The sequence below is a fragment of the Ipomoea nil genome, unplaced genomic scaffold (assembly GCF_001879475.1).
Source record: "Ipomoea nil cultivar Tokyo-kokei standard unplaced genomic scaffold, Asagao_1.1 scaffold2845, whole genome shotgun sequence".
Classification (NCBI taxonomy): domain Eukaryota; kingdom Viridiplantae; phylum Streptophyta; class Magnoliopsida; order Solanales; family Convolvulaceae; genus Ipomoea; species Ipomoea nil.
This window is the reverse complement of record NW_017619273.1, coordinates 5,302,200-5,363,147: the sequence shown is the minus strand read 5'-3', so window position 1 is coordinate 5,363,147 and position 60,948 is coordinate 5,302,200. Positions and strand designations below refer to the sequence as shown.

At 33.1% G+C, this 60,948-nt stretch overlaps 5 protein-coding genes and 1 non-coding gene across 9 annotated transcripts; 2 read left to right on the top strand and 4 right to left on the bottom strand.

Annotated features, from left to right (window-relative positions):
- Nucleotides 1-391: 391 nt before the first annotated feature.
- TRNAK-UUU lies at nt 392-463 on the bottom strand. Its single transcript has one exon. It is a non-coding gene; the product is annotated as a tRNA-Lys (tRNA).
- An 11,339-nt stretch (nt 464-11,802) lies between these two features.
- On the bottom strand, nt 11,803-12,660 carry LOC109160020 (glucuronoxylan 4-O-methyltransferase 3-like). The gene has a single exon (XM_019308130.1). The coding sequence runs from the start codon at nt 12,627-12,629 to the stop codon at nt 11,811-11,813; it is 819 nt and encodes a 272-aa protein (XP_019163675.1). The 5' UTR covers nt 12,630-12,660; the 3' UTR covers nt 11,803-11,810.
- Nucleotides 12,661-15,801: 3,141 nt separating this feature from the next.
- LOC109160085 (dynamin-2B-like) lies at nt 15,802-28,196 on the bottom strand. Of its 2 annotated transcripts, none has more exons than XM_019308223.1 (23): nt 28,103-28,196; nt 27,647-28,072; nt 26,197-26,247; nt 25,951-26,071; nt 25,686-25,775; nt 25,152-25,213; nt 24,881-24,995; nt 24,378-24,720; nt 23,693-23,840; nt 23,216-23,317; nt 22,996-23,115; nt 21,097-21,180; nt 20,860-20,987; nt 20,221-20,305; nt 19,950-20,088; nt 19,184-19,260; nt 18,772-18,828; nt 18,307-18,454; nt 18,053-18,201; nt 17,646-17,759; nt 17,484-17,551; nt 17,092-17,264; nt 15,802-16,356 (listed from the first exon to the last, which is right to left on the bottom strand). In XM_019308223.1, exons 2-23 carry the CDS (start codon nt 27,785-27,787, stop codon nt 16,115-16,117), a joined length of 2,757 nt encoding a protein of 918 aa, XP_019163768.1. In that variant the 5' UTR covers nt 27,788-28,072; nt 28,103-28,196; the 3' UTR covers nt 15,802-16,114. The 2 variants fall into 2 exon arrangements, with proteins under 2 accessions (XP_019163768.1, XP_019163769.1); XM_019308224.1 differs by having other exon boundaries at nt 15,802-16,350; nt 28,103-28,195.
- Nucleotides 28,197-33,805: 5,609 nt separating this feature from the next.
- LOC109160084 (leucine--tRNA ligase, cytoplasmic-like) lies at nt 33,806-42,204 on the top strand. Of its 2 annotated transcripts, XM_019308222.1 has the most exons (4): nt 33,806-34,080; nt 38,300-38,379; nt 38,723-38,880; nt 38,987-42,204. In XM_019308222.1, exon 4 carries the CDS (start codon nt 39,036-39,038, stop codon nt 42,006-42,008), a length of 2,973 nt encoding a protein of 990 aa, XP_019163767.1. In that variant the 5' UTR covers nt 33,806-34,080; nt 38,300-38,379; nt 38,723-38,880; nt 38,987-39,035; the 3' UTR covers nt 42,009-42,204. The 2 variants fall into 2 exon arrangements, with proteins under 2 accessions (XP_019163767.1, XP_019163765.1); XM_019308220.1 differs by lacking the exon at nt 33,806-34,080 and having other exon boundaries at nt 38,242-38,379.
- A 12,614-nt stretch (nt 42,205-54,818) lies between these two features.
- LOC109159880 (ethylene-responsive transcription factor ERF020-like) lies at nt 54,819-55,205 on the top strand. The gene has a single exon (XM_019307989.1). It carries the CDS (start codon nt 54,819-54,821, stop codon nt 55,203-55,205), a length of 387 nt encoding a protein of 128 aa, XP_019163534.1.
- Nucleotides 55,206-57,649: 2,444 nt separating this feature from the next.
- On the bottom strand, nt 57,650-60,399 carry LOC109160367 (40S ribosomal protein S5). 2 transcript variants are annotated; one of them, XM_019308699.1, is made up of 5 exons: nt 60,259-60,385; nt 60,178-60,228; nt 59,327-59,598; nt 58,717-58,920; nt 57,650-57,949 (listed from the first exon to the last, which is right to left on the bottom strand). In XM_019308699.1, exons 1-5 carry the CDS (start codon nt 60,304-60,306, stop codon nt 57,895-57,897), a joined length of 630 nt encoding a protein of 209 aa, XP_019164244.1. In that variant the 5' UTR covers nt 60,307-60,385; the 3' UTR covers nt 57,650-57,894. The 2 variants fall into 2 exon arrangements, with proteins under 2 accessions (XP_019164244.1, XP_019164245.1); XM_019308700.1 differs by having other exon boundaries at nt 60,178-60,399.
- Between the last annotated feature and the right edge of the window lie 549 nt (nt 60,400-60,948).

Genomic DNA, 60,948 nt, shown 5'->3' with positions numbered 1-60,948 from the left:
TTATAGAGTTATGAACGTACAGTTATGGAGTTATGAATGTATAGTTATTAACATATAGTGATAAAATTATGAACATATACTCTTACAATGAAGCTGTCTGAAATTTAAAAAAAAAAAAAAAAAAAAAAGAGATAACAGTGGCACTGTTACCCGTGTCCAGCAAGCATGCTGGACACAGGTCCAACGCATAACGATTGATTGCCGATTTTCACCGCTTGTGGCTGGGCCATTGACTATTTTCTTTTGGGATTCATATATCTTTTATTTACTCTGGGTCCTTTTGCCGAAATAGGCCCGATGTATATATTAGAAAGCACTATATCTTCTTCATAAAATGGGCAATAAAGCCCAAAATTTCGGGGGCCCAATTTCAAGTATACTTACCCAAAAACGCCGTCCGTGGGGATCGAACCCACGACCACGTGGTTAAAAGCCACGCGCTCTACCACTGAGCTAGGACGGCCAGCTGTTTATGTAAAGCAATTCAATTTTTTTGACATACTGATTTCATGCAATTTCTAACCAAATTTATTTAAAAACTCGGACATAAATTTATGCAATTTTTGCAATACTATTTATTGTTTATGATTGAAATTCACATTTAAGATTTAAATTTGACGCCGGATATGGTTGAATAAAAATTATGTTTTTATCCCAAAAAAAAAAAAAGATTTACGTTTATAGTGCATTTCATGAATTTTAGAATACTTTTAGTCTATTGTTATAAATAACATAGCGGTTAGATTTATATGTTTTATCACATATTTACATTGTTGGAAAAAATTGAATTTTTGTTAATACTTAGATAATTTTAACTCCGTTGGACTAATCTTAAGCTTACATGACTTCGTTCTTAGAGACATTGCAAAGGTAAATCACGAGTCGCGTAAGTGATATTGGGAGCTCAGCATACTTGAAAACAAAGTGATTAAGTTGGATTAATCATACTTTTTTAACTCAACAAACTAACAAAGGGCTGTTTGGTAATAGCTATTAACTGATAGTTGTTAGCTTATTGATTTAGTGAGTTTGACTAGTTGATAATATTAGCTGATTGTATAAAGATGTTTGGTAAGTTAGTTGTTAGCTGATAGTTAATTACATGCAAATTGACTTTTTCAGAAAGGTGATTGAAAAAGCTGTTTTGAGTAGCTTTTTAAATTTTAGCATGTTAGAGCAATAAGCTATTACAAAAAGCTAATTAGTCAAACACTCGTATTAGCTGTTTAATCAAGTCAAACAACTAATAGTGGTCAAATAATAAGTCAAAATTAACTGATAAGCTAACTATGTTACCAAATAGGGTCAAAGTGATATTGGGAGCTCAACAAACTAGAAAATGTGTATACTAGAATAGATTTTGTTGAGTTGCACGGGCTTAGCTCACTAGTTCAGTAGGCAGTATTTGAGAGAAGACACCACGGTTTGAATCTTGGCAGCGGCAGTGTAGGGATTATGCCCAAAGTGGACAGATCCCTTGTGCACACCGGTATTTGGCCATGTTTGCTGAGCAATATACATCCTTCTAAATACTCTGTCGGGTCAGGATGTAGGGGTTGAGATTCAACCTTTTTGGAGAAGAATAGATTTTGTTGAGTTTATTGCTTGTGTCTCCTAGTATTCTATGTATTTAATGTGCAATATTTGATTATTTTTAATCATGAAATACTCTAGATTAGTTTTTTTTTTTTTTTTTTTCTGGTGTATACATGATTTTCACCGTCGGACATAATGACTAATGCACTCAAGATTAGTGTATGAGTATATATATGTGTAGTTACTTGTAATCTTTAAAAAGTCTTCAACTTAATCAAACCTTTCTATCCCCTACGACTTTTTTGATAAAACTTTCCAGATTTGCTCGAAACCCTCTCGTGACCTCATTTCGATTTTTTCATAATTTTCTATAAATCATGGTCAGAAGTGACATTCAAAAAAAAAAAAAAAAAATGGTCAGAAGTGATGTTATTGATAATGAGAAGACACCCTCTATACACACACCTATATATGTTGCATGAAAATTTCGTGCAAATATTAATTCACTGTAACGTTTTATCTTTGAAACTCGTGGAAACTTAGCTCATTCGAAAATGTGTCGTTTTTTAATAATGAAAAATAATTTTTTAAAAAGTTTATGGTAATTTCCTAATTAACCAAGTTGGAAATCCATTTCTATATTTCTAGCCCTACATTTAAAAAAAAAAAAAAAATGATCCATATAAAAAAATTTGAAATGCATTTTCAACCCTTTTTAAAAAAAAAATAATTTAGTCCCTAATTTAAAAAATGAAAATGCTCTCACGGATGTAAAATAATTTGGGATATTGGTGGAGATGAATTCACATACGATGGATCTATATATATATATATATATATATATATAAACAACTAAAGTTGAGTTAGCTAGGTTGGATGACAAGTTATGATTTTGCTTTAGGAAAGGTCTAAGGTTTAATTCTCATTGCTATAATTTACTATTTATTAGTGATATGATGCACTATTTTTATTTATTAGTGTAATATTTTTAATTATGAAATAATTAATATTTATGTATATTAAGAAAAAAAATTACAAACATACCCCTATGTTTTTTAAAATATATATATATTTGCACATGTCCCACGTTTCATTTCTTATATATTTTTTAAAATGTCATTGGTTTCCATTTCTTCATTTTCCATTTCCTTGCAACATAATTATACGCCCTGTGTTATTTTCAAAACTTTCCAACAATGGGGTGTCCCAAGCCTCAAGCAATGAAAAGTGCTCAAGTTCCAATTTGAGGTTGTTTGATGTTCAAAGTCCTTCAAAGTTCAAAGTTCAAAGTTCAAGGTTAAAGGTTTAAGTGTGTTCAAATGTTCAAAGTACTCTACTGTGTTCAAAGTCTTTCAAAGTTCAAGGTTCAAGATTTAAGTGTGTTCGAATGTTCAAAAATGTATGTTCAAAGCACTCGATTGTGATCATGTGTGTAATAAGTTTGGAGTATATGACTCCGTTCAAGAAGTCTATATTTGTGTGTCATAATGTGTAATCTTTAAAAAGTCTTCAAATTATGACTTAAATCAAAACCTTTCCAATTTATTAGCAGGTTCAATAAGTTATAAAATGTCCAGTAAAAAATAGAAAATAAAGTGAGGTATATAAGATTGTCTAAGATCTTGTAATTTCTATGCCTTCAATTGTATCTAAACAGAATACTATACATACCTAAAAGATCATACCTTAAAGATCAGAGAGTTTTACAAAGATGCCCTAAAAAAGGAACTAATGAGTTATGTAATGTTATTAGCTATTAAAGATTTCTTATGACTATTGTATGCTCAACATTCAACATTTTTATTAGAACAGGGAAAGTTATGTGTGATATATAGTAAAAAAACACTTTGGTACATAGAAAAGTTTAAAATTATTCTAAGAATTTAAAAGGTGAGAAACTTATTAGTATACTAGTTTTTTACGCGCATTGCGCGATTGGGATAATGCCCAATGTTTTTTTTTTTTTTAAATAAGTACTTTAAGGTATATCAAGACAAGATTATATTGGAATTGTTCATGCATAGATACTTGAATGTTAAATTTGTGTATTTAAATAAGTAATTCTAAGTTTACAAATGCAAGATAATATAGTCAAGATTGATTATAATTGTCAATAAAATAATTGTATAGGTATGGTTGAAATCAAATACGGGACATAAGGGAGAGCAAATAAAAATTAGGGCATAAAATATTAAATATATACTAATATTGAAGAGCTAACTGCTGATTGTCAAACAAGGACACTTCAATTTGTTGTGTGATTTGAATACTCTTTTTGTCAATAAATCGCCCAAGTAGTTAATATGATTGGCTTAATTATATTTTTTTATTTTTTAAAAACAATTATTATTATTATTATTTTGAATGCTACTGGCTCTATTACAATGTAGTATCTGTTCATACTTTCTCAACCTACTGAAACACAAAGAACCAATAACGCCTCCACAGAGGCTCGAACTCACAACATTTCAAATGAAAATCCAACCCGGGTACCAAGACTATTATATTATTATTATTATTATTATTATTATTATTATTATTATTATTATTATTATTATTATTATTATTATTATTATTAAATATACGTATACCCTTAGGTCATTTTATATGTTAATCTAAACAGTTAATTTTTTCAAATATCTTTTTACCAACCGTTGATATAATTCGCTGGTCAAATCCGCTAACGCTAACCGCTAACTGCTGATTGTCAAACAAGGACATTGCGAGGTAATTCTCACTTCAATTTGTTCTGTGATTTGAATACTCTCTTTGTCAACAAATCCTTCAAGTAGTTAATATGATTGACTTTATTAATTATAATTTTTAAATTTTTTCATGGTATTAATAAAATACTTGGTAAATAAATATATAGCATTATTTTGTATTTTAACTTTGATATTTAATTAAAAAATAGTGCACAAAAAAGATAATAGAAAATGTAGTGAATATAATCAATTGATGAACAGATGCTACAATCTAATAGAGTTAGTAGCATTAAATATATATATATATATATATATATATATATATATATATATATATATATATATATAGAGAGAGAGAGAGAGAGAGAGAGAGAGAGAGCGTGTGTGTGGTAATTATAGAGATAAGAAGCATTTTTCTCACTCAAAATGTTATTCTTGGAAAAGTAAGAAAGTTATTCTAAGGTTGGAGTGGCTAAATTCTTTTTTCCCAAATAGGTGGGAAATATGTAAAATTTGTCCATTTATTCATTTGGCATTTATTTATATTTTATTGTTTGCAAGTAGTAAGGGTATATTGAAAATAAAAAATTTTCTTAAAAAGTTTAGACAAGCCACATATTTGAAATACCTTTTTAAAAATTATTACGGAGTATATTTTTAAGATACCACTTAACATGTTAGCTAATTTTCCCAACCAAGTTATTCTTGTCAAATAACTTATTATTTTTTACAAGGTAATATTTGTTGAATATTTTTTCAACCCAAAGAATTTTAAGCTCGGAAAATCTAAGCCCCCACCACCGGAGTTCAAACCTATGACCATCCATTTGAAATGGTATTCGGGATGTTATCAAACTAAATGATAGTTGGCTTGAAACTACTTTTTTTATAAAAAAAAAAAAAATTAAAAAATTAACTGATTAAAAAACACCAAACCACCTTTGGATAAAGTGTGCATTTATGTGGTCATTTGTTTATTCCCCTCGCCCTTTACTGAATTCACCTCTTTTTATTATACCGTTTTTCTTTTACTTTAATCACAAATACGGAGTAAAAAGTTCCTTCTATTTCTTGTTTAATTTCTTGTTATCTATTATCAAATATTAATATTGATATATTTGAAATTTTCTAAAATGACATTTACTATATGTTGATTTTATGACTGATATAGTCGCTGACTCGTTAATGCAACCAGTCAGAAACAAAGTATAATGCTAAAAAATACTCGGAGAAACAGGAATTGATATTGCTATTAGTAAAAAAATTGTGAGTTCATTACTCCGTTAGCCGCCTTTTTGCATTATACTTAAACATCTCAAACTACCAATTAAGGACACGAACTAGATATTGAAAGTAAATCTCTCAAATCAAGGGCATTAATTACAAGTTGATCCCTTAAAACATTAGGAAAATAATCTCCAAAACAATAATAAAAATCATCTCCAAAAACTAGACCAAGACTTTCCAATTGCACTTTTCACAAATGTTATAACGTGTTTTGTAAGTTTTAGACCACACTAGGCCTTAGCCAACTACTTGGGCAAAGTCTGACCACCTGGTCTGAGGGTGAATATTGGTCCACTTGTATCCAACCCATCATCTATTCATCCACTTTCTTGTGGCTTGTGGACTTAATGGCACACAAAAAAAAAAAAAAACATAGAGAAAGGAACACTTGTCGATCACCTCAATGAATGGTAAAAGAGAGCTACATGCTAATCCCTTTTTCAAGGGGACATGAAAGAATGCTTCTATCCAACCACTTTTTCAAGGGGATCCCAAAAAGCTAACAACTTTTTCATGGGTCGACCATTTCAACCATTTTCCAAGCCTCCCCATAATCATTGTGAAGTCCAAATGCTGGCTATTTTTCATGCCTTATTTGCATTATTTATTAAGCTGCTTAGATGTCGGTTGCGTTTTCATGCCATGATCTATTCACTAAAGCATATTTAATGCTCAATGCCAGATAAATCAGAACATTTCATCTGTACTTGGCTTCTTCAACAAGTTTCACTTCTCTTCAAATGTCTAATCACATGTCTATTTGCATGTCACACCATCGAACTATTGACATGTGTCACGATCCCATTAACCCCCTCCCCCTTCCTTATAAATACCTCCAAGTTATTTACCCCTTTTCACTTTTTCACCTCTATGATTTCACCGTTCCAAGCTTTCTTAACCCTCCACTATTTCAACAATGCAAGTCAATTAACTCTCCCCTCCAAGCAGTTCCTACCCTTGTCTACTCTCTTCTTCCACACACTTCCAAAAAGTGTGCTCCGCCTCCTCCATCTCCTCCCCTCTCCCCCCTTTTTCAATATGTCTACAACTTCCTCTCACACTTCATACAGTTCTCCCCTTACTCCCACTGTGTGGTAACCGAGCACTCTCTACCCTCTTCTTCTACCCATCTCGCCCCTACCCATTCGAGTCTTCTAGTATACCAATGTCGTCTTTGCCAGAGAGCTTGACTTTTTTAAAAGATCTTGCTCTCCCTCCACCCCCTCAAATCCATCATAAGCTTGAGTTCATGGCTTACCTACCAATCAAATGCAAGTATAAATCTCACACCATAATTGATTAATAAGAGATTTAGTTGCCTCTTCAGAAACATTTTGGTCAATAGTGGCTCCATCCAGCAAGCATATCTAGTCCACTACGTCACAACATAGTTCGAAGGGATACAATTGATCTACCCAAGCATATTTATACGCCAAGAATATGTGACTACACAACTACCCAAATCTTTGAAAGATCTTAGAGTTATAAGTAATAGTGTTATCATTTGACTTGTGTTCAACACAAAATGCGTGGTTGCCATCCCCTTTAATCTCATAGCAAACGGAATCCCTTCGTTGACAAACCGTAATAACACTGCATGAAAATTACCATGCAAAAATCTCAACCAGAACCTCATAAAAAATGTTAATGGTGTACATTGATGCAACATGAAATTCCAACAACAGTGTCTTAAAATCTAAAAATAACCCTCACAATCAGCATTGAGCTTAGACTGTGTATGTCATTGACTCATTATGCATCAATTGCACTCTCAAAATGCATAAAAAAAAACTCAACTAAACTAGAATGATGATTCATGAAACTCCTAAACAAGTTATTCTCCACTTCAAATCGGGAAATGGTGTGAACTAATCCACCATAAACATTCCGTAAAATTGTCAAGAATCCAAAATGACCGTAGCTCAAACAATTCACAGCACCAATTGTGGTCAACCAAACCATATATACTCCATCAACCACCTCCACTTCAGTTCAAACACATAAACTGACATCGTTTCATTCCAAACAACATCATTCAACTTTCGCCGAAAAGCCTCATCCTTAGCCATAACACGGCCCACATTCTCACCCACTTTTTGCATAATATGCCACATGCAGAAACGATGACATGTAGAATTAAAAACCCTTGCTACTGCAATCTTCATAGTCGGATCTTGATCCTTAACAATGCAATTTGGCACATGTTCTATTGCCTTCTTGAAATTCTCCAACAACTAGACGTAAGATTCTATATCCTCCTTTGTTAAGAACTCAGTAGCAAATGTAACACACCTCTTGTGGTTATAAACACCAGTAAACAACACAAAATTGAGTTATACATGCATAAAACAACACAAATGCACCAATTATACCGCATAAATGCACAACCCGGACACTAGACGTGCACATACCTATTTGTGCAATATGTACCATCAAAAGAAACAACATCCCCAAAGAACGAGAAATTCTGGTGCACCACAAGGTCAGCCCAAAAAATACGATGCAACTTATCATGCTCACCAACATCATATTCAAAACGAACAAATCTCTTGTTTTTTTTTTTTTAAGAATATATCGATAACTAAATGTGCATCACCGTCAACAATATATTCTAGGAGATCACGTTTGAAATTCCAGAAATCAATACTAGTTGCCCCTACATTTGAATTCCCACCAACCATATCTTTGAACAACCTATAAAACCTAACAAGCCCAATATTTTCCTTCACACAATTAACAACGAATATCTGATGCCCAATTTCAAGTTTATGGTTCACCTTCAAAAACAACATAGACAACTCTAAACACAAACAATGGTTATGACGCTCCTAAAAAAGACAACAAAACCACCATGCATACCCTTTTTAAGTACTACTTTGGCCTTGCCCCTACCCTATTAGAAATCCTATGCCCCTTCTGTGTAATAGACCCAACATCATCCCCATCACCTATAGTAGGCATAACCACTGCAGGATTATTCTTAAATCCTTCCCTACTGCAAACCATATACTTCAAAGAAATCTCATCATCCCTACTTCTGTTAACAATACTATGCCTTGTAAGATTTTCCCTTATAATATATATTATATATTATATATTAGGGCCTTAATTAAGTGGTGCAAGTTGACTAGGCTTATTAAGTGGTCTGGTTGGACTTAATAACTAGTAGTTGTTAGTCAACCAAACTCTGTGCCTAATATAATCCTGGATGATGGATGTTAGCACATTCAGTTACGGTACTCAGACTGCTCAGTAGATACCAATACACCATCTAGGGTTCTGGTTCTGAGTCAGGTCTGAGGCAAAACATGGCTGACGGTCTACCGTTAAGAGGCAATACAACAGGAACATCAACTATGGCTGGAGATCAACACGGCTACGTTTCCTCTATCATACGAGGTCAGGTTTCTCGTATACTATGGTTTATTATAGTTAGATTATTCTATATCTAACATGCCTCACATCAAACCCAACCACCCGTGTATTGCCTATAAAACTTAACTTCATCCTCGTGCGGCTTGATTGCATCGTCACGCTCTAGAGCACAGTACTTCGTTGATCCTGGTGAAATCTCCATTTGACAACCATCTGCTACAACCATAGTTGTTCCAACACCTGTATCCAACTCAACAACATCCAAACCTGAATGAAACACATAGGACAACTAACATTCACAAACACAACACACCACCCCAATAACTCATACCCCATGATATATGCACTACAATCAATGCAACAATGCACACCTCACACCCACACTATGCACCACACTCAACGCAACCATGCACACCCCCATCATTGACTCCGCCATCCTCAACAACGACACACCACTACCCCCACCACACTAATGATGCACCACTCCACCCGCATCAATGCACAGTTACTCCTTCCTAACCCTATCCTCATAGACCAACGAACACCAACAAACGCTGCTGGAAATGAAACTATTATATATTGACGACAAAAGCCCAACATAACACAACACAAACAAACTCTAATAACACGCCCTAATTAACAACCTTAACAAAACCACACTCTAATGAAACGAAGAAAAAAAAAACAATAATAATGAAAAGTACTAACCTGAAGCCATGGCGAGACAACCCCCGACCGGCGATGGAAAATGAAGAAGAAATACGACGATAAGGAAGCTTGTTGTAACGCATGTTAAATCCTAGTCATAAGATCTTGCACAATAAACAACTCAGACTATACCACAATTCTTAGACATGTATGCCCAACAACATAGCCTTAAAAGTATACAATCGTTATGTCATGGAACCGTGTTCACCATGGATGGTGAACACAGTCCCAAACGGTAACGGTGCCTACGGGCATCGTTATCTTCCACCAATCTTTTTTTTTTTTAATTAACAGCGCGACTTTTCTTCTTCATATTCACATTTTGCGGTTTCACTTCCTCTTCGCGCAAGTTTTTTCAACACTCATAAATTATGAATGTGCAGGAATGGATTTATGAATGTACAGTTATGAAATTATGAATTTTCTTTTATGAGATTATGAATTTTCTCTTATGAAATTATAAATTTTGTGTTATGAGATTATGAATGTACAGAAAATTCATAATTACATAACTGTAAATTCATAATCTCATAACAGAAAATTCATAATTTAATAAATATTTTTCTTTTATGAGATTATGAATTTTCTGTTATAAGATTATGAATGTACAAAAAATTCATAATTACATAACTGTAAATTCATAATCTCATAACAGAAAATTCATAATTAATAAATGTAAATTCATAATCTGAACATAGAATGCAAAACGCCGTTAACAGCACATTAACTAAAAAAAATGGTAAAAATGATGTCGTTTGGGATCGTGTTCACCAAGCATGGTAAATACATTCCCACGGCATAATTTGCGTAAAAATATCGCAAATTATGCCGTGGAATCGTGTTCACCGAGAATGGTGAACACAAGTCAAAACGACGTCGTTTTTAGGCAAAAAAAAAAAAAAAAAAAAAAATCGCGGATGTGGAGTTAACGGCGCGTTACTGATCAAATTATGAATTTTCTGTTATAAGATTATGAATTTTATGAAAATTCATAATCTCATAACAGAAAATTCATAATCGCATAACAGAAAATTCATAATCTCACAACTGAAAATTCATAATCTCATAACAGAAAATTCATAATCTTATAACAGAAAATTCATAATCTCATGGTTCCAAAGTGAATGTGTAGGCATGGTTCCAAAGTGAATGTGCAGGCATGGATTCATAATTTATGAATGTCCGTGATTTCGGACGGGAATATGTAGGCATGGTTCCAAAGTGAATGTGCATGCATGAATTCATAATTTATGAATGTCCGAAACTCCGAAATTATGAATGTAATGAAAATTCATAATCTCATAACAGAAAATTCATAATCGCATAACAGAAAATTCATAATCTCATAACAGAAAATTCATAATCTCATAACAGAAAATTCATAATATCATGGTTCCAAAGTGAATGTGTAGGCATGGTTCCAAAGTGAATGTGTAGGCAGTCACGTAATTAAAAAAAAAAAAAAAAAAAAAAAAAAAAAAAAAAAAAAAAAAAAAAAAAAAAGATAACGGTGCCATGGTGAACACGGTTCCATGGCATAACGTTTGTAAAAATATTGATTCGGCCTATTTACCTAAATGGGGCTTAATGTTGAGTTAAGTCTGGCCTTTTTTAACCGTTTAGGCATGTATGCCCCTACAACATAGCCTTAAAAATACTGATTTGGCCTATTTACCTAAATGGGCCTTTATGAAGAGTCAAGTTTGGCCTTTTTATTAAAAATGTCGAGTCGAGCTAAGTGAAAATTAGACTAATTATTATTGTGTGGACTATATTATCAAATAATATATATTCAATATACAAATAATGTACTTTTAGTATATTAAAAATGTATATTATATTCAAGGAAAATATATTATTTGAATACCGAAAGTACATTATTTTATATAATATACATTCAATACATGATTAATGTATTTTTAGTATATTAAAAATGTACTTTTTTGTTATGATCCACACAACATTCTGTGAATTATGTTGTACACAATAATTTATCAAATTAGACTGAGTTGTAGGTCCTTATTTGGGACCCGGTCTATTCTCATCTCTAAGTGCAAATACCATACTTTGTTTGTCCCTTCTTGTAATTAAGTAATAGTGTATGCATCAAAACCGAATAATTAAAGAAAATAATTTCTAATCAAATACCTTCGATCATTTAAGATTTATAAAAATCTTGATCAAATACACCCTTAGAATCTATGGACAGAAAGGTCTGCCCAAGCTAGTTCTATGGCTGGGAACATTAAAATGCCTAATCCTTCCTTCTTCTTCAACAAAATACCCTTCACACAAGAAAGCCTTGGAGAACTTATCTTCCACAACCCTATCTACATCATGCACTAACACATCACTATCCCCATTTTCCCTATTCCTAGCCATCAATCCAGCAGTGTAAATGGCATTCATTCTCCCCGGGGCTTCATCACGGTACCCGGTCGGGGCGTCCACCATGATCACATCCCAATCAACCTCATACACCTCGTCCGGCAGGGTCTTTAGGGCTAGCCCGCATTTCGAAACGCGTGGGTCCACCACTTTCCTGCACTCCATTCCCATTCCGATTCCCATCAGCTCGTCGGCCCGGGACACCTTGGAATCGTACTGGACGTGGTATGATTCCAAGGAGGGCACCCGCCTCCTGATCTGATCAATCCAAGACTTGTCCTCTTCCAGGAACACGGTCCGGCCCCCGTGGTTGAGGGCCGACCACATCAGACTGTCGTGGCCGAGGCCGAACACCAAGAAGTTGCATGGGGATTTCTTCTCCAAGATCCTAAGGGAAACTGAGATTTCTTTTAGGGTTTGTTGTGGGGTGATGTTGGTGGTGGCATAGTGGACCAGTGCATCCGCTAGGGATGGTGAGATTTTGGTGCATTCTGCAGTGCTTGTTGTGATGATGGGACTGGAATGGTGTGATGAAGTTCTTAGAAGAACCATTACTGCTATGAATAGGAATGAAAAGACTATGGTTATGAGCTTGGGATTAATAATGGAGTTTTGGGTTTTGGATCTCATTTTGCCTTTGGGAATGGAGAATGGAGGAAGAAGAAGAAGGAAATGACTTGTTGTAACAGCGTTGGGGAGCTTTGATCTGCTTCTCAATTTATAGAAATTAGGTCAAATCAATAATCTAATCCATTTTGGTCCACCTAAACTATTTCCCTACCAATAATAATGTTGCTATAAAAATATAAATTTAGGGTTTTACTTAATTTTGTACCAATTATACCTACGCAATTAATACGCTATGGTTATCGACTTATTTTAGATTAGTGAACCAATTGAGCTGTACCTAGACGCCTAATACAATTTGAATGGTATGTTTGTTTGTACATTACATTTATATAAAATATAAAGCTACAAAGATCAAAATTGTTCGTCTTTTATAAAACTTTTTTTGTTCATTGGTTACCATAAAATTGTCAATCTCACCATAACTGAAAAATGAAATCTAATTATTAATCATATATGAATTATATATTGTCTCTTCATATAGTGAAAGATTTTTGTAAAAATATTTTGTCCATGTAAGTTGATCCCTATATAATTAAACTTCCTATTAAAAAAAAAAAAATAGTATGTTCTAACCCCGTATATGATATCATAATAATTAGATGATGTTAATGAATTATAAAACGATTTATAGCCAAATAAAAGTTTCAAATAAAAAATGATGTCCATATATGGAGAAATAGTAATTGATTATTAAGTCGCTGACTTAATTTTCACTTTATTGGGAATTTGATTTTCTATATTAGGATCGCTCTTTTTAGTATTTTTCCTTTTAAAATTGAAGCAATTCATGAGTCATGAGGCCAGGGTTGACTTTTCAAGACAAATTATTTTGTTTGGTGAAATTCCAAGTGATGGAACTACTATTGGTTTTTACAAATATTTTAGAAATATAATAATGCCATATATACTTCATGATTTATTATTAAACGTCCCGAAAAGGAGTAGCTGAATAGAATTATGCTAGATTAAGCATAATTCTTTTACTAGAAGGTCACAAGTACAATTATATTCTTGCAACACCTTCTCGGTCGAATTCATCGTACAAGGTCTTATTATTAGAGCGATTTACCTCTTGCAAGCTATTACATAGAAACATAATTTACTCGGTGCAAGATATTTGTTCTTTTTTTAGGTTAGACCCCGAGGTGTCCTGAACGTCAAATTATTGTGTGAACCATGAATATTAGGTACATTTTTAATATACTAAAAGTACATTATTTACGTACTAAAAGTACATTATTTGATCGTATATATAAAATTATGTACTTTCAGTATTCAAATAATATACTTAATTAAAAAATATATTTTACGTACAAAAACAATGTACCTTTAGTATATTAAAAATATACTTTTTATTTATGGTCCATACAATTGTATAGACATGGTCCTGATTGGTCCTGAAAAGACTCTAATTGTAGGAGGCACATTTAAGCCCGTACTATATTCAGACTAATCTTCGTTCGCATCAGGCCGGCCTAATTAAAAGATAAAGTACACGTCAGATTGATTTTTTTCATAGAGGGTGTTCGAACTTCTAACATCTCTTAAGAGATAAGAGTTGACCGTGAGAAATTTCCTTCCCCTGCTGTTAGGGTGTTACTGTGTTAGGTGATACCTATAAATTGATTACTTCTTTATTATACCCTTAATTCTATTATCTTATTCAGCCCAAAATATTTATACCCTAAGCTTTAAAAGTTGTACCTTCCACTATTTTCCGAAGGATTTGCTTCTATTGTTACTAACCTACGGCCATTAGCTTCTTTTCTTTCTTTCTTTCCGTGCTTCTCCTTAATTTTCATGGGAGACAACCAAAAAAAATTTTATTTTTTTTTAAACATTTTTTCCTTAAAATTGCTATAATGATAAAATTTAACAAAGAAACAGGTTCAACAGTTCTTGAAAATTTTGCCCAAGGATCACTCCACACATCCATGCCTTAAAAATGTTGAAGAAGAAAGTTCGTGTTTGCGAATCAGAATAAACCAAAGCTATAAAATGGTTAAGGAGCATCTCGAAGATCTACCTCCTTTACATATTCCAAATTTCCAGGTAAAAGAATCATACAAACATATTCTAGTGACCAATCATTGGGAGCAGTTCTCCTCCAAGAAGTAAATGGAAGAATAGAAGAATTTATTAGCCGATAATCTATTAATATAGAAAAGGTCAAGTCTATTATGCCATGTTTGGTTTATGGAATGGAATGTTGTAGGCCAATCAGTTGTAAGTGAATTTTTAAAAGGAAACTTAAAACTGATGGATCTATGAAAAGGTTCAAGACAAGACTAGTAGTCAAAAGCTTTACAAAAACAATTAATAAAAAAATGGAGAAGATTTCTTTTACATATATTCTCATGCGGCTAAGATTGCCAATATGTGCATTGTTCACTTTAGGATATGCTTATTAAACTAATTGTGCATTAAATGGATGTGAAAACTATCTTCTTGAATGGTGATCTAGATGATGAAATATATATGCAGCAACCACCAGGGTGCATAGTTTCCAGCCAAGAGGATAAAGTATGCAAACTCATAAAATCTCTAGAGTTTCAGTTTTATTGTGAATGGATCATAATCGTGTGTATACTCAAAAGTCATTTATGACAATTATTTGATAATATGTATATATGTTGATGATATATTGATTTTTAATACACAAATTGAAGCAACTAATGAAACCAAAAGGTTTCTTTACTCTGAATTTGATATGAAAGATCCGATGAAAAAAATGTGTTGTTAGGTGTCAAAATCACCAAATTAAACTACTAATGGGTTTATTTGTCTCAATTGTACTGTGGAGATGGAGACTATTTTCAATTCCCCATCAAGAATGGGAACGGGGATGGGGTCGGGGACGGGGGAGTATACTCCCCGCCCCCGCCCCTACTAGAGGGTAATAAAACTATAATTAATGAACCAAAATCTAAATAGCACAATGCTAACAGAAAGTTACAAAGTTACAGAAATACTCAACTTACGAAAGCAAAATTTCACAACCAAATCTTGGTCATGTTTGGGATTAAGCAGTATATGAAATTGTGTCAAGAATATTATTTCGGTTATTGCATTGAGATAATAAAAAACCGGGAAAAAATGAACTTAGTTCAGTGACCAACGCCAGGCAATCCATTACAAATAAATAGAGCATAGACACTACTTAGGTCAAGTGTTTCATCAAATTCGTTTTTCTATTACTATGTATAATAATGTCGGTCTCCAGCCAATGAAAATAGAACAATTCCAGTGAAACAACGGAGAGGAACAAAAAAAAAATATAAGTGAAACATTGCCAGTACCCCAAAATCCAGCAACAGAGGACACGGTGGCAAAACAGAACATCAATGGCAATATATATCTACAAAAGGGTGTATACCGCTCCATCAATGTTATACTTGAGCATGCAAACAGCTCGACATAAGTAATAATAAACCAACCACCGAATCAAGAATACATGAATCATAACCCTCAAAATTTAGCACTATCTAAAATCTGTAACCTGATCCAGACTGCGGTGGTGCTGGAGGCAATCGGTTAGGTGTACGGCGGCCACCAGGATTAGCTCCCGAGTTGATATCACCATTTTGTGTAGGCTCACCATGGCGGCGGCTTGGGCCATTCGATCCAGATCTGGAGAAAGAAGTGGAGCCATTGGCAGCAGCATCAAATGCAGATCTCCAGTCATTACCAGGTGAAGCTGGTTCGGCAGATCTCGGACTTTCTGCAGCCAATTAAAAACCAAGAAGGATTTTCTTCAGTTTGCTACACAGTAATGTGATGTCAAAAAATGCATTTCTTTAATGTTTGTGTATGTATTCCTAGTATTGTAATTATAGAAACATCTAGGTGTGTGTTTGGTTCCAACATGGGAATTGGAATCGGAATGGGTATCAAACACTTGGTAATTGGAATTGGTTTTAGTGGAAGTATTTTGCATGTTTGGTAGTAGCCTAGTAGGCTGGAATGGGAACGATTACCAATATTGTTATTTGGTTTGGTTATGCATGACTCTATAATCAGAATAAAGGTTTTAAAAATGCAAAACAAAAAATCAAGGCAATCAATCCTTTTGATGGAGTAGGCAATGCAATGAGGAAATCAATGATGTGAAGAGACGACGCAGTAAGGAGGCATCGAAATGAGGTATCAGGTTGAATTAATGGAATGATACCTGCTTTAAATTAGGTAATGAGTTTTTTAATTATATGGGTAATCAAATCTTATACCTATGTTTAAAAAAGTCGTCAACCAAATAATGTGTATGACTTTCATTCCCATTCCTTGTGTCTAACCCATGAACCATACACACCCTAAATAAGTATTTTCCTATTAAGTCAGTCAGACACCAACTGAAGTTCCCTTTAATGCCAAAGAGGAGAAACCATCACAATAAAAAGACAAATGGAATGTCGAACATGCATACAAAATTCAAAATGGTGTGCTTGTGTATAAAATGTATTACCTTCCTCGCTGCCATTTGAGTAGCTGGCAGCAGCAGCTGCTCTATTATCATGAATACTAAGTTGCCTAGTAAGTTTTGAAAGAATTGAGGACTGCTTCGAAAAGCGCTCCCTCCGACGCTTTACATTCTGGTCCTCCTGGAGGAGCTCTTCAATCCTTGTCGTACTTTGGGCACTACCAACCAACAATAGAAACAAATATAAAATAACAAATTTGCAAGGAAAAAATAAATTCCAGACTGGAAAAAAGAGTTATCAGTTAGGATAAAATTACAAAGCCACACTACATATGATTTGTGATTTCCACAGCTTTCCAGTATAATAACAAGCAGAGATATAAAATGGGAAAATATGGAAATTGTCAATCCACAATGGAAAATAAAATACCGCATACCTGATAGAACTATACAATTTAGTAAGCATGTCTTCTTTGGCCTTCTCTACTTGGCAAAGAACAACTGCCTGTAATACACATATAAATAGTCCAGGGGTGAGATAGCTTTGCAAGACAAAAAAGCACACTGTAAGATAGTGGATCTTAAAGGTAAATACGGACTTTAGGAACATTGGCAGCAAGGCTGTTCATAACAGCTTCAACATAGCCACGCACTTCCTGAGCCATCCATCTAAGTTCCTCCTCAGGATCTGCTGGTCTTCGAGTCATTGTTTCCTAAAATGAAGAACATTTTGCACATAGGTTCATAAGGTGAGTTAATTGAAAATAAGAGAATTAGAAAAATCACAGCAACAATAACCAAACAATAATGTAGATGGAACAAGCACTATTGGGAGAGTATTAAGAGTTTTGAAATAGAATTTTTAAAAATCAAAAATAAGGGGAACAAATAAAGCAATTTAACAAAGGGGGGTTTCAAACCAAAAGAAGGATATTTGATATAATCAATGAAATGAAAAAAGTAAAAAATACATTTTAAAAGGTGAGAACATCATATCTTTACTCACAAGAGAGCTATCAGAAAGGCTTTGCCGCATGGTAGGCGCAGATTCTCCCTTCACTTCACCTCCTTTAGAATTTATGACACTTCTCAATTTATTTAACCATTCAGTCTTATCAGCCATAATCTCAGCCTTTAAGATAACAGCACTGTGAGCTGCAAATCGGTAAGGTTGGTTGAATGAGCAGATGTGTGATTCCAACAAAACAAACTAACAAAACCACAAGAAAACAGCAATGCAATCCAGGGAATATGCAATACCTTTAAGAACAGTTTTATATGGAACTCGGCTTGTTAGCTTGAATACAAGACTGGGTGTTTTGCCTGCTTCAGGTCCGTTTGCCTTCTTATCCTTGGAACTTTTTGCTGGAGCTTCTTCTTCATCAGAAACTTCTTCAAGATTACATTCCTGGAAATGCATGAGTGCAAATTCAATCCATTTTGGGCTAATCATCAATGCTCCAGACAAAAATAATCGAACTGTGCTTCATGTTATTTTTTACACTAAAGCATCCAGATCCAAAGTCAAGAATATAACACGCACATTGATCACAATTCACATCAAAATGTGTATTTAATTAAATTGCAAAAATATATCAGGACACCAGAAGGCAGAGCAATTTCAACAGCAGCCATATTACTCAAAAAAATCTTATGATTTCCACAAGATTACTTAAAAAGCAAATGAAAGTTACAGCCAATTTAGAAATTAGTGGCAAAAGTTACCTCTAGAGTAATGACTCCACGAAAATGCTTCTCTTCTTGTTTCTCAGTATAACCAAGCTGTAGAACAAAATTCAATCTCAAGGCTTTTCATTGCAAAAAAATTTGCTTGATAGAAAATAAATATGAGATATAACAAACTAAAAACAAATGCATGTCCTACTACTAGTGCATAGGAATTTGCACCTAACATCAGCATGAAACACAGGCACACTATCGTTATCCAGACTTCTAAAAAGTTGAAATCATGAGCAAAAATTAGTGCTTTATGAAAAGCTCATGATGAAGATAAAGAAAAACCACATGGATCATCTTATACTGAGCTAAAGAATAAAAAATGGGAAAGTGGGAAATCAAATTCTCTCATGCCAAATAAATCACAGCTATGTCTAGGCACCCATCACCAATTACTTACCTTTCCAGTTTTTGCATTCAAAACAAACCATCGACGACTCCATTTATTATTTTTGGCACTTTTCTTCAATAAGAATCCTGCCAATTAAATAAACAAACTACTATGTAATAATAATAATAATAATAATAATAATAATAATAATAATATAATAATAATAATAATAACAACTAATTTATTAAATAAAAAATAAAAAATGATACTAAAGCGGGGATAATTGATAAATGCAATCAAGTACTACCAACATTTCCATAAACCAACAATATAAAATGGTTCAACTAGCATTTCAAAATGTGCATGTGATGCAGAGTTAATTGGTTTTAATTAATCTAAATATAAGGTAATGACGCATCATTGAGGAGAATTGAACTGAATTCTTCTCACGCAGTGTGTCAAAACCATGTATAAGTATTTGATTACAGAGGAAATGGGAATGCACAACTTTTAACTATCTCAAGGTATGGGACTATTTGTGATACAACAGAGGGCTAATAGAAAAGATTTGTAAATTTCAAACTCTATACAGGAGACAGATACAAAGTAATTTATAAACAATATTATCTGAATGACTGAATAGCTTATCAATAAAATAAAAATAAGAAAATAAAGGTAAGCCTATAGATTGCAAACAAATAAACAGCACTAGAAAGCTCTATGTTTTTGTACTTGATAAAATGCAGTAAAAATTGAATGTGTGAAACTGGGGGAAAACAGAAGGAAAGATCTCTTGGATGAACTGTGGAAGATCTTTCTGTTATTATGTATAAACCTGCTGTAATTTCCCCCTCAGGTCCTGCTGTCTTTAATGTTGAGCCTTCTTCCGCATCTTTATCCGGCTGTCCTGATTTTTCCTTCATTGATTTTAAGTTCCCACCACTCTGTTGGCCTCCAGTTTGAGGGCTAGTTGCCTAGGCAGAAACTCAGAAAGTTTATGAACGAATATAGTAAACACATTATCAAACCAAATAAACACATTAACATCATAATCATTTTACAAGACAAGTAGTTTTGAGGGTAACTAAAATGAAAATGTTATATACCCTATTAAGTATTGATTGCTCTGCGTCAACAGCTTTCTTTGAGGAACGATTTTTCAGTTCTTCTTCACGTCGCTGTCTATCCATCCTGGAAAATCAGAATGCATTGCATCATAAGAGGAATTTCTAACTTGTTGAACATGAATTAACATTTTTCAAAGAAACAACTGCCAGATAAGCCAACAAAATATCATAGAAAGCAATGGTCGAGATAAAATAACTTATAAAAATAATAGAAAACAGTAATGCACAAAGTGTCCACCAAATAGGTAATGTAAAGTGAACGATACAAAATTGACATTTCCATTCAAGTGCCTATTTTGGATGGACCATTCCTGATGTTGAAAATGGCAGAATTTTCTCCCAGAGCACTAAAATTCAAGCAGATGTCATGTCATAATATTAAAAGCAGTCCCCACACTTAGAGGACAAACATGTTTAACATTGACATCTCACTTACAGTTTTAAAAAAAATCAAATCAAATCAAACAATATTTAAAAAACAAAATACATCCTTCTATGTTCTAAAAGCCACATTGTGTCACATACAGAATTAATTATCAACTTCAGTCAAGATTCGTAATTGGTCCAAACAAACCAAAGTGATTACATATTATAGTGCACAAAGAACAGGCATCATACCGTCTTTGCACCAGGCGAATGAAGTGTTGCGGAGGAACAAATGCTCGCTCCATGTCAACAAGTGCAACCACCATCTTCTTCGCTTCATTTTTGAATCCCTCTAGAGCATTAGATGCAATCTCCACAACCTGGGTTTCACACAAAATGTAATATTTCCATGAAAATTTTTTAAATGCGGATAAAATAAATCTATATAATTAAAAAAATATTGAACCTATAGCTGCAAGACAGGATTACCTCTCGCTTGAACGGCGGATATCTTCCAAGACCAGGTGTTGCATTTGCAGCAGCTGAGACAAGATCAATAAGTACACGATGCACCTAATCAAAGTTCAAGAAAAACCATCCTTAACAATATGCCATATTATATAGCTATCATATAATAGCATCTGTTCAGCAAACAGCAGTGTGATGAGAAGGCAAGCTTCTGAGAGGCATGTTAATAGCTAATGCTACCCATTGGATTGCCTAAAGTTAGTAACTACAGAGTATTATAATGTGAGAAAACTAAACCACACTACCATTAACAAAGTACTAGTAACAAAAATATGCCTGAGAAAGTAAGACTGTAAGAGACAAATCCAAAGGATGAAAATGATTTAACTTTCTGTCCAGAAATCATCACCAATCAGGAAGTCCACATGCCCAAATCATAACCTACTACCCCTGATATTGTCCGCAAACTGTTCCATGTGTGCCTTCTCATACATTCATTTGTAATGTACTCCCTGTTAGACACACCCATCTTCATGTTACCCTATTAAAGCCATCTCATGGATAAATTGCTTCCTTACAGCTCAACACTTTCTGCCATAAAGCATAACAATGCCAGGGCCACCAGAATTTTAGGTCACATGGAATCTCAGTTTCACTTCCCACTTCATTGCACCAACCTTAATTCTTTTTCCTTCTGAAGAATAGATCTAATTTAGCAAAAATATGTACACCCTAACACATCCTTTCCATCCAACTTCAGACATCATCAGATCTAGTGCTAGCAGCATTGAAATTCTGGTCCATATATCGAGTTTTTGGTTTTTTGCAACACAGAGGTTGAATCCATTATCCTCTAAAGTAAACCGCAAACACTCTAACTAATAACTATAGATTCACCAAATTTTCTAGTTTCGTTCAATTAGAAATTTGAAAGATTATCCACAGGTATACATATTTGATCATGTCAAAAGTCAGATTTTTAAAAGTCCAAAAAAAAATTAGGAATTAGGAATAATAATAATACAATTAACAACCCGTTTGGTTCGCTGGAAAATATTTGAAGGGAAATGGAATTGAAATTCCATGGAAAATAAATTCCAGGAGAATTGATTCAATTGTTTGGTTGGTGGAAAAGAAATTACTGGGAATAAGGATTCCATTGTTTGGTTGGGTTTAGAAAGATAAGGAATAATGAATATAAAACCAATATGCCCTTAAAAAGATGAATGAATAAATAAGTGCCTATGTAATTAAGAAACTTCCGTAAGGGTAAAACGGTACACTCATGTTATTTTTCTTCCCAATCCTTGTGGAAAACAAAATCCCACCCCTTTGCAAAGAATTCATTTTCCTAAACTTTGAGGAATTCATTTTCCAATGGAAAATGTTTTCCATCCAACCAAACACCATAAACCAACATTTTCCTACACTTTTAAGAAAACATTTTCCATGGAAAATGTTTTCCATCCAACCAAACACCCTAAAGTCTAACAGAAAAGGGAACAACAGATACCACAGGAGAAATCAGTACTGATTTAAAGGAGTGTAGATGGCCTTTGAACAATTCAAAGCTTTTTTTTTTAGAATATCAATTTATTTTTTGGTCACATAGGAAGTTATCCTAATCACACTCTTATTTGTATAGTGTTTAGAATTTAGATAGTTTCAAATCCATATAGACCAGTGGTGCTCATTTTTTTGAGGTTGTATCTTTTGGGAGTACCTTCTTAGTATCTTTTAGTTACACTTTTTACTTGAAAAAAAAAAACAAAAACAAAAAAAAAACAAACAAACAAACAAACAAACAAAACTGTCATCATTCCAATGGATGAGCATATAGCAAATCTAAATATTTTTTTTAAAAGACATAAGCAGAAAACAATAACTAAATTAACAAGTGGCACTAAAAGGAATATTTACCTCATCCACGCAAAGACGAGAAGGCTCTTTTGCAAGCTCTAGAACACCTTTTATTAATGACCTTAACCCTTTCTCTGGAGAAATGAGGTAAGGTTGATAGCCATCTGCTTCCAACACAATCTAAAAACAAAGAGGTAAATAAAAGCAGTATGTGACCACCAAGTAACAAGGGCACAAAAAGATGTACTAATTTACAGCTAGGAAGTGGAAGCTGCCATACCCTCTTGACATTGTTAATGTCAAAATGTCTATCCAAGGGGAGCTGCTTGATCCGATTGGGAAAATTGCCCTCAAAACTTGCAACTACTTTCCATCCATCACCCTAGAAAAGAAATTATACAAAGTAACAACCGATAAACTGATTTTGCTTACCTAAACATATTATAATGACACTCTGTAAGAATAAAAGGGCAAGATCACTTCATCATAAATTCTTAAACAGTTTTGTTTCCAAGTGTCAGAAGATAAACCATATAATTAAATGAAACATAAGTCACACGCACAAAAATGTAAAACTATACATACACATGTACCAATTAAGAACACTCTCAAACCCCCCCCCCCCCCCAAAAAAAAAAGGATTTTATTATAATTCACAAAAAGAGAATGTGCCTCCTTACACACACTACCTTCCATCAACATGACCTCCAGTATGTCAGAATTCATAAAGGACATAAATCTTGTTTCTAGTGCTCACCTCACCACCAGTAATATGCAGCAAAAACTTGTCCTCAAATTCACGGCAAAGCTCCAGTGCCAAGGCCCTGGTGCCTTCTGCACTACTAACCATTTGCTCACCAAGCCTAAACAACTCATCCTGAACAACTTGAGACTTCCCTTGAAGCCTGTACAAATAATTTAATAGAAACTAGAAATCATTAGAAAGAGAAATTTCAACTATAAGCAATAACATTTGAAGCATACACCCCCATTAGAAGGAAACTTCTACCCACGAATTTTATGCATGGTTTAAATGTTCAAACACTTCTTTCCAAATGATATAAATTACTCCATAGTTCGAAGAGGAGATCGAACACTGTAAGATCAAAAAGGCAAATATGTGAAACACTACATGATGACAAGGGAAGTATGATGTGGATTTGTGACTTGGCCAGGAAAAGAAAAAACGAAAACATAGGGAATGGCAGGCTAGAAATAAGTTCTCAATCTGGGATTCTTCAAGACATGCAGCAAGGAGAAAAGAATTTGTGCGCCAACAGCACCAAAATTTGGTTCTAAAGATCTCTTTTTTCTTTTTCCCTTTTTTCTTTTTTTTGGCATAATCCAGGAAAATAGAGGAAAAAAGAGCAATCATCAAAGTCCTCCATTACTCCATTAGAGAGTACTGAAGATAATACATACTGCAGAAGTCAAACCATTACCCTGAAAGAAGGTTTGGAAGTCTGATTTTCATACGATTTCTAATCTGGTGAGCAAGTGTCTCTACCAATGCTAATCTTCCAAGCTTGCTCTGAGGAGCTCCCTTTAATATAGACTTTAGACTCTCACTTTCAGCACGCCATGCAGTCTCCAAAGAATTATCAGATCCAACACTTCCAGACTGAGCAGAAGCTATGGCAACAGATTGCCCAATCAGTGCAACCCAAGGAATGTCAGCGGTACTTCGTGGTCCCTGGTTCAACAAAAGAGCTTGAACAGCTGCTAGGATTTTTGGTTCTGAAGCTGCTTGATCTATCTTACTAATAACACCGACAGTTCGTGTACCTAGGTGGGCAAAGAAAATAATAACTATGAATGAATATTGAAGGGGTAAAGGAACTACAAGATGGAACTTAGATGAGATCCAAAAAAAATAGATAATCATTTTAATCCCTTTTGTTTATTGTAAGACACCAAACAAATGAAAGATTTTGAGTAAACCTACCTTCACTATCAAATTCTTTTGCAATCCTGATGGCTTTAGATGAGGCAACTTCAGGTGCCTGGGTAGCAGGTATTACAACCAGTAATATTGCATCATTGTGCTCTGCATATTTACTCTGTTCAGAAAGAAAACTATAGTAATTACACGTAATCCCAGAAAAGAATTTAAATCAATATGCACACAAACTAAACAATAAAAATTCTAACATTAATATGGTATTTAGAAAGAAAAGAAATGGTTACAATTATGTAGCTCTAATGCAACCACTCACCAATGAATCATCAAGATTTCCTTTATCTACCCCAGGCAAATCAATCAATTTCAGTGATGGAGCTGAACACCAGAGAAGAATTACAATTTAGAGAAGAGCAGAGGATTGGACCAAAGAAAAGGAGATCAAATTTTTGTGCAGCTTTAACAAATAGACTATGAATCAAATTTTCTGCAACATCTGTCTATCATAGTAGAAATGAAACAGCTAAACATTATGTATAAACTTATAATGAATGCGCAAGAAAAGGCAACCCGTTGCACATCTTTTAAAGACATGTTTGATCAGAGAATAAGAATACTATTTAGATAGGTGAAAACCCTAACACACCAACTCTAAATCCCTTATATACGAAGTGCACCTTAACACATACTTTGAAAAGAATTTCGTCTAGGTCTCAATTAGTAATGAAAACCATTTTGTCTCAGAAATTTGAGTTTTTATTTTCAGTTAAAGAGAATGAGCAATTATCATCAATGCACATATCATATAGGCAATTATCATGATATCCATTATACAAACTAAACCCCACACCTGTACTTGTTCGAAGCTTCAAATACATCTCATCATGACTTTTGCTTGAAATTTTGCTGAGCCTATCCTGCAAAGAGTGCCTAAGGGCACCTAGGATAACATAAAAGAGCAGTCAAATTTTTATTGATGCAATAATACTTTTCTTCAAAGACAAATTATTTTGGCTCTACGTTTTTGTGCAAGAGTCGTACCAGTTTTGGGTGATTTTGATAAAATGCTTATCAAAATTATGAATAATAATAAAACTAGTTTAACAAAAGCTTACTTGCAGATACTTGTTGAGGTTTACTGTCAATCTGCAAAACTATTGACTTGCTACTCAAAGAACTATCCCGTTTGAGATCTATGCATATGGGGGCACGAGTAGCACCACCTTCACCAGTTGGCTGTAAATATAAAGGAGAAGTGAGAATGGAAAAGATGAAATTCATTTTGAAAAGTCTTTTCTGAATCAATCCAGGAAACATAAAATTTGAAGATGAAAATGAATGTTCCCATCTGAGAAACTTACCAAAGCAGGATGTCCAATTAAACTATTCAATACAGCTGATTTACCCGAACCCTGAGAAAATATGTCCAAGTTCATTAGCATATTTCTATAAATGGTGAGAGTAAATTACATAAAAGCTAATACGTATGTGTTTATTCTTGGGTGTCAAGAATTTCAGAGAAACATAGACAATTAAAGTTTCAGAATGCATGCAGTAGGCCATTCACCATAGAATCAAATACATATACACAGAGTCAGACATTCATGCTGATCCATATTTTCTTCAGTCTAGTTATAATTGACAGCTTTCAAATGAAGATGTCAAATCCTTGTTGGAATCAGTTGTTTGAAATGAAGTAGGTCATCTAAGGCAACTTGCACATTTCATTTCTGCAAGTGGTCTACTAAGCCGCAACTGTTCCAAGAAGTTCATCTGCCAAAAGAAAGATTTTTTATACCCCACCCAACCTGGCTACATAAAAATATAGCCTATACAAATCCACAGTAAAAATAATAAATAATAATAAATAATAAATACGGAGTAACACTTTACATTCCCCTGTACTTGTAGTTCTGGAGACCAAAAATATCACGTAAAATTATAATTTTCCATTTCCACGCATTTTTGCCAACAAGAATCCCCTTATAGACCATATGCAGCTTCTATAAAGGCCTGTTTTAAATTTCGGCAAAATATGACATTCCACTTCTTCATCCATCCTTTCACATTTTAAATGCCTATATAAAAGCTGGATCATTTCACAAATTTACCATGACTTATGTGTTTTTAGTTTAAATTATACAGAGTACTAGGCAGAAGGAGATAATCAAACATAGGTTAGAGGAAAATCTCTTCACATGTGTTGGGGGAAATTAGTAAAAGCAAATTAAAGCTAATGTTTAAGGAGAGCCAAAAAGTTCATACTAGATAGTAGTTTGCAATTAAACAATTTAGTAGTGAAACTTCAAGCCAATATGCCTAGATCAGGTAAATGGCTGGCAAGAGAAATCAAGCAGTAAATGTAGTTTGCATCAAACACCATCCATTCTCTTGACACATGCAGCAGTTAGTGGCTGGGTTCAATTAGTAAAAGGCCTCCATCTCTACCAGACTACCACTAAAAAGTACGAACTAAGAATCATTTAGTTATTCTTCTCCAAAACTAACATTCAAAAAAATTGACCTACAGTCTGCACTTGACTTGTTAGTCATTTAGTCAAACAATGTAGCATCCGCAGTTTCTTCAATTTCAACTTCCCGGTCATTTAATTACAATTCATAATTCACATCGAACAAACAGCAGAATAAGAAAGAGAACCCCAATCAACAATCACAGATCACTAAAAAGCAACATTTATTCTCACCGCATCCAAATCAAGATCCTGAGCTAACCAACTGCAGAGATCTAGTCAGTACAAAAAAAAAACCACTCAATCGAATCTGACACAACCGGATCGAACTGAAGCTTACCGTGTTGCCGAGAGCAACGACATTGAGAAATGTGGCCGGGCGTTTCGAAGATGAAACGTCATCCACATCTTCGTCCGCGAGCAAGGCTGCAGCCTGCCGCATCGAATCAGACAGTTCAGACAACTCATCGATAGCGTCCATCCCTTGCTGCTCCCCAAATCAACTCCTCAACTCCAACTCAAACTACAAGCTCACTAGATCGCAACCAAATTGCAGAGATCCAGTGTGTGTATATAAATATATCTGTGTATAGATATATAGATAGGGAAAGAAAACCCTAGATTCAGGGGAAGGACGGCGGAAACGTGTAAAGAGTGAGCAGGGTTTTCCGGTGGAAAGGATGGGAGATTCAGAAGATTGGGAAACAGCGTAGAGAGAGGGAGAGTGGATGGTTGAAAGTTGAAATGGAGGCTTTCACAACCAGCACAGAGAGAGAGAGAGAGAGAGAGAGAGAGAGAGAGAGAAGGGTTTTAAACTTTAAAGGCGAATGTTTCTCTATCTAAAAACCTGAAATTTTTTTCTCTCTCTTCGTTTGTGAAGGTGAAAATGAGACCTTACTTTTACGCGCCTGTGGATCACAAGCTGACGGAAGTTGGTTTAAAGCTCCAACAAGTTGATGTATCTTAATGATCTAATGAATATTTGGTTTAGCAATTATGAGCAGGTAAAATGGGGATTTCATTTCATCCCTCAATTGTATAAATTCATGACTTAATATTTTAATTATTATTGTAATTATCTCATCCCTTAATTGTTTTGAGTATAACACAAATCATCTACAATGTTAAACAGGCGTTAAATTCTTCATTAAAATTCAAATAATTATTTCTATACAAAAGATTAAATTAGTAAAATTGTTGGGAACAACACGTTGGTTAGCCTGTTGAATAACCACGGATTTTAAGTTTCACTCTAAGTTAAAACAATCTTAATATGTTTGGAAGGAGCATTGAGATGTCGCTTAGGGAAAATAATGGAAGTCAAAGGCTTAATTCCTTGGAAAAATGCATAATGAAAGCTAAGAGACCTAGCGATTAAGATGAATAAACACAAGTATTGTCAATAATTAGCACTATAAGTTGAAATTAGTATTTGTATTACCATAATGAAAGTTGAAAACCTAGTTAGGGACGGGCGGAGCTAGAAATTTCATCCAGTAAGTTAATAGGGAGGTTTAATCTCTAGACTTTTACTACAACACATACATACTAAACCACCTAAGCTACTTCATCTTGATTTAATCTCTTGACTTCTACTACAACACATACATACTTAACCACCTAAGCTACTTCATCTTTGAGTAATTTATATCTAGATTATTTACTTATATCTAAACATTTACTCTCTCTCTCTCTCTCTCTCTCTATATATATATATATATATATATATATATATATATATATATATATATATATATATATATATATATATAAGGTTCCCTATATATAAGGGGTGAGATGGGACTGAATCCGTCCATGAACCTAGTACAAAGGTGTTTCTCCACACTATTTAGTAAGTAGTGTCAAGCAAAATGTATATATGTTTATATAGTATAGGTTTTAGTATTAGTATAAAAAAACTAGTAAATATAAATATCAATAAGTAAGGAATTGGATTAGTTGGTAAAACATGTGTTTGGTAAAAGGAAAGGTCTTGTGTTCAATTCTTTGCATTAATATAGTTTTACATATTTTTGAGTCCTTCCCCTATGGCTTCAATAATGTCACTTTTTTAATATAATATTTAATACACACACATATATATAACATTCTTTTATATGTAATTTATAATGTGTTTTCTATTCGAATTATTTTATCAAATTAATTATGTTTCATTTTTTGTTATCAATATTGTTATAAAGTTTCGATGTGTTTTATTTTTCGCACATATCTAACAATATTTACAACTATATTTCTTAGGTAATGGTTATAATAAAAAAAAATAAAAAAATCTTAGGTAATTTTTTTAAAAAATTATCTCTTTTGTTTTAATGTTTCGCTTTAACTGGAAAAATTTCTGAATTCGTCCTACTTCTTCGCACCCCCCCCCCCCCCACAATCAAATTTCTGGCTCCATCTCTGTGTGTGTGTATAAAGTAGCATATTTGCATTATATAATATAGCAACACTTACCAAATCCAAAAACAAAAAAAAAAAACAAAAACAAACAAAAAAAAAAAACAAAAAACAAAACAAAAAGTCCATTTCCATCATTATGCCTTGTCAAACAAAAACATTTCAATCCCAAAAGGCATATTTCTATTTAGACCTTCTTATTCTTTGGCACTCTAGTAAATTTGTTTTGCTTCATCTTAATTTTCCTATGTTAACTTAGCATAGTTGATTGTTGGGTATAGATAGAGTATTGACTGTTTGAGTATTATGACTTATAATTAGTGGTGGGAGTTGAGAGGTAGGTACACATTACAAATAAGAGTAATCAACCATGTCAACATAAGAGAAAAAAAAAAAAAAGATAATTCAAGATTGATTTATAAAAAATAAAAAAAAAATAAAAACAAAATTAAAAAAAAAAAAAAAAAAAAACTGTAAAGTTAGACTTAACCACTTTCATCTTGAATCTCATGCATGCTAGAGTTGAATCCCGACAATGCTAGATTTAAAATTTTGAAGTGATAGTCTACTACTAGATCTGAAACCTTGAAGTGATGGTTTGTTATTGAAAGGCTAACCTCCTAGTTTGTTGTGGGATTATATTGCCCTTTTTTTTAATGCAATGCATTGTGTTTACAAAACACAATGTTAATAAGTTATAAAGAATAGAGTATACATTGTGTTGATATTTGCAAGATATATATATATATATATATATATATATATATATATATATATATATATATATATATATATATATATCCTTATTAGCAGGTAATTTTGATGTGCCTTATTATGCCACAAACTAAGCATCATTTCTTTTCTTCCATCTTAAGTAATTTTCTAGTGCTTATTTCTATTATTGTTATGTTCGTGTTCTTAAGCTTTTTTCGGTCTATATGATTATACCTTGTACTTTGGTAGAAGTAATGGGGAATTGTCAAACCTAGTGCACAATTCAGAAATGTTATAGACATAATAGATGGCACATAACTCCATCGTAAGGTATGATATGATTCAATTGAATACCAATGATGTGTATGATTCTTTGCTTCATCACTTTTGTTACAAATTATAAAACATGTGCTCATGGTACCCTTGTTAAATATCATATTGATATTATATAATAGTAGTGATATTGACATATGTTAACTTTAATTAGTCTAATATTGTTTACTATATAATACTCTCCATGTCTCATTTTATCTGTCTTACTTACTATTCATTGGTCAAATCAGCTCTTCTTTGTTTTTTTTTTTTTTTTTTTGGTTTTTTTTCTTTAGTATTTTTTACTCATTTTTAAATTTGATTTTTTGTGTTTAATAGTATTTTTAGTGTAGTTTCTAAATATATACATTGTTATCACTAGCAAACTTTTGAATAGATAATAATGACGCAAAAAGACCAGGAACATGTAAAACATCATACAATTTAAAAGAATGAGACTTAGTGGTAAACGAAGCATGACCAACACTGATAATATGCAAACCTGAACCGTTTCCAACACGAAGTGTGTCAGAACCATTGTAAATGGCTGTAGAGGACACCACAGAAGCATCAGATGTAGCATGATTTGTAGCCCCAGTGTTAGGAAACCAATTATGCGGACCAACATAACCAACATCATCGGCTTGAGGACTAGGGCCCTGATTATACCGCAGAAAACAGGTTGCAGTCGTATGACCTTGCAAATTTGGCACCGTGGCACATAAGGTCGACCACCACGATGTCCTCGTCCGCGCCTACTCTGCCCTCGTCTGCGACCGCCTCCACGTCCCTACGAGGACTGCCGACTACCAGACCTGCCATCACGTTGCGCTGCCATCGTCGTAGGGCCTGAGGAACTACCGACGAGAGCACCATCATCCACACATAAGAACTATTGTGCAACTAGAAAATCAGCAAGTTCATTAAGAGTGATCGGATCTCCCTTCGTCAATGTCGCTACCAATGGCCGAAACTCTGGACGCAATCTGTGAAAAACATACAGATTTTGATCATCCAATGAGATTGGACGACCGACTAAAGCAAGATCCTCCACAAGAACCTGTGCTCGACCAAGATATTCTGACACAGAATCATTGCCTTGCCTAAGCGCTTGAAGTTGCCCGAGAAAATAGAGTGCCTGAGCACGGGTTGACGATCCGAGACTGCTTTTAATGGATTGCCAAACCTGTCTGGATGTCATTTTTCTAATAGCAAGGCGCATCAACTCCTCGGATAGGGAAGAAATTAGCATAGAGAGGATCACTTGATCCTGTTGAACCCATATTTCGCGGGAACCGACTGACGATTGGACATCTGGAACCAATGCGGTGGAAACATCATTCGGCGACACAGGGATGGTTGTGGATGGACATGGTATTGAAATCAACAAACCCTAAAAGATTTTGTCAACGCATGAAAGGAACCACTTGAGTTCGCTAGAACAAATAATTTCAGGTAGTAAGTTTGATAGAAACAAAGTGATGGGCAGTGGATAACGAATTGTTAGCCATTGTTGGGACAGAGGCAACGTTCTCGAAGATGGTCTGTTCAAAAGATACTCCAACAAAGCTGTCTTGCACATTCGGAGATCGAGTTGCCGTTGATAAACCTGAAACTACTGATACCAAATGAGGGTTGAAAATATTGGATTGATTAATGAGAGAAAATGATACAGAGTATATATACAAGTATAATACAATCCTAGTATAACAGGTACAAGAATATAATCCTAGTCTAACACAATAAAAAAGTTCTAACAAATCGAAAATGAAAAAAAATCGATCAATACCTATTATTTGATGACAAGTAGTTGGGGGCATAGTCGATGACAATACTGACCTGACCCAATGTAAGCAACATCGACGTCTTGGAAACATCGTGGTAACGACGACGTTGTTTCCAGACTTCGTCGGGTAGCGACGACATTGTAGAAGATGGCGTTGGGCCCTAAAGTGACTGTGGATGGTGATGGCGGTCACGGAAGCTGAGCAACACAGTGGCGATGGCAGGCGTCGGCAGTGGCTGAGAGAGGCAGTGTAGTTGATGGTGACAAGGGAGAGGAAAGGATAAAAGAGGTGCGTGAAAACTTTTTCGCTATCCAAATTTTAGATCTGGTGCAAACTTGTCGTGAAAAGTTTTACGAAAGCAACCAATGCCAAAAGTTGTGGGGTTTGGTAGAAAATAACTATATTTAGCGACATTTCTAGCTAACACCAAATATCATACTAATCAAGGCGAATTAATACAAAAAATAATGACGGGATGAGATTGGTTTAAAGTCAGTTATAACTGACACAAGAAATTAAACTAACATTAATCTAATCAGTAACAATGTTTTGTTTTGTTTTGTTTTTTTCTTTTTAAAGATAGATGGGGGAGAAAGGCAAATTATGCTGTGGACCCGGGGTCCAAAATGACGTTGTCTGAATAAAAAAAATTACTTCCTTCTTTGCCGTTAACTTGACGTTTGTCTTCATAATTCATTCATCTATATTTACAATTTTTGAACTCTATATTCACAATTTTAGAATTGAATATTCACAATTTTAAAACTGAATATTCACAATTTTAGAACTGAATATTCACAATTTTATATCTCAATATACAAAATTACAGAACTCAATATTCACAATTTCATAACTCTATATTCAGAATTAAAGAACTTTATATTCACAAAAAAAATATAATTGGCTGAAGAAACGGTACCACTAACGACACCGTGATTCCAAATGCACAAAGTTGCATCATTTTGAACCTGAGTCCACCGTGCAAGGTGGACTCGGGGCCATGGCATAACAATTGGAGGAGAATAATTGATATTGTTGTCATTTTAGAGCCGTCAAAACGGGCCTAGCCTGGCGGGCTAGCCCATCTTGCCCGCCAAAAGGAAGGGTAGGTTCGAGTTTTATAAGCGCATTTTAGAGCGAGTTTTTTAGCCGGCCCCGCCATCACACTTTTTTTTTTTTTTTTTTTAAATATATAAATGAATAAAGAATTAAAGATTATTATTGATATTGATATTGAAACTAAAAAGCGCAGCCGCCCAGCCCTAAATCCTAATTTCCCCATTCTGCGATTTCTGCCGTTTCTCCAACTCTCCGTCTCTCCCTCAGTCCCTTTGTCGCGGTCGCCTACTGCCCTACTCCCAGCGACGCAGCCGCGTCACAGCCGACCACCTCCGATTCTCCACTTCTCCCGTCCCCCGTCACAGTACTGCAGTAGACAGCAGGTCAGCAGTCCAGGCTGACAGCAGGTACCACTCCTAGTCTCCTACCAGCCGACGGCTCTATCCAGCATCAACATTCAAGTATTCAACAGCGAGTCAGCGACCCGGTAATTTATTTTCTATTTTTCTTACCCTTTCATTTAATTAATTTATTTAATTACTGGTTTTTTATTTGGTTAGTGTAATAGTGTATAATTGTATATATGCTTTACCTATTTTATACGGTACAGATTTATCGTGTATAGATTATATAGTTATAGATGCAATGTTGAATTAGTATCTAGTACATATATTATTGTGTGAATATCATATTTATATGTTTGACATATTTTATTTGTAATAATCCAGTATATATTTTTATATTTCATTTCTGAACAACACAAAATCATGCCATTAGGTCATTTCTGAAATCGCTGTTACCAATTTTAGAAATAAATTTTAAATAAAATAATTAATTTTTGAAACATATTTAGGTCATTTCTGAAATTAATTTTTTTTTTCCCTTCAAAAAAAATTAATTTTTAAAAATAATTTTAAATAAAACAATTAATTAAATTATTTATTAAAAAAAATAGAACTGCCGAAGGGGAGTTCTAGTTTTTATTTATTTATTTATTTATTTATTTATTTTATTTTTTTATTTTATAATTTTAATTATTTATTTTATTTAAAATTATTTTTAAAATCGGTAACCACGTCAGCACAATTTCAGGTAAACAGGTCATTTTGGACCTAATGGCATGATTTTGTGTTGTTCCGGGGCCCAATTGTATCTTTTTTTAGCACTTTTGTGTGTAGTTGGTGGCTATTTGACCCTTATTCCTTAAAAAAACCCAAAAAAACCCAAACTGGCGGTCCTCCCTCATCCCTACGGGCCTAAGGGGGCGGGGCGAGCTGGCCCCCTAGGCCCGCATTTTCGCGGGCCCTGCCCTGCTAGCCCGCACTAACAGCTCTAGTCATTTATAGTGGGACCAAGATTAATAATAATCTATCACTAAGGGGGCGTTTGGTTCAGGTTATATAACATAACCAAGGGAATGTGACATTCCAAAGCTCACATTCCGGTGTTTGGTTCATATTATCTTAGGGAATCTAACATTCCCAAGGAATGTCACATTCCCTCCACATAGGATTTGAAGGGAATGTGATTCCCTTCAAAATCTTAGGTAATGTAAGATAACCTTGGTTATGTTAGTTTATTATAGGGGTGTAAATGAGCCGAGCTGCTCGCGAGTCGCTCATGAGCGGCTCGGTCAACGCTCGGCTCGAACTCGGCTCGAGCTCGAGCAGCTCGTGGATTAAACGAGCATGAGCCGAGCTTAGGTATTGTAGCCTCGCGGCTCGACGAGCCGTTCGCGAGCCTTATAATATATTATATAATATATAATATATAATATATAATATAATTATATTATATTTAGTATATAAAAAATAATAATTAGGGGAGGGAAATTAAAATACTTTAATAATTATGTATGGATAAAAATAATAAAACAAAGTAGTTTAAATTTTAAATCAAACAGGTCAAATTTGAGATCAAAATTGAGCTCAAATTCGAGCCTAAACTCGAGCTCAAATTCGAGCCTAAACTCGAGCTCAAATTCGAGCCTAAACTCGAGCTCGAATTCGAGTCTGAACTCGAGCTTGAATTCGAGTCTGAACTCGAGCTCAGGTTATGGCTCGAATTCGAGCTCGAGTTTGAACAATCGAGCTGCTCGAGCAGCTTGACAATTGCCGAGCTCGAGCTCGAGCATCAGTTCACAAGCTCGAACGAGCTCGAGCTCGAGCAGTGCTATCATTAACGAGCACGAGCATGAGCCTACCTAGGCTCGGGCTCGGCTCGACTCGTTTACACCCCTAGTTTATTTTATATATATATATATATATATATATATATATATATATATATAATTATTTTTGTAATTATATATTTTTTTTATTTTTATTATGTTATGTTAGCATATTAAATAATTTTGTTTCTCAAGTTCAAGATTTTAGTTAATATTTTAAAATCATGTAATTATACATGATACCGTTATCTTATTTATTTATTTTAATTTTTAAATTTATTAAAATATATAAAAATATGTTAAGGATATTTTAGTGTGTATAAAAGATAACCTTAAACCAAACATGATTATATTACATACCCCAATTTTAACCAAACACGGGAATCTAACATTCCCAGCAATGTAACATTCCCTAAGGTAATTTGACATTCCGTGAACCAAACGACCCCTAAGTTCCATGGAAATGAGTGAGAAGGGAGATATTATTATGTTATTTATAACTAATGCGATATATAAAAGCAACCATTGCTAAAAATTTTGGGGTTTGATAGAAAATAATTATCTTTAGCGTCATTTCTAACTATCACCAAAGATCACACTAAGCAAGGTGAATTGATACAAAAAACAATGACTTGATGAGATTGGTTTAAAGTTGGTTATAACTAACAGAAGAAATTAATTGACATTGAATCTCATTCAAATTCTTATTATAACATCGATCTCTTAAAACGATGTGAAATATGATTTAAGGTCAATTATAGTAACTAACACTATATCCATATTTTTAAAGAAGTGTTAACTCAATTGAAAGTTAACTGAATTAACCAAATAGACACTACTAAGCAAAATATAGACTTTTAAAATCAATAAAGTAAAATAGCACACATTTATTTTAAGGAGTAAAACAATTTAGGTTTATAAACACGAAGAATTAAAAAGGAAAAATGTCATAGGGGGTGTTTGACAAATGTTTGATAGCTGATAGTTGATTGGGTTAGTTGGTTGTGAAAAAGTATTTGATAAATTAGATGTTTACTATTAGACTATTAGCTGATTGTATGTAAGATGACCTATAAGGGCATAAACATATTGTGTTAATTTATTCTCTTAAATTACTTTTACAATTATTATTGTTATTATTATTGTTGTTATTATTATTATTATTATTATTTTTATTATCATTATTATTATTATTATTATTATTTCAAGGATGAGTGAAATAAAAAAGAAAGAAAAATATTATTATTCTTGTTACGAAAACATAAAGAAAAAGGGGTATGGCAGATGAACAACAATAAGAGATATAAATGTTAGGGATGACAAGCGTAAAATGATCATTTCAAATTAAGGCCAATCAGCTAATAAAAATGCTACTCTTCTTCGCTTTTCAAATTTGGCTTATTTCATCAATAAGCTAATGCAATAAGCCATTTTACCAAACATTTCAAGTAGCCTATTAATTAGTCAAAATTGGCTTATCAGTTATGTTAACAAACACGGTCCTAGTGTACCCCTTGATTTTTAATGTTTCAACTTTTGGTTCATATGTTAACATGGGTCGGAGTATATTGTTGGGAAAATAGAGTGTTGCGATAATATTAGTGGCTAGTAGAAGGGTACTTAAACTTAAAATGACTCTAAATTATGAGTTTTTTTCAAAGCACTTCTTTGATACTTGAGAACCAGAAACATCGTTCATATTTAAACATGAAAATACTAATTGATAGCGAAAATTAGGCTAAAAGTAAGGGTTTGTGTATTTACTACATTCAAATCGAGATAACAAATAGGGGATGATAATGTACTCCTAATTACTTATGAAATATAAGTGTAGTAAGTCTTTAGTACAAAGCAATCGAGAGAAAAGTTAATTAAGGGAGTCAAACAATTCCAATTAGTAATAAACGAGTACAATATGTAGAAATGAGGTGCACAAGAAGGTGTGGCTGATCTAGAAAATAGAGCCATGATGACAACTTTGAGTTGGCTGACATGACACTCTCTAGTTGATGAATATTGTCTGCCACACAATTTGGCGTGTTAAGGTTATCAAATAGCTATGGCAACATGGTAGTGTAGGTTAGCTAGTCGGACCCCTACAAGACAAATTGATCTAGTGAGTAAATTTCCTAACTATAGCATATTGGTCCGACTCCAGTCTTATAAAATATTAATTCATCGGGCATGATCGATTAAGCTTATTGTTTGAGTTATTGGACTAGTTAAACTGCCTTATAGTTCATCACTAATATTTACAGAGTAAAAAATTGAATCCACTATTAAAAGAGAACTAAAAAAGTCAAAAAAATTCAATTAGAAATGTGTTTTGTCAAAAAATAACATAATAAAATATGTGTTTAAAAAAAAACATAATAAAGGATTTCTATGTGCAAACAACCAATGGCCAAAAATTTGTGGATGAACCCCAGTCAAAATCAAGGGCCAAAAATTTACCCTGGTAACGTATTTCTACGCGCATCAAAATCCTACTAAGTACTAACTGTCTCTCCTTGCTGTGTCGTTTTTTCTCCCTCAGTTGCTCTTCCTCAGTGTGGCTCATGTTCTGAGGCGCCGCTATCTTCATCCCAAGCCTCCATTCCATCTATCTATCTTCAGGTTTGCCGCTTCATCTACACTTCATTTTATTTTATTTTTATTTCTCACTTCTCCGCTAAATCTTGATATAAACTGTCTTAGCTGTGGAACTTGTTCTGTTTTCTTCCCTATGGTATATAGATCTGCAATTTTCACGATTATATATTAGTTTCTATTTCATTTGCAATAAATTAAGGTTAGCGGGTTCCATTTCTTGTGTATTTTACTGTCAATTGGTATTACTAGTTAACGATTTTGTAGCATCTTAGTTTGCTTTGTGTGTGGATGTAAATATGTAATATCCATCACTTTATGAGGATTTCATATCTACTGGGTGTATTTAATTTTGGTTTTGCATTTGTAGTTTTTGCAGTTCTGCTGGTAGGGAAATAATGGCAGAGGAGAGTGGGAAGAGTTTTGCTAGGAGGGATCGGTTGTTGGAAATAGAGTCGCAGGTTCAAAAGTGGTGGGAAGAGGGGAATGTTTTCAGAGCTGAGCCCAAAGATTCTCGTCCCTTGCCGGGTGAAAAGTTTTTTGGGAACTTTCCTTTCCCGTATATGAATGGCTATCTTCATCTGGGACATGCATTTTCGTTGTCTAAACTCGAGTTTGCTGCTGCTTATCATAGATTGAGGGGTGAAAACGTGCTTTTGCCCTTTGGGTTTCACTGCACTGGGATGCCTATTAAGGCATCTGCTGATAAGCTCTCGAATGAGATTGAGATGTTTGGAAATCCACCACAGTTTCCGGTTGCAGAAGAAGAGGAAACTGGTGAGCAAGAAGTGAAGGCGGAGGGTGAGGGTGAAGGGAATCAGACTGCTCCAGGTGGAAAATTTAAAGGGAAGAAGTCAAAGGCTGTTGCAAAGACTGGTGCTGCTAAGTTTCAGTGGGAAATCATGAGAAGCTACGGTTTGTCTGATGAGGAGATTGCTAAATTTACTAATCCGTATCACTGGCTGACTTTTTTCCCACCGCTTGCTGTGGAGGATTTGAAGGCTTTTGGGTTGGGTTGTGATTGGCGGCGCTCATTTATTACTACTGATATGAATCCATATTTTGATTCCTTTGTGCGGTGGCAAGTTAGGAAATTAAAATCCTTGGGAAAGATTGTTAAGGACCTCAGGTTTGCCATCTATTCTCCCAAAGATGGGCAGCCCTGTGCTGATCATGATCGGGCTTCAGGGGAAGGAGTTATTCCCCAGGAGTATACACTTATCAAGATGGAGGTAGTTGCACCCTTTCCATCAAAGATGGGTGTTTTAGAAGGTAGAAAAGTGTACCTTGCGGCTGCTACATTAAGGCCAGAGACAATGTATGGACAAACAAATGCTTGGGTATTGCCAGATGGAAAGTACGGTGCATATGAGATTAATGATACGGATGTTTTTATCTTGACTTATAGGGCTGCTCGTAATCTGGCTTACCAGAGGCTGTCACGCAAACCCGACGAGCCAACTTGTTTGGTTGAATTGACTGGTCAAGATCTTATTGGGTTGCCCCTGCGCTCTCCTTTAGCTTTTAATGAAGTTATATACACTTTGCCGATGCTATCAGTTCTTACTGAAAAGGGTACTGGTATTGTAACCAGTGTTCCCAGTGATTCTCCTGATGATTACATGGCCCTTCATGACTTGAAGGCTAAGCCGGCCTTCAGGGCCAAATTTGGTGTCAAGGATGAATGGGTCTTGCCCTTTGAGATTGTGCCTATCATCAATCACCCAGATTTTGGAGACAAATCAGCCGAGAGAATTTGCATAGAGAAAAAAATTAAAAGCCAGAACGAACGAGATAAGCTTGATGAGGCTAAGAAAGTAATCTACAAAGGTGGTTTTTACGAGGGAACCATGGTTGCTGGAGAGTTTTCTGGAATGAAGGTCCAAGATGCTAAAAGTTTGATCAGAAGCAAGCTCCTGGAGATGAATCAAGCTGTAGTGTACAGTGAGCCTGAGAAGAAGGTCATGTCGAGATCCGGGGATGAGTGTGTCGTGGCTTTGACTGACCAGTGGTATATCACCTATGGGGAACCAGAATGGCGGAATGCTGCAGAGGAGTGCTTATCCGGTATGAATCTCTATTCTGATGAGTCCCGTCATGGCTTTGAGCACACTTTAAGCTGGCTTAACCAGTGGGCTTGCTCACGCAATTTTGGGCTTGGTTCTCGCATTCCTTGGGATGATCAGTTTTTGGTCGAATCCTTGTCTGATTCCACACTTTATATGGCATATTATACCGTATGTCATCATTTGCAGAAAGGGGATATGTATGGTAGCGACCACTCTTCCGTGAAACCGGAGCAGTTAACGGATGAAGTTTGGGATTTCTTGTTTTGTGGAGGGCCATATCCTAGTTCTTCCGATATATCTTCTTCTCTCCTCGAGAAGATGAAAAGCGAATTCGAGTATTGGTATCCATTCGACCTCAGAGTTTCCGGCAAGGATCTTATTCAGAATCATCTTACGTTTTGCATCTACAACCACACCGCCATCTTGCCTAAGCACCTTTGGCCACACGGTTTCAGGTGCAATGGTCATATTATGCTAAACTCCGAGAAGATGTCCAAGTCTACTGGTAATTTCAGGACCCTGAAGCAGGCTATTGAAGAGTTCTCAGCAGATGCAACGCGATTCTCTCTTGCCGATGCGGGTGACGGGATGGATGATGCGAACTTCGTGTTCGAGACGGCTAATGCCGCTATCTTACGTCTCACGAAAGAAATCGCGTGGATGCAGGAGGTTCTTGCAGCCGAGTCGTCTTTGAGAAGCGGAGTGCCATCCACATATGCTGATAAGGTATTCGCTAATGAAATGAATATTGCAGTCGAAGCAACTGGGAAGAACTACGGCGGATATATGTTCAGGGAAGCTCTGAAGACGGGTTTCTATGATCTTCAGGCTGCTAGGGATGAGTACAGGCTGTCATGTGGTTCCGGGGGAATGAACCGTGATCTATTATGGAAATTCATGGACGTTCAAACACGGCTTATCGCTCCAATCTGCCCTCATTATGCTGAATATGTCTGGAAGGAACTTTTGAAGAAAAACGGGTATTGCATAAAATCCGGGTGGCCAAAAGCCGAGTTACCAGATCTCACCCTCAAAAAGGGTAACAAATATTTGCAAGATTCAATTGTTTCGATGAGGAAGCTCCTGCAGAAACAGGTTTCTGGATCGAAGAAAGGCAACATAAATGTGAATGCCCAAAACAAACCCACGGTGGGGTTGATATATGTGAACGAGCAATACGATGGGTGGAAAAGGGAGTGTTTGAACATACTCAGGACGAAATTCGACAAGGCCTCTCGCACCTTTTCACCCGACAAAGAAATCCTCGCCGAACTACAGCAGAGCGCAATTGCAAAAGAAGGCAATTTCAAGCAAATACAGAAGCTATGCATGCCGTTCCTGAGATTCAAGAAGGACGAAGTTATGGCCGTTGGGGATCAGGCACTGGATCTAAAGCTTCCATTTGGCGAGATTGAGGTCCTAAACACAAACTCAGACTTGATCAAAAGACAGCTTGGTCTTGAAAGAATCGAGATTTTGGATGCTGCAGAACCAACTGCAATTGGAAGAGCCGGTCCTCATGCATCGCTTTTGAAACAGAATCCGCCATCTCCCGGGAATCCTACCTCAATCTTCATCAATGAGTAAACTCAAAGACACAAACTTTTCTATCGCCATTCACATCTGGTTTTAAGTTGTAATTTTGTGGTTTCTGGGTTTTTGTTAAACCGGATTTCCAGTCTTTACTTTGCTATACTGATTGTTGTTTCATCATTTTGGATGTTAATTATATTGTAAGCAGACTAGCAATACTGTTTTAATCCATTTTGAGATTTTATGCTAATTATGGACAATCTCGAATTTAATATTCACTATTGACATGTTATTATTGTATTAGTTTCTTTGTTGTATTTGATTATTATAAAAAAAATTATTAACTCCATAGTAAAATGAGCTAATTTACAAATAACTAACGAAAACAAAGATTTAGAACTACCATAACAGAGTTGATTACTATACATACTATTAGAAAGTATTACACTTTCTACGTAATATAATCTTACACAATACTTGTTTTAGAATAAAATATTAAATTTTTAGTTTGATTTAATTGATTAATTGAAGAGCAACCACATTATTTTTTTGCTCAGTTTTTTAGAGTATACATAGAGGAAAGATGAAAGAGGAAATAAGAGAAAAATGTAAATATTTAGAGGCAAAAGTACAAATTAAAATGAAATATTTATAAAAAACTAAGAACTGTGTATCACTAACTATAGTCAACCACAAAAAAAGTATAGTATAAATGCATAATAACCACATTAACTGTGTTAAAAAAATAACCACATTAGCTGAAATGTTAAATTCAGTAAAAAAAAGTGAAATTAAAATAAAGATGTTGTAAAATTAAAAGTGATTTTTAATATTACTGGTACATATTTTCAAAAAAAAAAAAAAAAGTATTACTGGTAAATGCAAATCCCTTTGTATGAATAACAAGAGACATTCATCAACTGATTCAAGAGAAATTCTTATTGAATTAGTTAATAATAACATATCATATGAGTATTTAGTAAAATTTTTTAATAATTCTTTGGTCAATCTAATGAAATTCAAAGAAAAATAAAAAACAAAAATACCTATATTTTTAATTATTGTCTCAACAATACGTCAAGTAAGATTGTTCAATGAGAAAGACTTTGATTTTGAAGTCAAAATATAAGTCAATAGATACTAATGTTGATATGGATGCCAATAGGTGCAAATTACATTTTTGAAGTTGACATGCATGTTGACGTACCATATATATTAAAGGAACAAATTTGACTACCCAACTTCAATTCGTCAGCCATGGCGTCACCAAGCACTTATATACGCGTCTAGATGGATTTCAAGTGTAAAATTATAACATGTAAGAACTTAACTCAATAGTTAAATATAGAGTTAATACCCAAAATAGTCCTTCGACTATGTCGTAATTACCAATTTGGTCATCGACTATCATTCTTACCCAATTAAGTTCTCAACTATACAATTTTTACCCAATTTAGTCCTTTGTCAATTTGACTGTTTATTGACTGTCAAAAGTGGAAATAAAGTTATAATTTTACAAGTTTTCTCCTTCCTCCGCATTTAGCAGCGCTAAACCATGTAGCAATAAGCTCCGGTTGGGTTCTAAACCTGTCAGTATCGAAGTAGTGGTTGTGCATCGGATAGCCCATGAATTTGATTTCAACGATTTTTTGACGATCGAAATCTGATCGGAGTGTATTGCTACATGGTTTGGCGCTGCTAAATGGAGAGGAAGGAGAAATCTTGTAAAATTATAATTTTATCCCGACTTTTGACAGTCAACAAACAGTCAAATTAATACAGAGTACTAAATTGGGTAAGAATTATATAGTTGAGGACTAAATTGAGTAAGAATTGTATAGTTGAGGACTTAATTGAGTAAAAGTTACATAGTTGAGGACTTAATTGGGTAAGAATGGTAGTTGAGGACCAAATTGGTAATTATGGCATAGTCGAGGGACCATTTTAGGTATTAACTCTTAAATATACAATATTTGTGAGAAGAGATCAAAGTTCAAATTTTAACGATGATAGTGTGAGGATTGTGCACACATTATACTGAAAGAGAGTTAATTCCAACAGTAATCCTCCGATTATACTAATTTTTCAAAATTAGTCCCCGACATTTACTTTGGACAGTTTACGTCCCTTCGACTATAATTCTTCGTATTTCTTCCTTGTTTACACGACGTTGGACATCAGATTCACTTAATTGCTTAATCCCTAATGGAATTTTGTTCTTCGAGTGAATTTAGGGATTAAGCAATTCAGTGAATCTGATGTCCGAAGTCGCGTATACAAGGAAGAAATACGAAGAATTATACATTAGGTAGATGAAATGACTACTTTACCATTTCATTTAAAGTTCACTTTACCGTAATCTGACGAAAGGATCTCAATTGGAAAGAAATTGAAAGTCAAAAGACGTAAAGAGTCCAAATTAAAAGTCGGGACTAATTTTGAAAAACTAATATAGTCGGAGGACCATTGCTGGAATTAACTCTATTAAAAAATGTAATACTAATAAAGAAAAAATGTTTAATTTATTACTTATGTATATGAGAGAATGTAATACTTTTGAAAAAAAAATGTAATACTCTTACATTTTGATTTAAAAATATTAAATTTTTTCTTAAAAGTATTATATTTTTCCTTAAAATTAACAAACACTTGTCAACATTACTTATAAAGAAAAATATAATACTTCTAGATCAAAATGTAAAGATATTATATTTGTCCTAAAAAATATTATCTATTACCTTAGGCATACAAATATAACTTTAACATTGACATGACATCTTCTAGAGCTTGGAAGAAGATTAGAAGAAGGCTTGTTTTCTTCCATCGAAATTCTAGATAGAAGAAGACAAGATATGGTAGTGCACATCGAAATTCTTGGGAGTATCACAACTTTTGCAGTAGAAAAGGAAAAAAAAAGTATATAGCAAAAAGAAAATAAATAATTTGATAATAATATGTTAAATAATTATATTTAAAAAGAAAAATACTGATGATGTGAATGTCATATCAACAATATTTGATATTTACTAGTAAAAAGAGATCAAAAGATTTTTTTTTTTTTTTTGAAAGTCACTGGCTCTATTACATTGTAGTATCTGTTCATATACTTTCTCAACCTACTGAAACACAAAGAACCAATAACGCCTCCACTGAGGTTCGAACTCATAATCTTCCAAATGGAAGTCCAACCCGGGTACCATTAGATCAAAAGAATTTAATTACATGCTTTTTTACAAGTTTTAGTGTGGAATTAAAACATCTGGACTTTAATAATTTATTTGTTGTTTTTGTATAAATTGAAAAGTAGTCTATTCTGATTTCTACCCTATATATATAAACAAAATTCACATAAAGAACAATCTAGACCTTATTAAACACAAATAACAAAATATTCTTCTCCCAAGAAGTTGAATCTTATCCCCAGAGTTTGACCGAGTATTTGGAAGAATGTAAATAACAGTAACCCAATTGTTCAGTAGACATGATCAAATGTCAGGACGCTTAAAGAATTTGTCGACTTTAGATATAATTCTTATACTATCACTGTTAAAATTTAAACTTTTGTCTTTTCTCCTAAATATGTTTATTGAACTATTTGAACTAAATAATGACAAAACCTTGAGCTAAGACTTGAAATTGATAGTCGTCTTACATTATTAGATTTATTGAGCAGTCAAATACGTGGTTCATGACGCAGCTTGAGCTAGTGGCTAAGTGGCCTATCTTAAAGACGACACTAGCCACCATTGACCCCAAAAGTTTGACACCTTTTTTTTGTCCCTTTCCTGTTTGTCAAATCTTGGAAATGAGCTTTGAACGTCATTTCAAACTTGAGTCTTAGGAACTATTTGAAAAGTAAGAAAATAACTTTAAAAAAATAAGTTATTTTTCATAAAATATTTTTCTTTTCAGTGTTTGACTGCACAACGAAAAAATATTTTTTGTGTTTGAATAATTTTTTGAAAAATGAATTGAATTGTATATTTTATTTTTCAACTCAAATAAGTCTATTTTAATAATCAATTTCTCATTCACTAATTATCCATTTTGAACATATAATATATTATAAATTTCACAGATTAGGACTACAAAAAAGATAGCCTGCGCAATAGCTGACCTGATCCGCTAAGACCCGCAAGCTGCGGGCCAAGCCCTAATAAAAATAAATAAATAAATATACATATATATGTTACACAGCAAGGCAGAACACTGCCTTGCTGTGTAACATTATATATATATATATATATATATATATATATATATATATATATTGTATTTTTTTTTTAAATTTTCAAATACAAAAAATTAATATTTGTAGATTTTACTTATTTTTTTAAGTTTTGAAGTCAAAAAAAAAATAAAATAAAAAATCCCAAGGGCCGACCCGCGAGGCCTGCCAAACCCGCATGGCGCGGGCTAGGGTTGCATTAATCCTAGCCTGCAGGCTTGGTGGGCCTGCCCGAAAATCCCACTATTTTGACAAGTTTTGAATGTGCATCCTTGAAAAATGACTTCCCCCTAAAAAAAGGGAAGTCATTTTTCCCCAAAACATACCTATTTTTCTTTGACTAAGGTATCATTTTTCATTGACCTAATTCTCCTCCCCCCCCCCCCCCCCCCCACTTGCCAAACACTGAAAATCTGGAAACATTTTCCAGAAGTCATTTTTCGGATTTTCAAACGCACCCTTAATTACGAATTTTTGTTTTTAATTAATAATTTATTAATACTCAATTTAGTTCTTAATTATAGTGATTTTTTCTAATTGAGTAGATACCCAAAATGGTCCCTCGACTACAGCTAAATTCACAAATTGGTCATCGACTTTCAATTTTAACCAATTAAGTCCTTAACTTTGCAATATTGACACGAATTGGTCCTCCATCTATTTGACCGTTTGTTGACCGCGATCTTTGAAGATATATATGTAGTTTCACGTGCAAAGCTCAAGAGAACGCTCTTGGAGGTGACATTGTTGTTTCGGATGGGAAGTGCTTCTCCGCTTGCTGCTTGGGGATACGAGTCGGTTCAGCTTAGAGAGCGCTCTTGGAGGTGACAGCGCCGTTTCGGAGGGGGGAAGTGCTTCTCTGCTTGCTGCTTGGGGATCCCGAGCCGGTTTAGCTTGCCTACATCGCTTGGAGTCACGGCTTTCTCGAAGAGCCACTCCAGGAACTTCGGCAATCGATCTATCAAAAGCTATAATCTCTCTGGCATGGTATGCAGCGCCGACAGTGGATTCAAATGTAACAGTGCGATCTAGAAATGCATCCGGAACCTTAAAAAACTGACAATGGACCATGAAATTACATATATATCCTAAAAAAGCGCAGTCAACAAACGGTCAAATAGACAAAGGACCAAATTATGTTAAAATTACAAAGTTAATGACTTAATTGGTTGAAATTAAAAGTTGAGGACCAATTTGTGAATTTAACTATAGTCGATGGACCATTTTGGGTATTTACTCTTTCTAATTTAGTCATAAATGACTTTTGTGTTTAATTAGGTCGACTTTGATGATTTTACCCAATTGAATCATCTGTTAAGATAGCTTGGTAATTTCACATCTTTTAATACTCAATTTAGTCATCAACTATAGTACTTTTACTCAAGTTAGTCTTCGACTATAGTGGTTTTATCCATTTAGTCATCGACTATAGTGACGTTTCTCGATTTAGTCATGGATTCAAATAGTCGATGACTCAATTAAATAAAATCATCAAAATCGAGGGCCTAATAAAGAATAAAAAGTTATATAAGACTAAATCAAGAAAAATCACCACAGTCAAGGACTAAAATAGGTATTAAGTCAATAATTTAATCATATTTTCTTTTAGTGTTGTTAGTATTCAATTCTAGATTCAATCATTTGTTACATATTTTGTCTTATTTTTACGATGTTTAAGAGTTCAAAAGCATATAAATTGTTATTTACCAAAAGGTTTCTTCTATTACCAATTTATTTATTTATTTTTGACTCCATTGGAAGTCTTTTTACCAAGCAAACAAATAACATAGTTAGGTGATTGCAATATATTTCTCAAACAAATATCTGGAGTATTGAGTTATCGATTTACATAAAAATGGGACGTATTAAGCACTAGCTACTAATTTATTCTTGTAAAACTAATTTTAATGATTATCATGGATAATTGCATAAAATAACTAAAACAAAGCAAAATAACAAGGTTGTGAAAACAATAAAGAGAGAAAGAGATTCTTGAGATTCAAGTGTTTAATCACCTAGTGCCAATCTTAAGTGCAATATCGAATCTGGATTTAAACAAGCGTGAGAATACAACAAGTGAAAGAGTTACTCCCGTAATCTCTAACCTAAAGCAAGTGAATATTCACTCTCATGATATAAACACTAAACAATGTAAGAACATGTATTCTAATAAATTCCTAACCAATACCATATCCCGATGTGCAATAATCAAGAATAAACTCCTCAACCAATTTGCCATCTCCCAAGATGCAAAAGTTAAGTACAATAATTGTATGCCCTAAATTATGCCTAACTCCCGTTATGACACAAAGATAGCTTTGAAACAAGTAATTACGACCGTGAACTAGCATCAACAATACAAAACACAATTGCAACACAAGTTTAAAACCCAAACATCAATATATTAAGAATCTAATAAATAGGTACATAGGTTCATAAAAACTTTTTACCCAAGAATCTCTAAAATAAATTAGCCAAGCATGACTAATATGCAATACATCACAATAATAAAGAGTTTACAAGAGATCAAAGTAAGTAATTAAATGAGTAAACCGAGTGATTCTCCCAAATCCCCTTGGCTTTTCTCCTTTCTTCCCAAGACAAATTGTAGCTCTTGATTCTCCTCTTTCTTGTCTCCAAAACTCTGAACAATAATCTAGGGTTGAACCAACGCAGGATTTTATAGCTAGAGCTCAAACAGGGTCAAATTTGGAAATTTCTGCAAAATTTTGGGACTTGCCGAATTTCAGCATAGCGCTGGCTCGACGTGTTGAGTTTGACGTATTTTTCCGGACCACATTCTGGAATGACTCGACGCGTCAAGTCCGCTGATGCGCGGGCCACAACATTCGGCCCAAACTCGTCGAATTCCCTGAGTCACGCACTTCCGGTCCATTTCGGCTCCAAGCTTGTCCTAGAACTTCCCTTGCTCTTGCACTTGACCTACAATGGTTCTAAAACACTAACAAACACTGTAAAACATTCAAAACAAGTGTAAATCATACCTAAATGATAAAACAAGGGAATATGCAATTAAAGTGACATTTTCATAAACTTAAACCCAACAAATATAAACAAACTAATACTAGAAACATGTATAATTTGGCTAACATCATTATGGTGTGTTTGGTTCGCACATGATAATTAAAATTGGAATGAAAATCAAATACTCCGTATTTGGTAATAGTAATGAGTTTTAGTGAAAGTATTTTGCATGTTTGGTAGTAGGAATTAGAATGATTACCAATATTGATGTTTAGTTGTGTATGACGCTTTAATGAGAATAAATGTTTTAAAAATACAAAAACAAAAAATAAAGACAATTGATCATAATTTAATGATCTGACATCCAAAGGATCAATATAAACAAAAAAAAAAAAAAAAACAAAACAAAAATATAAAAGTACTAATTCAAACTTAAAAATTAGATTACCAATAAGATGAAATGCTACACCTTTTTAATTAGGGAATGAGATTTTTAATTGAAGTCTTGAAGGGGTAATCAAATCCATAATTGTGTTTTAAAAAATTATCAACCAAACAGTAACTATGATTTTGATTCTTATTCTTAGTGTGTAAACCCATGAATCAAGCACACCCTTAGTATATAATTGTTGAATTATCAATACAAAATAGTTCCAAGGGAAGTTAAGAAGAACCTAGCACGTACTAAAGTGTAAATATGTTCGGCAATTTTCGCTTTTTATTTTTATATGTCCTCAGCTCCTATCATGTTTAGATTATTTTAAATGTCACAAGTTACTGTTCTACCTTTTTAAATTTGATTTTCATCTCATTCTTATTGTGTAGATTGATTTTCAATTACCTTTTTTTTTTTTTTTTTTTTTTTTTTTTTTTTTTTTTTTTTTTTTTACAACAACTTGCACATAGCTAAGAGCCAATAATAACAGATGCGTATTAGGTTTTGGGAAATAAGTTTTATGTGAAACTATATTATTAAGTCGTCCAAAGTTTGGAATACTTATCAATAACATAATAGTTTTTAATATTTTACCAAGAGTAAGGTCATCAATAGTTTTTTCTTAGTTTTTCTGTGACATGAAAGAAAGAGATGGTGAAATAAAGGAGAGAGGGTGGATGAAATGAAAGAGAAAAAATATATATATTTACAAGAAGTAAAGTTTCTTTGTGGATCTCACAATTTTTATTTTTATTTTTTAAAATTCGCGTTGGAGCGTGAAACGCGCACTAACTGTGCCCAGTGAATATGTAAACAGTAAATCAATATTTTTTTTTGGACAGGCTTATTTTTTTCTATTATTTTTCCGTCTCTCTCCTTTCTCCACTTGCAAAAAACCAAGAAAAAACTTGTTTCGTTGCTCCAAAGTGCTTACCTCCCACATATATACCACCATACACGTACATTGATGCTGAGTTGACTAGGATGTCATAATTTAGATAGGTGAAAAGCATTAAACAAAAAGACTTATAATAACCTACTTCAAAAAGACTTTGAACAATGAATTTCACATTTTGTTAGTTTAATGGTGCGAAGGAAAAATTGAAAAGATGTGGGTAAAATTGAAAAGCATTTGTAAAAATATAAGAAAAAAAGAACAGAATATATAAGCTACCAATGCAATTTAATTATTTCACCAGAATAATTTTGATTTTCACACAGTTATATTTACTATGTGAAGGGAAAATTAAAAAGAAAAATGGTAAAACTGAAAAATATTTGTGAGAGTATAAGAAACAAAATTTTACAATACAATACATATATTTTTTTGTATTTCTATTATAATTAACAATAGGAGCTCTTATACGATATTATAGATTTACAATAGATTATACTCCGTATTAGCCTACACGAGAGGCGGTATTGACTTGTTAGGCTTGAGTAGGTCGAGAAAATATATATAAATAGATACTACATGTAACAGGATCAATAATACCAAAAAGGAAAAAAGATTAGCCCGCACGGGCTGAGCTTAATGATTTAGTAGACAGTATTTGGGTGAAGAGGCAAAAGTTCGAAACTTGACAGTGGTAGTGTGGGGCACAAAGTGGGCAGATCCTTGTGTGCACCGGCATATGGCCATATTGTGTTAAGTTGGATGTGATTTTATATAATAATAATAATAATAATAATAATAATAATAATAATAATAATAATAATAATAATAATAATGATAATAATGATAATAATGATAATAATGATAATAATGATAATAATGATAATAATGATAATAATGATAATAATGATAATAATGATAATAATGATAATAATGATAATAATGATAATAATGATAATAATGATAATAATGATAATAATGATAATAATGATAATAATGATAATAATGATAATAATGATAATAATGATAATAATGATAATAATGATAATAATGATAATAATGATAATAATGATAATAATGATAATAATGATAATAATAATAATAATAATAATAATAATAATAATAATAATAATAATAATAATAATAATAATAATAATAATAATAATAATAATAAATAATAATAATAATAATAATAATAATAATAATAATAATAATAATAAATAATAATAATAATAATAATAATAATAATAATAATAATAATAATAATAATAATAATAATAATAATAATAATAATAATAATAATAATAATAATAATAATAATAATAATAATAATAATAATAATAATAATAATAATAATAATAATAATAATAATAATAATAATAATAATAATAATAATAATAATAATAATAATAATAATAATAATAATATAATAATAATAATAATAATAATAATAATAATAATAATAATAATAATAATAATATAATAATAATAATAATAATAATAATAATAATAATAATAATAATAATAATAATAATAATAATAATAATAATAATAATAATAATAATAATAATAATAATAATAATAATAATAATAATAATAATAATAATAATAATAATAATAATAATAATAATAATAATAATAATAATAATAATAATAATAATAATAATAATAATAATAATAATAATAATAATAATAATATAATAATAATAATAATAATAATAATAATAATAATAATAATAATAATAATAATAATATAATAATAATAATAATAATAATAATAATAATAATAATAATAATAATAATAATAATAATAATAATAATAATAATAATAATAATAATAATAATAATAATAATAATAATAATAATAATAATAATAATAATAATAATAATAATAATAATAATAATAATAATAATAATAAATAATAATAATAATAATAATAATAATAATAATAATAATAATAATAATAATAATAATAATAATAATAATAATAATAATAATAATAATTAATAATAATAATAATAATAATAATAATAATAATAATAATAATAATAATAATAATAATAATAATAATAATAATAATAATAATAATAATAATAATAAATAATAATAATAATAATAATAATAATAATAATAATAATAATAATAATAATAAATAATAATAATAATAATAATAAAAAAAAAAAAATAATAATAATAATAATAATAATAATAATAATAATAATAATAATAATAATAATAATAATAATAATAATAATAATAATAATAATAATAATAATAATGTTGATGATGAGAAAGTCAAGAGCTGTACTAAAGCTAAGTAGCATGTGGGGACTAATTAATTAAAGTTGATTTGATATTATATACTCCGTATGTTTGAAGTGTTGACCATCTTACAGTCAATTTTGCAAAACCTTCGTTCAATGGTCAGATATTAGAGCTGAAAAAGTTGATTTTTTTTTTTTTTTTTTTTGGGGGGTCAAAAAACGTTGATTTTTCTCAAAAAAAAAAAAAAAAAAAAGTTGATATGATTTTTGTCAAATGACTCACGTGATATCAAAATTTTCAGATATAAAGCTGCTGATACGCTTTCTTTTTAGGTTGGATAACTCAATTGTATTATCATGTATTATTTAATGATTTATTTGAACATTATTTCTTAAAGTTATTATTATTATTATTATTATTATTATTATTATTATTATTATTATTATTATTATTATTATTATTATTATTATTATTATACTTTTGATTTAATGATTTTTAACTTATATAAGTTAATAATAGATTTAATTCGTATATTATACATGCATGTTACTACTTTTAATTCCTAAATTGTCAATAAATTAAAGTGACATTTTTGATACTTTAGTTATTGGTTTTATTAAAATTTATATTTATTTTTCAAATATTTTAATTAATTTGAACTAGTAATAGAACTTTACATGCTCTTATTTATCTTCTTTCACTCAAATCACAGTTTCACAATTTTGCTGTAAAAATGCAAAAAAGTAAATTACTGACCTTCATTAAAATAATATAAATTTTATAAGGTCATACAAATAGAGGTCAATGATTTGTATTTCTAATCACTAAAGTATGAAATTAAAGTGTTATTTAGAGAAAAAGAAAAATGTGAGTTGAACTTTATTTAACAGCTCTAGTCAACTAATATATTTTTTTTGAAAGCACTAGTCAACTAATATATATTTGAAGAGTAACACAATATTTATATTTATATTTTTATAAATCCATTAATAGAAGGACCAAACATTTCACTTTGCCGGCACCTCAGAAATTAAACGTAATGATACTCAGAATTAATGACCGTTTTAGTTCGCCGATTATGCCGTAATTACTAAATTGGTCATTGATTATCAATTTTGACCAATTAAATTCTCAATAATTGATTTCATAGTCGATTTGGTCCTCTATAATTATTGGTCCTCGATCAGTTTGACGAAGGATCAAATCAGTTACAAAATCAATAGTTGAGGATTAAATTGGTCAAAATTGATAGTCGATGACCAATTTAATAGGAGTAAATACCCAAAATAGTCCCTCGACTATAGCTAAATTCACAAATTGGTCCTCAATTTTCAATTTCACCCAATTAAGTCCTTAACTTTGTAGTTTTAACACAATTTGGTGCTCTATCTATTTGACCGTTTGTTGACTGTGATTTTTGAGGATATATATGTAATTTCATGGTTCATCGTCGGTTTGTTAAGGTTCCGGTTATATTTCCAGACCGCACTGTTACATTTGAATCCACTGTCGAAAGCAATCTACCAAACCCGGTCACCTTCTTCATCCTCCCTTTCGATTCAATGTAGTTGAATTCGTACCAGAGCGAAGAAGACGACGTATTTCCGTACCGGTGCAACGTCATCCTGGAGGCCTCCACGTGCTCCGACGAGAGCTGAAGGTTCTTCTGGAGATCGTCGATCACGGTCAACAAACGGTCAATTAGATGGAGGACCAAATCGTGTCAAAATTGCAAAGTTAAGGACTTAATTGGGTGAAATTGAAAGTTGAGGACCAATTTGTGAATTTAGCTATAGTCGAGGGACCATTTTGGGTATTTACTCATTTAATAATTACGACATGGTCGAGGGATCAAAACAGTCATAAGGTGTAGACTAAATTCGTTATTATCCGATAACTCAAGGTCAAAATCGTAATTTTCCAAATTATATAATTTTTTTGTTATAAATACATGCACGTTGTGCTTCATTAGCTCATCCGGTCCATGCATTAAAGTTCATACTTTAATTTGTTGAGAAAAAAAAAAAGTTTCTCAAATTTAATCCAATGATATGATGAAGTCGAAAGAGGTGAAGAGGAAGTACTTAGGAGTCCGGCGTCGGAAGTGGGGGAAGTGGGTGTCGGAAATTCGGATTCCGGCCACCCAAAAGCGTCTTTGGCTAGGCACCTACGCCACCGCGGAGGCGGCCGCCGTCGCCCACGACGTTGCTTATATTTGCCTCAGAGAACCCACGACGTTAGATAAGTTGAACTTCCCCGCCGCTACGTTGAGGTTAACGGCCGGCGTTCGACGAGGAATGTCTCCGGTGTCAGTTCAGAAGGCCGCCTCCGATGCCGGCATGGCCGTCGACGCCACCACGAAATTTAAGGAGAACAGTGTTGGTGAAAAGCCAAATTTCTTCATGGGAATTGAAGGTGCATATTGGGGGAATAATGAATGAGTATTTTAATTTGGTTTTTGATTACTTGTTTTAGAATTAGGAAAATACTTGGTGTACTCCCATTTTAAATTCTCAATAATTTGTACTCATTCTCACATGCTTTTAATGTAGACATTTTTTTGTGGACCCACATGATGAAAGTAACCCGGAGTATAAATGAGGGAGTAGAATTTTGAGAGTGTATGTAGTAAAACTCCTAGAATTATATAGTACGTGAAATTGTATTTTCTTTCTTTATTATCTTTATCTAAGTTTATATATTAAGAATGACTCTGCCCTCGTTCGGGCTTAGCTCACTAGTTTAATAGGTACTTCGTAGTATTTAGGAGAAGAGACTAAGGTTCAATGACAGTATGAGAATTATGTTTAAAGTGACAGATCCCTTGTGCGCACCGATATGATATATCGGACATAGGGTTGAGGATTCAACATTTTGAGAGAAAAATGACTCCTCGCCGACTCGATTTATGGGGTCTTCTCTCTCCTAGTGAATTGCAACAAAGTCTTATATAATTGGGAGATCCCGAAAATTCGTCATATTCAATTCTTAAAGGGATAAATGTGCTATTTCTTTGTCCTCTGACTAAAAATTGTTCCTTTTGCCCTTCATTTTAACGCTTAACACCAAAGCTAACGGAGGACCATTTTGACTTAAAATTCAATAGTCGGAAGACTACTCTGGGTGCAATTAAAAGTCAAGGAACTAATTTGAAAAAATACGATAGTCAAAGGACCATTTTGAAAAGAGTTAATATCCAAAATGGTCCCTCGACTATGTCATAATTACCAATTTGGTCCTCAATTACCATTCTTACCCAATTAAGTCCTCAACTATGTAACTTTTACTCAATTAAGTCCTCAACTATACAATTCTTACCCAATTTAGTCCTCAACTATACAATTCTTACCCAATTTAGTCCTCTGTATTAATTTGACTGTTTGTTCACTGTCAAAAGTCGGGATAAAATTATAATTTTACAAGATTTCTCCTTCCTCTCCATTTAGCAGCGCCAAACCATGCAACAATACACTCCGATCAGATTTCGATCGTCAAAAAATCGTTGGAAATCAAATTCATGGGCTATCCGATGCATAACCACTACTTCGATACTGTCAGGTTTAGAACCCAACCGGAGCTTATTGCTACATGGTTTGGCGCTGCTAAATGAGGAGGAAGGAGAAAACCTGTAAAATTACAACTTTATTTCCACTTTTGACAGTCAACAAACAGTCAAATTGACAAAGGACTAAATTGGGTAAAAATTGTATAGTTGATGACTTAATTGGGTAAGAATGATAGTCGAGGACTAAATTGGTAATTACGACATAGTCGAGGGACTATTTAAGGTATTGACTCTTTTGAAAATGAACTCTTTTTTTTTTTTTTTTTTTTTTTTTTTTTGATAGGGGAATTAACTCTTAAAATAGCTGTGCTATGTAATGAACTATCATGTGAAATTAACAAATTAAAAAACAAAGAGATAACAATTGCAAGCCTAAATGAGAAATGTATATATTATCATGATATGTATCTATATCTATAGATATGATATATAAATGAGATCTCTATTATCAATAGTTCAATAGTCCATTCTAATTCAATGAATAATATTATATAACTAATCAAATAATTAGATACAACTATATATTGATTCTTTGAGAAATTAACTTTTGAATTGCATGTGCTCACAACCAAAGAACATAACTTACAAATTTTCATTTGCTATTTTCCGTTTTCTAGTATAAAAAAATATGCTTACCAACAATCATTATTACTTTGTCGAAAATTACAAATATGTGAACGAAAAATGATGGGAGACATGTAAAAGGGGAACAGGGTTTCATCTACATTTTCCAACTATGTTTAGGAGTTCTCCAAATACATGAAAACAAAAAAAAAAACAAAAACAAAAAAAAAAAAAAAAGGAAAAAATAAAATAAAAACTATAAAAAAAATAGAGAAAGTTAACAATATATTGAATTTTCCAATTCTTCAATTGCTTACTTATTCAAAAAATTCTCCAAATTTTCACTTTGCTAAACAACAATGGCCTTCTAAGCTCAATTTTTATTTACATCTTACAACATTTCCAAGCTTTAGATTGGATCTTTGTTGAGCTCCAAATTGAAAATTCATATTCTTAATCTTATAGAGTTTAATTATATACACTATTAGTTTAGAGTTTTTAATTTTTACTCAGAAACAAATAATTCTGGTTTTAGCAAACTGAACAGTTTTGGTTCCGTACAGTTAAAAATTAAACCGAACCAAAAACTGTTTGATTTTTTTGAATATATATAATTATTATATATTTTAAAATTTTAATTATCGCCCTACTGAGCAATGCACGTCTTCATAAAGTGCAGTGTGATTAAAATAGCTATGCTATGCAATGAGCTACCATGTGAAATTAACAACAAATTAAAACAAAGAGATATGAACATATGTAGCTATAGATATGATAAATGAGATCTCTATTATCACTTGATAATATCCAGTTCAGTAGTCCATTCTCTAATTTAATGAATAAAGAGAGTATCTTCAAGGATTTATAAAAAAAAAATATCTCAAAATAACCAACTTAATCAAGCAAAACAAAATTTAGACACTAAAGCACTTGCCACAACAAGTAACAAAAAAGTATAAATATTTCAAATAAAGTCCTGGATTATGCATGAGAACAACTCTTCAACGGTTGGCCTTGGCAACTCTCTCAATCTCATCCTTCTTCTTAATTGCGTAACTGCAAGTAAAATGGGAAGAGATCATCAATCAGGGGGCTGCAGATTGAATAAAGTGCAAACATTATACATACAAGTGCATGTGCACTTGTTCATGGGAAGGCATATTAACCATATGCCCATCTGCATCTTTGCTCTGGCCTCTGGGGATAATAGGAGGCTAATGGTGTTTTGGTAGGATTCTATGGTAGTCAAATCTTGAATATATTCACTTTTTTCTCCATCATTGCATTGAAAAAAAAGAGGTTAACGCCTCGAAGATGTGAAGACCATTGGATGAATTAGAAATATGAAGACAGCATTGATTTTTAATTTATGGTCTAGCACTGGGTAAAAACAGATCGGATATAGTAATTCCACAGCGACCCAGGTTAACACTCCTAAATGACAACATCAAAATATGGGTGTTCATTCGTTACAAATTTGGGGTAGGTTTAAATGTTAGAAAATGTAGGTGCCATATCAATGACAAATTGAAAACATATGGCAAAACCAACTACTCTCTCTATCCCATTTAACCTGTCTGTTTATTATTCATTAGTCAAACCAACTATTTCTTCTTTGCTTACTTTCTTTACTATTTTTAAATTTAATTTGTTGTGTTTCATAGTACTTTTAATGTAGTTTCTAAATATATAAATTTCATATACTAATACTAAACTTAATATTATGAAAAATTAAATTAAAAATAACACTGAAGTCTCGTTAACCGTTAACCAGATACATAAAATAAGACGGAAGGAGTACTTGATAAAACATCATATATTACCTGTTGGAAGACCCCTTGGCAGCATTAATGAGTTCATCTGCAAGGCACTCAGCAATGGTCTTGATGTTCCTGAAAGCACTCTGGCGGGCACCACTTGTTATGAGGTAGATTGCTTGGTTCACACGACGGAGAGGAGAAATATCAACAGCCTGACGTCTCACAACACCAGCAGAACCAATTCGAGTAGCATCTTCTCTTGGGCCACTGCATGAATATAGAAAAGGAAAATACAAAAGGTTATGGATAGATAATTACGAAAGTAGCTCAAAAACAATAAATATACAAAAATGGTTAAAGCAAAGATTAGGGTTCAATGAAGTATCCCAATCCTATCCCCAATAAAAAATAAATGTACACTGCTAATTTCATCCATATTCCATTTGTCAGCCACACAATTATGCTTGCTTCATTTATGCGAGTCTAAAAGTTGTGATCTTATGAAGATCTTAAACAGTTAAAATTACATGCTATAAATTGTACATATCAAAACAGACTTAAGTAAACATCATACAAGAGGAACCAAAAACAATATGAATAGATGCAATCATGACAAAACAAGAAAGGGAATTATTGAACAATATACACGCAAAATAAAGAATGAAAAGACAACCTATTGATCACAGCATCAACAATCACTTGAATAGGATTTAGGTCTGTCAACAAATGAATGATTTCCATAGCATGCTTAACAATTCGAACTGCCATAAGCTTCTTCCCATTGTTCCTTCCATGCATCATCAGTGAATTGACCAACCTCTCCACGACAGGGCACTGGGCCTTCCTGAACCTTTTGGCTTGGTACCGACCTGCAGTGTGTGGTGTGTAGGTAGGATGCTTGGCTGCAGTGGCAGTGATATAATCATCGACAGACAAGTCATTAACCTACATCAAAGATATCATTCCAACAAAACATATAAGGGGGCATTTATTAGGGTGAGATTGATAGAATTAAATTAGAAAGGCATCATGTCATGAACAAAATTAAAACTTTAGCAGAATCAATTTCATATAATTGCAAGTAACTAGTAATGCAAAAAAAAAAAAAAAAAAACAATGTAAATGTAGCATATTATACAAACATAACCAAGTCCCTTTACCAGCCCAGTCATTCACGCATTCTCTCATGAACTCAATTGCAAAACAATTACCAATTCTATTGAAGATTAAAGATCTCAACCATTTGTACTGCATCTAAGTGCAACGGAACAAGGATAAATTCCTAATCCTTCCACATTGTTAAGCATCTTATCTTAATTGCTAAACCCCTAATAAACCTCGTTAATCTCCAATTACCTGACATTCCAAGTAGATTAGTTACCCTTTCTACGCAAAACAAAGGTAAAACAACAAACAAATAAATACCGAAGAACATAAATTTCATTCTCTTTATCATCCGCATAACAAATAGCAGGAAAAAACAAAGTACTAAAAAATTGAAAGAAAATGACGACGAGATTGAACCTGAACATCATCGTAAGACCAACGGTTGAAGAGCAGGATACCACTGTGAACCTTCTCTTCTTGCGGATTCACACTTTGAGCCTTCTCCTCTTGCGGATTCACACTGTGTACTGCTACCGCTCCTTCCATCTTTGCTTCACCGTCGCGATTGCTTTCTCGCACAATCCCTCTCCCGGCAGCTGAAATGCAGAAAACGCAGAGAAGAAACCCTCGCAAGCTCCAGTTTTATATCTGACTTAAAACTAGGTCTCCAGTTTTAGGCCCATGATCCATATCTTTAGTGGGCTTCTCATAACTTTTGAAATTTACAAGTGGAATTTTTTGCACTTTTGGTCCCACGACTATAATGGCACTATCAGAATTGATCTACGACTTTTTGACCTTGTAATTTTAGTCCACGACTATTGTTTTTTGGCAAAAATGGTCCTTCCGACCACTTTTCCGTCAAAATTTCACCGGAGTAAAATTTCTTCATTTTTAAGAAGGCTAAAGTTGACATGTTTAAGAGGCTTGTATTACTGATTGTTTGCTGCCATATTTTGCAATAAAGAATTGTTTTTTATCTAGGAAGAATTGTTAAGGGAAATGTCAAATTTAGCCCTCTTAAAAATGAAGAAATTTTACTCCGGTGGAATTTTGACGGAAAAGTGGCCGGAAGGACCATTTTTGCTAAAAAAATAATAGTCGTGGACTAAAATTACAAGGTCTGAAAGTCGTGGATCAATTTTGATAGTACCACTATAGTCGTAGGACCAAAAGTGCAAAAAACTC

Excerpts from the sequence above, each read along its gene's own strand:
- LOC109160367 (XM_019308700.1), bottom strand. The coding sequence starts at position 60,306 with ATGGAAGGAGCGGTAGCAGTACACAGTGTGAATCCGCAAGAGGAGAAG. Across the intron at positions 59,599-60,177 it reads GGTCTTACGATGATGTTCAG|GTTAATGACTTGTCTGTCGA; the intron begins GTTCAATCTCGT and ends TCTTTGATGTAG. Across the intron at positions 58,921-59,326 it reads GTTGATGCTGTGATCAATAG|TGGCCCAAGAGAAGATGCTA; the intron begins GTTGTCTTTTCA and ends ATATTCATGCAG.
- LOC109160020 (XM_019308130.1), bottom strand. The coding sequence starts at position 12,629 with ATGAGATCCAAAACCCAAAACTCCATTATTAATCCCAAGCTCATAACC.
- LOC109160085 (XM_019308223.1), bottom strand. The coding sequence starts at position 27,787 with ATGGACGCTATCGATGAGTTGTCTGAACTGTCTGATTCGATGCGGCAG. Across the intron at positions 24,721-24,880 it reads AAAAGAATTTGATAGTGAAG|GTACACGAACTGTCGGTGTT; the intron begins GTAGGTTTACTC and ends TTGCCCACCTAG. Across the intron at positions 23,318-23,692 it reads TGCATATTACTGGTGGTGAG|GGTGATGGATGGAAAGTAGT; the intron begins GTGAGCACTAGA and ends TTTCTTTTCTAG.
- LOC109159880 (XM_019307989.1), top strand. The coding sequence starts at position 54,819 with ATGAAGTCGAAAGAGGTGAAGAGGAAGTACTTAGGAGTCCGGCGTCGG.
- LOC109160084 (XM_019308222.1), top strand. The coding sequence starts at position 39,036 with ATGCCTATTAAGGCATCTGCTGATAAGCTCTCGAATGAGATTGAGATG.